At 40.3% G+C, this 72,089-nt stretch overlaps 2 protein-coding genes across 2 annotated transcripts in view; one reads left to right on the top strand and one right to left on the bottom strand.

Annotated features, from left to right (window-relative positions):
- Nucleotides 1-1,164, top strand: part of LOC121517412 (leucine-rich repeat transmembrane neuronal protein 4-like) — an 8,679-nt gene extending 7,515 nt beyond the window's left edge. Inside the window, exon 2 of the mRNA XM_041799145.1 lies at nucleotides 1-1,164. This exon is cut by the window's left edge and continues 371 nt beyond it. Coding sequence (XP_041655079.1) covers nucleotides 1-1,062 — 1,062 coding nt within the window. The 3' untranslated portion in view covers nucleotides 1,063-1,164.
- A 51,384-nt stretch (nucleotides 1,165-52,548) lies between these two features.
- Nucleotides 52,549-58,498, bottom strand: LOC121526016 (protein shisa-like-2A). Its single transcript, XM_041812274.1, has 3 exons — nucleotides 58,288-58,498; nucleotides 57,563-57,696; nucleotides 52,549-52,733 (listed from the first exon to the last, which is right to left on the bottom strand). Exons 1-3 carry the CDS (start codon nucleotides 58,461-58,463, stop codon nucleotides 52,549-52,551), a joined length of 495 nt encoding a protein of 164 aa, XP_041668208.1. The 5' UTR covers nucleotides 58,464-58,498.
- Nucleotides 58,499-72,089: the final 13,591 nt, after the last annotated feature.

Raw genomic sequence — 72,089 nt, 5'->3', positions numbered from 1 at the left:
AGAGCCATACCCAACCTGCGCAACTTGGACTTATCCTACAACCATCTGCGGGCTCTGCAGCCTGGACATTTTTATGGTCTACGCAGGCTACAAAACCTCCACGTCCGATCTAATGGCCTGAGGCAGATCACCCTTCGTACCTTTCTAGGGTGCCGCAGCTTGGAGTTTCTGGATTTGGGTTTCAATCGCCTGCGGAGCCTCACTCGCACAACCTTTTTAGGCCTGTTCAAGCTGAGGGAGCTTCATTTAGAGCATAATCAATTGTCCAGGGTTAATTTCTACATGTTCCCACTCCTTACCAACCTCCAGGCTCTTTATTTACAGAGGAACTGCATACGAACTATCAGTCACAGCGTGCCTTGGACCTGGAACAAACTACAGAAGCTGGATCTGTCAGGGAATGAAATCCAAATGTTGGACCCGGTGATTTTCCACTGTATGCCAAACCTACAAACACTTAACCTCGAATCAAACAAGCTCAGCAGTGTGCCTGTGGAAGCTGTGGCAGCGTGGACCTCACTCACCACCATCAGTCTGGCAGGAAACTCCTGGGACTGCAGCCCGAGCATCTGCCCGCTCATGGGATGGCTGAGAAACTCCAAAGATCCCAAATTCATCAGTATGATCTGCAGCAGCCCCGAGTCGGTGCGGGGCGAGCGAGTCGTGGATATCCTGAGGAATCACTCGACCTGTACGGCTATTCTCACTCTCACATCAAACCAAGTTTTCAACATCACCACTGACGTCTCTCTGTATGATTACACAGATCTGGATTTTACCCACTCACCTGTTGAGGGATTTACTCCTTCATCTGTCCCTCCTATTGAGACAGACAGAAAGACGACAGAGTCGACAACCATGAGCCCTACTTCCTCCATCTCCCCTGAACCCCCTACGTCATTAATCCCAGAGCTACAGTTCAAGCATATGGCTTTCTATAAAATCATAGCAGGCAGCGTAGCGCTGCTCCTGTCAGTGTCATTGATCCTCCTGGTTATCTATGTGTCATGGAGGCACTACCCCAACACCATGAGGCAGCAGCAGCACTCAGTCACTGATTAGTAATATAAATGTAGCCCGCTGGTAAATAAGGGGTTAAAAGATTTAATGTTTACGTGCATATAACGTTTAAATTAATGTAATGTCTAAATAATAGAAATGCCACAGAAAAAAAGGAGAAAAAAGAAAGGAAAAGCAAATAAAAGTCATTAACAGAAAGTAAATAGAGAAATAAAATAAAACAAATGTATTTTAAGTATTTCTGTGAAAAGATGTAAAGTAACGGAAAGTGTCGCGAGAGTGGACTCGTAATTTTGTTGAAAAACGCACCCTAAAGTGCCCTCCTGGTTGGCAAAACACACTAAACTGCCCACTTGGGTGGCAAAAAGGCGTGTTTAAGTACCCTAGAGTAGTTTCCTAGAGTAGCAGTGTAGCTGTCGCAGAAAAACAGGCTATGTATCTTTAGTTCCTTTTCTGTAACAATGTTTTGTTTCTGGATGTGTGCGCCTTGTTTGTCTGTTGCTGCCACCTGCTGGTGAGGCTTGGTATTGAAATGGGTGGTAGGCATGCGCTGTTCACATGGCTGATTGGGAAGGGACACATGGCTGCTGGAGGCTGTCGACAGTCGGATGCAGAGAGAAGACGTGTGTTTTGGGGAATTTGAGAACATAAGGACATGACTGTAACAACTCCTGAATTCTAGTCAGAAGGCGCACACGGTATGTGATTGTTTTTTGTTTATATGAACATGTGTTAAGGGTTATAATTTATTTTGTAAACATGTTTCTTATGTTTGTATTTTTTAGTTTTTCACGGTGATTAAAGGTGAAGACTTGCTGTAGCAAGAAAGAAATAAAACCTTGTCAACATCAGTTGGAGCGTGGCTTTTCTGATCTAGAAGAAGAAGACTTTGGGAGCAGTTATAGTGAAAAACGTGGCTAATCCAGGAGCAAGCAGCAAGATTCCTGCAGGGCCATGCTTCAAGGACTTTGCTGTCCAGGTAGAAGACATACATGCTTCTTCCCACATCCGCTGGACATTCAGCCAGACTGAAGAGGTACCAGGGCGACATTTATGGACAATGCAGTTTTGCAAAAGGTCACAACACCTTTGAGGTACCAGGTCAGATGGTATATTTTACGTTTGGAAACTTTTAATTCCTAAGTTAAAAGGAGAAAAGAAAAAGGAGTAATAACTCTTCTTAAAGTGTTGTACATTGAAGAGTGTAACTTGTGTCCTATTGCATATTCTCCCTGCAGTTTTCTAAATTTCCTTTCACTGTAAATATTTCAAAGGTGTTAGTTCTAATCATTTTTGAAAATGGAGCAGAGCACAACTGAGTTTCGTGCATTAGAGGAAATACTTGCAGCTCTAGAAGATGAGAAAGTAAAGTTGGAAGAGAAATTAGAAACTGAACTTGATGACTTACAAAGACAAGAAATTGAGACACGTATAGGAGAAATATGTGGAGATCTTGAAATACACAAGATAGGGTTACCACAGTCTTCATCATCTCAAGTTGAAACGCAGGTGAGACGATCAGAAAGGGAGAAACACCCTACAGAAAAAATGGTTGAGCTTAAAAGAAACGAAATAACAAAAAGAAAAAGAAAGTCTATGTCAACATATGTAAACTTTAAAGCAGAGGTTCAACTGTCAAGATCTAAACTTAAGAAAGAGTGCTCTAAAACTGAGTTGGGTGAAATGATCCATTCTATAGAAAAGTTTGAGTCAGAACTAAAGCAAGAGTATGAGGGTTTACGTGCACTTACTTTACCATCTCAAGACATGAGAAGGAAGATTGATAGCTGCACTTCAGTTACCACTGAAATAATCCTCCTCCTGAAAAGACGGTATGCAGATGTTGATACCAAGAAATTTGATGCAGTAGCTGTGAAAGAATCTCTCTTTCAGTTACTCCAAAGAGAAGATGCAAGGTCAATTTATGGATCAACTGTGTCTAGAACTGGTCAAAGCAGTCAGTCAAGTCATAGTCAGCAGGGAAGTCATGTATCTGCGAAGAAAGCAGACGCAGCTGCACGTTTGGCATCAAAACGGGCTGAAATAAACAGGGAAATGGAAATATTTGCCCAGAGAAAGGAGATTCTGGCTCAGCAAGAAAAATTAAAACAGCTGGAAGATCAAAGGGATCTTGAAGTCATAGAGGCTGAATACAATGTATATGCTGAAGAGGAATCAAAGTTTAATGCTGAAATAAGGGATGTTGAAGTAAAAGGTACTTTGCCTCCAAGTCAGCTTCCAATGCAGCATAGTAGCCCTCCATGCACTCAAGTTCCACAAGTTCCAAATGTATCGGCCCCTCCTTACTCTGATAGTGAACACAACAATATTCCCCACAGTGCATCAGTCCCACACAACTCTGACAGGAAACCTGAGCCCAGAGAGAGCGAAGTCTCACTAGTCCAAGTGCTGAAAGAATCCCTTGCTATGACAAGACTTCCTGCACCAGAGCCTTTCGTGTTTACAGGAGACCCGCTTAAATTCACGGAGTGGAGCACTTGCTTCAAGGCTTTGATAGAGACAAGTTGTACAGATCCAGCCCATAAGCTGTTCTATTTGAAAAAATACATAAGTGGAGAAGCACTTTCAGTGTTAGAAGGAACCTTTTATCGTAGTGATGAAGAAGCTTACACACAGGCTTGGGATGCCTTAAACAGGCGCTATGGCCACCCCTTTGTAGTCCAAAGAGCTTTCAGGGGAAAACTGAGTTCCTGGCCAAAGATTGGACCAAAAGACTCTCTTAAATTAAGAGAGTTCAGTGATTTCCTCATCTCTTGTAAAAATGCTATGCCCCATGTGAAAGGCCTTAGAGTTTTAGATGATTGTGAGGAAAATCAAAAATTACTGCTGAAACTTCCAGACTGGGCAACAACTCGCTGGAACAGACATGTCACTAAAACACTGGATGAAGGGAAGGCATATCCAGGTTTCGAGGAGTTTGCAGACTTTGTGGCAGAAGAAGCACGCATAGCATGCAATCCAATTTCTTCCCTTTATGCATTAAAGCATACAAGTGAAAAACAAGACAAGGAACTAAAACGTGTCAAGGCCAGTGTCCTGATGGCTTCAACAAATGTACCCAATAATCCAAACCCAACCTTGAAGGCCACATCCCAGGGTGGCAAGGGTTCCAAACCCAACTCTTTAGCGTCTCAGAATAAGAAGCAGATTAAGTGTATTTGCTGTCAGCAAGATCACTTTATCTATAAGTGCGACAAGTTTGCAGCAATGCCTCTTAAAGACAAGAAAAAATTTGTCATTGATAATAACATGTGTTTTGCTTGCCTAAGAGTTGGTCATATTTCCAAAAACTGTCGACAGAAGGTGACTTGTAATATTTGCAGGCGAAGCCACCCCTCTCCACTTCATGAGGAACGTCCTCAAGGAGAAAAGCCAGAAATACCCCCACAAGAGGAAAGCACTTCCACAGTTGCATGTAGTGTAAAGGTGGGCAATAGTGATGGCACTTCAATGATTGTTCCAGTATGGCTCTCTTGTACAGCAGAAAACAGTTCAGAGACCTTGGTGTATGCACTTCTGGACACTCAAAGCAGCAATACATTCATTGATCAAGACATTTGTGAAAAAATTCATGCAAAACCAGAACCTGTTAAGTTAAAGTTGACAACAATGACTGACCGGGGTTCAACTGTACATTGCCAAAGAGTAGATGGGCTTAAAATAAGAGGTTACCATTCACAAGAGTACATTGTGTTGCCACCTACTTATATTCGGGAATACATCCCACTTGAGCAAAATAGTATCCCAACTCGTGAGACAGCGAAAGAGTGGACTCACCTTCTAAGCATTGCAGAAGAGATGCCAGATCTGTTAGACTGTCCTGCAGGACTCCTGATTGGTTATGACTGCGCAAGGGCGCTAAAACCAAGGAAAGTCATACCAGGAGATGATTATGATCCATATGCAGTCAAAACAGACTTAGGCTGGACTATCGTGGGATCCAACAAACCATGGACTGGTCTAATGGAGGTGACAGGAGTCTGTAATCGTGTCTCTGTGAAGGAGCTTCCATCCATCACACCTGCCTCTGTGATCAAAGTCCTGGAAACAGATTTCTTGGACACAAATCCTAGAGAAGGAAACATATCCCAAGAGGACATTCAGTTTCTCCAGTTCTTGAACAGAAACATTCACCACAACAAGGAAGGACATTTGGAAATGCCCCTACCCTTTAGAGAGTATCCACAGCTTCCGAACAACAAGCAGCTTGCTACAGTTCGATTAAAGCATTTAAAAAGGAAAATGGAAAAAAATCCCAAGTACAAAGAGGATTACATCAAATTCATGAATGGTGTCTTTGAAGATGGTGATGCAGAAGAAGCAGATGCCACACCAAAGGATGGTAGCACATGGTACATTCCGCATCACGGAGTATACCATCCAAGGAAGCCAGAGAAGATCAGAGTTGTCTTTGATTGCTCTGCTAGATTTGAAGGCACTTCTCTGAACGATCACCTACTCACAGGACCAGATTTGACAAATGCTCTGGCTGGAGTTTTGTGCAGATTTCGCGAGCACCCAATCGCAATCATGTGCGATGTGGAAAAAATGTTTCATCGCTTCCATGTCAGCCAAGAAGATAGGGATTTCCTTAGGTTCCTGTGGTGGAGAAATTGGAACATGAGCACTGAACCCAAGGAATATCGCATGCGAGTGCATATTTTTGGAGCAGCATCATCTCCAGGATGTGCTAACTACGGCATGAAACACCTTGCAAGTGAATATGAAAAGGAATACCCTTTGGCAGCCAGCTTCATCCGCAAAAACTTTTATGTGGATGATGGGCTCATCAGCATTGAGTCAGTTGAAAAGGCAAAACAACTTGTCAAGGAAGCACAAGAAGTCTGTTCTAAAGGAAAGCTGCGCTTACACAAATTTGTGTGCAATAACAAAGAGGTCCTGGATGTGATACCAGAAACAGAACGTGCAAGTGATAAGAAAGATGTAAATCTGAACTACACTGAGGTGCCAATGCAGAGTGTACTAGGAGTAAAGTGGAATGTGGAAGCTGATGTGTTCTCATTCAGCGTTATCCTCAAAGAAAAACCAGCCACAAGAAGAGGAATTCTAGCAACAGTTGCAACTGTGTATGACCCATTAGGATTTCTCTCTCCATACATCTTGACTGGTAAACAAGTGCTTCAAGAGATGTGCAAGCGGGGTGTTGGATGGGATGAGCCTGTTTCCCCTGAACTCCAGGCCAAATGGGAAACATGGCTCCAGGACTTGGAAAATCTTCAAAACATTAAAATACCAAGATGTCTCATTCCTGAGTACCTCGGCACAATCCAAAAAATTGAGTTGCATCATTTTTCAGATGCTAGCAGCAATGGCTATGGACAGTGTTCCTATGTCAGAATTGTTTCTGATGTGCAAGTGCATTGTGCTCTTGTCATGGGTAAGGCTCGAGTGGCACCTACAAGCATAGTCACCATCCCGCGCCTTGAGCTGACTGCAGCAGCAGTTTCCGCTGGTGTGAGTAACTTTCTCAGAGCAGAGCTTGAGCTGAAGATCAATGAAGAGTTCTTCTGGACAGATTCTCAAGTGGTGCTTGGGTACATTAAGAATGAAGCCCGGCGCTTCCATGTGTTTGTTGCAAACCGCGTCCAGAAAATAAGAAACACCACAGATCCAAAGCAATGGTTCTACATTGAAACCAATCAAAATCCGGCAGACCATGCTTCTAGAGGTCTCAAGGTGGCAGAGCTGATTGACTCAAACTGGCTCACTGGGCCTGAGTTTTTATGGGAACCTGAAATTGTCATGGTTCAACATTCACCAGAGCTTCTCATAGGTGACCCTGAAGTAAAGGTTTTGAAGACAGATGCTGTTGAAAGAGACAACTTTCTTGAAAGGTTTTCAAGATTTTCTGACTGGGATACAGCCGTCAATGTTATAGCAAGGATTAAAAGACTGACTAAAGGAGACAGGTCAGGTCCGATTAGTGTAGAGGAGAGAAGAGTTGCCTCTCTCACATTCATTCAGGCAGCACAAAGAGAAGCATTTGAAGATGAGCTGAAATGGTTCAGTCAAAAGTCAGCTAAACTACCAAAAACTCACAAAATGTACCAGCTTGATCCTGTCCTTGTAGACAACCTCCTTAGAGTCAGAGGGAGGTTGAGAAAGTCATCTGCATCCTTTGAGCTGAAACATCCAGTAATCCTTCCCAAAGAAGGCATTGTCACACAACTAATTCTTGACTATTGTCACAAGAAAACACAACACCAAGGCCGAGGCCAAACACTAAATGAACTCAGAGCCAATGGATATTGGATAATAGGTGCTAGCAAGGTAGTGGCTAAGCATATCAAGTGTTGTGTCACTTGCAGAAAGGTGCGTGGACCAACCGAAGAACAGCGCATGGCTGACTTGCCAGCAGACCGAGTGGATCCTTCCCCTCCTTTCTCATACATTGGGCTCGACTGTTTTGGCCCCTTCTACACCAAACAAGGTCGAAAAGAATGTAAGCGATATGGCTTGTTGTTCACATGTTTAAGCTCCAGAGCCATTCACATTGAAATGTTGGAAGATCTCACCACAGATGCATTCATAAATGCTTTAAGATGCTTCATAGCAATCAGAGGACCAGTGAGACAGATTCGATCCGACCAAGGGACAAATGTCGGGGCAAGGAATGAGTTGGAGAAAAGTCTGCTGGAGTTAGACAAAGAGAGGATTTCTACCTATCTGGCACAAAACCAATGTGACTTTCAAATGAATGTTCCTGAAGCAAGCCATAGAGGAGGCGTTTGGGAACGTCAGATTCGGACAGTCAGGAGTGTAATGAGCTCAGTCTTGGCACAAACCAAAGGAAGGCTAGATGATACATCACTGAGAACAGTCTTCTATGAGGCAATGTCGATTGTCAACAATCGCCCACTTACCACAGATACCATCAGTGACCCCAAAAGTGTTGAGCCTTTGACTCCAAATCATTAGCTCACAATGAAGGCATCTCTGCCTCTTCCTCCTCCTGGAAATTTTGTCAGAGAAGATTTGTATGCCAGGAAAAGATGGCGGAGAGTGCAATTTCTGACAGAACAATTCTGGAGCAGATGGCGCAAAGAATACCTGACTAACATAAGCCTAAGACAACAGTGGCATGCACCCAAAAGAAATGTGCAAGTTGGGGATGTAGTTATTGTCAAAGAGGACAACACTCCCAGAAATGAGTGGAAACTAGCCAGAGTAGTTGAGGCAAGTAAAGATGATGATGATCTAGTGCGAAAGGTTAAGGTTCAAGTCGGAACAAGAGATCTAGGGAAAAAGGGTGAACGCTTGAAGCAAGTCTCAGTTCTTGAGAGGCCAGTTCAGAAACTAATAGTTCTAGTTGAAAATGAGTCCTAGACTACAAGTGAAGAGTACATAATACAATTAAAGTCAGATGATGCAGTAATGACAAAGAAATGCTTTAAGTTTACAGAGTGAATAATATTAACGCTATTAAAGCTACATGTGATTTGAAGGTTTATGTTTATTTCAAGGAAAATTACAAGATTTTATTTTGTTGTTAACATTTGAGTTAATATAAATCTTTGTAATTTTGGTGGCAGTGTAGCTGTCGCAGAAAAACAGGCTATGTATCTTTAGTTCCTTTTCTGTAACAATGTTTTGTTTTTGGATGTGTGCGCCTTGTTTGTCTGTTGCTGCCACCTGCTGGTGAGGCTTGGTATTGAAATGGGTGGTAGGCATGCGCTGTTCACATGGCTGATTGGGAAGGGACACATGGCTGCTGGAGGCTGTCGACAGTCGGATGCAGAGAGAAGACGTGTGTTTTGGGGAATTTGAGAACATAAGGACATGACTGTAACAACTCCTGAATTCTAGTCAGAAGGCGCACACGGTATGTGATTGTTTTTTGTTTATATGAACATGTGTTAAGGGTTATAATTTATTTTGTAAACATGTTTCTTATGTTTGTATTTTTTAGTTTTTCACGGTGATTAAAGGTGAAGACTTGCTGTAGCAAGAAAGAAATAAAACCTTGTCAACATCAGTTGGAGCGTGGCTTTTCTGATCTAGAAGAAGAAGACTTTGGGAGCAGTTATAAGTAGTACATTTGAATATGTGACCCCTATACTACTACTGTTATATGTGTGGTATACAGTAGAATATCACTAAAAAGAATAATAAATGGAGTGGGATCGATGTTTGATTATAGAATATATGAATATAAAGTTGTTTTGTAATGTGCGGGTTGTTAAAATAAAATATCATTTGGATTAAACTGCTTGTTTAATTTTTGTTCATATTGTAAACCGTGGCATTTTGGTTGCATGGGCATCGAACCCAAATCTGGAGTGTAGGGTCAAATATTTTTTTCTCAAAAAAAAAAAAAAAAAAAGAAAAAAATAAATCATGCAACAGAGGGTTGAGACTTTAAACTCAATAGACCAGGCTAGACCCTCTATGTGATACAACCACAGAGACATGATGTCTATGAGTTAAATGACCCTGTTGAGGTTTTTTTTCGTTCATTCAACCTTTATTTAATCTCCAGTTGCCATTGACAGCACGCTCTCATTTACAATGACGTGGAGAGAACATTCAAACAATGAATGCAAGACAATAAATAAGCAAGGAGAAAGAAACACAAATGCAGATAGACAGAGAGACTTGAGAAGAAGTGGAGCACAGTTTAAAACAGTAACAAACATGTACACAGTAGTTCATTATCAGGATTTCATAGACGGTTTTACCATTAGGCAAAGGTAGGGAATGGAGCCTCGTCCATAAGGGGGGCCTCAAGAATTTGCCTGGGTTTGTTTTTCTATAATTATAGCTCACTTGTGGTTTTGCCAGAAGAAAGAAAATTATTCGTAGTTGAACATTTAGAGCAGAGAGGAACATCGTAAAAAAGACGCACAGCGACAAACAGTCACGTTGAATGAATATTTATAATGAATATTCCAGTCTTGTAAATTCATCATCAGTGGGTCATAAAAATGTTAAAATCTGTAGAAACTGTCAAAAGTTACAAGGACAGCATATTTCTGCCTGACCTGTTTAGATTACTTGCAGGTAAATTCTCTCTCTAAAGCAGCGAATTAACCCTTTAGTGTGTGTTACAGCCTCTTAAACATTATTCATTTTAACCAGGAAAAATAAGGCTGGTATCAAAAGAGACCAAAACATATAAAAGGACACAGACAAATGGTTTGAGTTTGAACAAATAATCCAAGCTTTATTTATACAATAGTTAATTAATTAATTAATTAAACAGTAAGCTAATGCTAATACCACTCAGGTGTGCTGCAGCCCACAGGTAGAGGGAGGAGGGAGACCAGAGAGCCAGGGAGAGAGAGGACATGCAGCACTTGTTAAATGGTAGCTGCATCTAATATTGGATCATTTCTCTTTATCAACATTACAGCAGCCGTTATATCAGCTTTGGTCGTATAGATGTTGCTAAAAAAATGTGTCCGGCCTGCAGGACGTCTCATCGGAGCACATCTGGCCCCCGACCCTAAATGAGCTTGACGTCCCTGTTTTGCTGCAGTTCAGTATGATTCAGATGAAAATAGACTGAAAATAGAGTCTTTTGTATTTTTCTTTTAATAACACAATAAAAACTCATGTAATACAGCTGATTTTAAGCAGAAATACAAATGAACTGCATTAAGTTCTTAATGGGACCTTGGGCCACATACACTTACTATACTGTACCTGAAAACATGAAAGCCTAGAACAGGAGAGAACATGAACTTCAGAAAATGATGAAGAGAAGCCACAAGTTTGTGCAATAATCATTGAAGTACAGAGAGTCTTTATTCTCATCTCTTTTTGGAGGAGATGTCAGATTTATGTTTGTTTTTTTATTCTCTGTCTAAGGTGGATACAGTTTGTCCAGCTTGATGTGACCAACTATTCACTAATATTTAACCTAACAGATACTGGTTATGATGCAGATTATCGTACACTGAATGGAGTTGAATGTGTTATTAGTGGCCACTGCACACTGTGCTGCTTCTGTTAAATCACATTCATATGGCGGTCATCACAGAAGTTGAGGTGAGTGATATTAGGGGGGGCCTCACATTGACCTTTGCCTGGAGCCTCCAAGTCACTAAAACCACCCTGTTGATCGCCCTAAATTTGACATATTCAAGAGGTCAAACACTAATCCATAAAGGCTCACTTGTCAAAATATTGTCCCAATTTTACTGAGTTAGTTCTGCTAAATGCTACCAGGCCAAATAATACACACTGCAGCATTAGTGTGTGAGAGACATCTGCTGACACTGATGGATTCATCTAGACCAGACACAGAGAAAAACCACATTACTGTGTGAATGTGGTCTATTAGTCCTGGGACACAGAGTCATATCAGAACACATTTGTGACCAAAGCTGGTAAAAACTCCTGCAAGTCGTCCGAGAGCATTTTGAGTTTTTTTTACACATTATGAAAGCGTAGATTCCAAGCTTTCTAATGGTGTATCGCACATCTTAATCTGAGCATATTTTACAAAGATATGCTCATTTGAATGTTAACTTCTAATTCCTGTTTGCTCTGAGAAAACCAGGTTAATAGTTTCAGGACTTCTCCTACCTTCAGGCAGGCCAGGTAATTGATGTGAATAACAGAGCCACATTTACATAAAGTCCACCCAAACTGTAACCGCCATTTTCCAGTAATAGCTGTGTTTATATTGTTTTAATATTACAGTTTGATAAAAGGAAGCAAAGAATATAATTTCAGTAAGACGAGAGGAATATTGTTGAATATCTACTGTGATTTATTCCAATATCTTATTTTGAAGTTTTGTTGTTATGCTTTAAGACTTCCGTAGTCATGTGATGTACACAGGAAGTGAAGTGTTTTATTGTGAAATGCTGCCAAAGTCAATAAACGAGTGACGGTGGCGGAGCAACAGGGTTGTCTTACCGTGATCGTGTGTAGCCATTTGCCGACTCAACGCGTAGAACATTGCCATGTCGTCACTCATGAAGTGGTTATGAAAGAAGTAAGTTTTAGAAGCATAAGAGTAAGCAAGAAGTTTAAAGATAGCCACTACACAAACCAAGCTTCTGAATGGGACTGGTGACGCTCATCAAAATATTCCCATAGGAAATCCGCCTTCATCAAACTTTCACTGTCGAGTGATCCGGAAGTCATCCCAAGTCTGTTGATAATTCTTGCTGCTTCTTCATCGTCTCTTCTACTTTTCTTCGCTGCAGGGTGCATCTTGAGGCTTGTTGATAAAGGCAATAACTAGAAACAGCTGTAGTTACGTGCAGACGGGGGTTGGAGTTTGAGCCATGCGGTGTTTGTTATTGTCCATCTCAATGGGCGAAACTGGGGACAATGGCAGACTGAGTGGCCAATTATCATCGAGCAGTTTTGCTTTCCCCTCCCCTCAATCTCCCCGCAGAAACTACGAAAAGACGGCATTTTTAAACACAAAATTAGCGCTTTTAAATATCACATTTGTGTTACTTTTTTCATCGAATGAGTAGTTTAAATGTCGGACTTGCATAAAGAGAAAAAAGGAAAAATGATCATTTTGAAAAAAACGACTTTGTATCCATTTTTCTTAACCATCAGAATACCGACTTGCAGGAACTTTATCTGGCGTTGGTCACATTTAGATGTGGACTGGTTCCACCAAGCTCTAGACTAGTGATGCAGCATGGGGAAAATCGGGGCCCATGTTGATCCTGGTGTGGAATCAAACAATTAGACCCACACCCATGAAGACACTGATGCTTTTTCATTCTCTGTTGTCACTGGTTTGAGTTTGTGATTGTTCACTTTCTCATCCAGGCCAGGGATCAACATTATTTAACTCAGTGATTATTAACCAGCGCCTGCTAGTGGGCCGCCAAAAAAATCCTTTTTTTCAACTGTGGGCCGTGAGGGCCGCGAGGAGTAAGTATTGGCCTCGAGACTCTTAGCTGTAATACACCTCCCCACCACTTAGTGGCAGTAATGCGTTAGTCAGTTAACTAACAAGCTCAAACAAGCAGAAGAAGACAGCAGCGAGTCTAGAGCAGAAGTTATGAATAAGTTTGTTGATGTCATGAATGAGTTGTTTGTAATGAGGTATAATTTCACACATTCACTGATATGAGGCATGAGGCTGTAGAGCAGTAATACTCAACTCGTGGCTCTCGAGCCACATGTGGCTCTTTAGTGACCAGTTGCAGCTTTTTTAAGGCTTACTTGGAAAAAACAAAACCTTAAGTAAAACCCTTTATGAAGCTAAACACCGTCATCAGTAAAGATTCACGATAGGACACATCAATAAATCTCTTACCCACACACAGAAGACTGGCTTTAACTTCCAAATTAATAACATTGCGATTTAGGTTTATAAGGTAGTGTTGATCTCCTGATCTGATAGGGTATTCCTTATATTTCTAATAATTCATAGATGTCCTGTAAGGTCAGGATGTACGGCCAGGAGTGGAGACTCTAGGCATCTCTTCTCCTGGGTTGGTAGTCTAAACTCACATTCTTGAGTTAGATAAAATGCTGTTTGTTCTTATAGTTGAGGATTGTTTCCTCACAGCCTGTGTGTTTGTGAACTTTAGACAGAGACAGTCTGGCTACAGTATGTCAGAGTCTGTGGATCATATTTTGAGTTATCATCAAGATTAAGGTTGACCAAAGGTATAAGAGTGTGAATTACTTTGGGCTTCGTTGGAAATGTGGCTTCAACCTCTCACTGTGTTGATATCACTGTTTCTCCTTGGCCGAGAAAACAGCTCAACCTAAGTCATCGTGTCTCTTGTGTCTTTCTCTCAGCTCAGTTTTTGGAGTATTTATGCAATATTTCTTTATCACACCCGTTATATGGAACTTGGCCTTCAGTTTGGAGATGGTACTAGGGTTCAATCCAAACAATGCCACAACTTGGTTTTGCAGAACACCAGCTTGAAGTTGCCCTACACAGGCCCTATCCAGATCAGTCAAACGTGGCATGCCGATTCTTGGAGCCGACACCTACCGACCACTATAGCAGGGCCCACGCTCACAAGTACTGCAAATCAGGCACCTGATTTGGCTTGGACATAAATTGCATGTCAAATTATACATAATAACCTAATAACAGCTCTGCCTGCTTGGTACAATCTGCCTCTTATAAGCACAATGAGTAGCTGACAGACATGACAATAAATCAGCACTTACAGCCTCATTAAATCTCCCCTTCCAACTAGACTCTCTTGAGCCAATGGCAGCCCAACTAACCACACAATAATCCAACAATTCACTGTTCCATTTTATTCTAATCATTAGAGTATTTCTCAGAACATATGGCCAGGCATGTACATACATAGACATCAAAAGGGACTTGAGCACCTGCCCTTTTTCTTCCATGAGAGTGCCCTTTTTCTGGGGCGTTTTTTTTTTTTTTCTTTAAATAAATCTCTCTTTCTCTACAGTGCTTAACAAATTTATTAGACCACCTGTCATATTTGTCTCAAAGACCATCCGACCATCATGAAGTGCTTTAATGCGGACTCTTTCATTTTCAGTGAGTTCTCCACATTTTACCATTTTGAACAGGAATGAAGAGTTTCAAACTGAATTCACCTTTTTATACCCAAATTTGAGCCAGCTCACTGGGCTTCTCTGAGAAGTCAGAAATTAATCAAGCATAACATTCAACCACTAAAACTCATTTTTCTGTTGAGGAATGCAAGTAAATTTGACATATTAATCAAGAAATAATAACTTGCTTTACTATTTTTTTCAGTTTTTTTGTAAATCAGTACATTTGAAAATTCATGGATAACAATAATAATAATATTTTAGCATTAAAGATATCATTTGAGGTAAAGAGCTCCTACATATTGGTGTATTAACCATTGCAGAAACATAAAAAATGATTTTGGTAATTACCAATGCTGTTAATTTAGGGCAGTTGTGGCATAAACCTTACTTTGGTTAGGGTTAGGGTGATCTAATAAATTTGTTAAGCAGTGTATATACTATGTATTTCTGTTTGTGCACAGCTTAGACTTTGATGGATCCCAAATCAGTGCAAATAAAACATTTGAGACAAAATCAAGCTAAATGCAGAAAAATACTCTGATATATGTGTTTTCCCCCCATTTTTAACAGTCCTACTGCACAATATTTTATGCAAACAACTACAGTCATGGACGAAAGTATTGGCACCCCTGGAATTTTTCCAGAAAATACACCATTTCTCCCAGAAATTGTTGCAATTACAAATGTTTTTACACATGTTTGTTTCCTTTACGTGCATTGGAACAACACAAAAAACAGAAGAAGAAAGCCAAAATTGACATAATTTTACACAAAACTCAACACTCAAAAAAAAAAAAAAAAAAAAAAAGGGCAAGACAAAATTATTGGCACCCTCAACTTAATGTCTGGTTGCACAACCTTGGAAAAAAATAACTGAAACCAGTCGCTTCCTATAACCATCAACAAGCTTCTTACACCTCTCAACTGGAATTTTGGACCACTCTTCTTTAGCAAACTGTTCCAGGTCTATGCCTTTCTATACCTATACCTAGTGCCTTAAGTAACGTTAGCCTGGGGCTGGCTAGGCTTTGTTTTTACATTGAATATGATGTTACCTTTACTGATAAAGTCAAGCAGTGATTTCTTCATCAATGCTTTACCTGAGAAGTGGCCCATGAAGCTTTCTGAGAACAGAGTGTAGTATTTAGTCCGTTCTTACTCTTGTTAATGGAGAAAATACATTTACAACCATTCAGTAAAGTATCTAGTTACATAAAACAGAAAAAAAAAACATGAACTGTTTTGGATGTAAAGACTAAAGCATTAGTTTTACCTGATGATTTTGAATTATTAAGGGTCAAGCACCTTAAAAGTATAATGGCTGCACAGAAAATGTTTATAAAGGGATACATATTTTGATCTGGAGTACAAGACGAGGAGAGATAGGATAGGAAAGGATGGTTATTGTCAGAAATTGTCCAATTTGAGGCTTCAATAAAAGTGCTCAGGCTATTTTAAAGCTCTCAAATATATTTTTTCTCAGTTGTTTTGGTGCATTTCTCTGATCAGAATTAAAAGTCTCATAACTGTTAGTTCAACCTCCACAACATTGAGTTATTTGTGCACATCATAGCAGCAGTTTGTCATTCCTTCTAACAAATTGCAAATGCTTTTGGTCATGCATCAACTGACTGACACTAACATTCATACAGTTCTCTGCTGTTTTGTAATGTTTTCATTTGCTTCTGTCATGTCAGTCAAAATAAACTCTACTTCTGAATGCTGAATAGTCATTCCCTATAAAACTAATAGTCCTCATTTAGTTGCTTGAATCATTTCATACAAAAATGTTCAACTAGTCATCAAAATCTGTCAAGCAAATTTTATCCAGTTCTTTATCACTTTTTTTTCCAGACAATGTTGCCTACATTGAACAGTTCCAGTGAACTATAATGTTGTTTGTGCACAGCTCTATCCAAAGGTTGTATTTTTCTTTTGAAAGCACTATGAGTAAAAATGTGAATCGTATGTACTAGAGTCTTGTACTCAGTTACCTCAATAAATGCAGGGATTTTTACTGTAGTTTTCAAATGTCTGTGCAAACAGTGCTGTCTTGAGCATTTTCAGGTAGTGTCACAAAGATCTGACTTTTTTGCATGAAAAACACTAGTGAAGTGTCATAATGAAAACATGGCAAAGCCATTAGACTATCTTGTTCATAAATGATGGTGTCAGGACTTTTTTTTATGAAACACACTTTCATTGACATGAATACTTGCTTTTGAGGAATGACCTGCAGAAATGCACCAGCTGTTGTGTAAATGTTAACAGTGATGTGAGAAATTTGTCGCTCATTATTAGCTTGATAAGCGGGGTTCGCGTTAGCTAAATGTGTGCTTGTTTGGTTTGTGTGTGGAAGGGGGGTCTGGTTGGCGGTGCAGGTAGAGGCCCCAGAGAGTGAGAGGCAGGTCTTAGCTCCTCCTCCCAGCCCTCCCACAATGAGGCATTTTTTGAATTTCAAGTGCAGAGGCACTTCAACCAAAACCTGGGGGCTTAGTTACACTTAAAATAAGGGTTCTTGCCGTTAGTCTCGTCTCACCCCTATTTATGACATAACTTCTGTTGTGATTTGACACTATAATGAATAAAGATTGATTGATTGCTATAGCTGTCAATTTTAGTCCTTGACTTCTTAGTTACGTGCTTTATTTGTTTACTGCTATCAAGGAATATGACTCTCCTTTGTAGTTTGCATGAGAGAAGATGCCACGAGATTTGTGGACTTCTACATGGTGTCTGCTGATAATGTAGAGGGCTGGTCTGGACAGAAAATGCCAGGGCTGAATTCTTGTCCCTGTCCATCCCTGGAGCTGACACTTTTGCACCCTGAGTCTGCAGGACAGCCTGAATTTGTGTGGAAGTTGACTGAGGATGTTTATCCACTATTCCAACTATCCTGCATTGCATTCTTTTGTCAGTGTTTATTTTCTATCCACATACAGGGAGATTAGCCACAGTGCCATGGGTTATAAACTTGATTATATTACGCAGTGGACAAAGGAATATCTAGATCTCTGGAGATGGTCTTTAACCTTGAGATTGTTCATATTTTCCCACAATTTTGCTTTTTAAGTCCTCAGAGAATCCTGGGCTCTTCTTTCTCTTCTCCATGCTTGGTGTGTCACACACAGACACACAACACAAAGGCTGAGTCAACTTTTAGACATTCTAACTGGCTTCAGGTGTGATTTCTAGATTTCCAGCACCTGTTACTGCCACAGGTGAGTTTAAATGAGCATCACATGCTGGAAATAAAATGATTTACCCACAGTTTTAAAAGGGTGCCAATCATTTTGTCTGGCCCCCCCCTTTTTTTTTTGTCTTTTTGCTTTTTTATTTTTTTATTTTTTTTTTTGCATTTTGAGTAAAATAATGTCAATTTTGTTTTTTTCTTCTGCTTTTATGTGTTCCAGTGTACATTAATGAAAAAAACATTTGTATACCAAAAACATTTGTAACTGCAACAATTTCTGGGAGAAATGGTGTATTTTCTGGAAAAATTCCAGGGGTGCCTTTACTGTCGTCCATGACTGTACAAGGAGAATTTAAATAAACAAACTGCATTTTTATAAAATGAATGTAAAACCGATAGTAAAAATACAAGGTGATTTTTTTTTCCTTTCGAAGAATGACATAAAATGCCCAAGTTATGAAGAAATTATGGTTGCCAGTCCTGTATAGTGGTGCACTGTCTACTAATTGTAAAAGTGATTATTAACCAAATTCAAATGATCATATTTCCTTTGTTAACAGACCGATTGACATCAAACAAAACCTGGAAGAGAGCTCATAGCTCCCACTTTACACACAACATGATGGCAATGGAAACATGGCTTTGTTTTAATGCGATCATGTGACAAAAATAGCGCACAATAATGTCATGTGATCATGGATTTTTAAGGTTCAGGGACATCATTAAGCTGTTTTTGGGGGCTGAAGCCCCCCTAAAATGTTCCTGAGCCCCCCTAACAATAATTACAGTAAAAACAGTGATGAAATTAACCACAGCATTACGTTACTTTCTGCTTGATGTATAGAGCAGAGATACTCAGACCATGGCTCTCTAGTCACCTGTGGCTCTTTAGTGCCAAGTCTAAATGAAAACTTTTGTTTCCTTTAAATCCGTGTGTTATTATCGACGGGTGCACGCGACGAGTGTGTGTAAGACAGCAGAGGAAGTGTGCTGGTGGTCGTCTCTTCAGATCATTCATTCAGGTGTGCTGTGTTGTCTTCAAACTGGAGTTTCTTCTGTCTTCGTTTTAACAAGTTTCTTCAGTCACTCTCTGCCTGCTCTCCCACACTGGTATTTTTTCTGATGATCACTGATGAGCATACGTGTCATGGGCAGTGTTGGTCATGTTACTTTAAAAAAGTAATTAGTTATACTAGTTACTTCTCCAAAAAAGTAACTGAGTTAGAAACTGAATTAATCCACTATAAAAGTAACTAGTTACCAGGGAAAGTAACTATTGTGATACTTTTTCAAGTTTAAATATGTCTAAGAATTTGGATTTTTTCTAAGCAGGTTTCACAAGCCAGTTGCATAGAGCAGGGGTTCTCAACGATGGGGTCCCAAGACACTGAGAGGGGGTCTCCAGATGCCTCAAAAAACTAAGAACATTTTTTAAATGACACTGTTGCCACAGTATACCAAATTTGTCAAATTTTAACCCGTTTTAATCACTTTTCCCCACCAATTGTATCAATTTTAACATATTTTTACAACTTAAAACCCATTTTTTGTCCACTTTAAACCCTTTCCACCACTTATTTCTGTGTTTTTGCCACTTCTAATCAAATCTTGCAACTCTCTGCCTATTGCTGGCTCTGTTGACACATTATTGCCACTATTAACCCCTTTAACCACTTTTCAAGCCACATTCCCCAATTTAATATACCCATTTATGCCAGTTTCTGACTTTTTCTGCCTCAGCTAACCCTTTTATTGCCAGTTTATATCAATTTTCATCCCATTTCACGAAATTTCTACCTATTTTTGCCACTTTAATGCAATTTCAGCTACTTTCTAAATCCACTTTTACCACTAAATAAGCCCATTTTGCCTTTTTTTGTTATTTTGCCACACTTATCTCCTTTTTGGCATTTCTAATCATTTCTGCTACTTTAAAAATTTAATTGCACCACCTTTCCCACCATGTCTTGCCATTATTAACCAATTTTAGCTATTTTTATTGTATTTGAATTCTGTTTTCAACAAAAGGATTTACATTTTTAAGAGGGCTACTTACTACACAAATGAATAAATTTTTTTTCTTTGATAAGAGTGGTTATTATTCAGGATAAATATAAAATACCACAGCTTAACTTTACAATGGACCATGATTTTGCTGGCCCCCAGTATGGCTGGGCCCCAGAAATCTCTCCCATTCCCTCCCCTAATGGGAGGCCTTGTCTCCACATGACTATTGTCTGAATATGGCTGGCTGTGTTCAACCACCTGCAGGTACAGTGGGGGTCCTCGGTCTCTGGCACCTTTATTTTGGGGGTCGCAGGCTGAAAAGGTTGAGAACCCCTGGCATAGAGTAGAACTGCATTAACAGGTACTTATACAGAACTTTTCCATTCAGTTCAGTCTGTGTCACAAGTTTTTGTGAAGCTGGAACAGAAAAATCCAGCTTTGGCTGCTTGGACGGCGTGGCTCTATGTCCTTCCTTGTTAGCGGAGCTCTCGTTAGCCACACTGCTATCCAAGCCTTAATGGCTCTTTTCTCACCTCAGATCTTGAATGTAGTTATAACTATGGTAACCCCCCCCCCCGCAGCGCGGGTGTGAGCACAGACACAGGCAGCAGCAGACCCCAACCCTCAGCACAGGTCTGCTTTTGTTTCTGGTGTTTCTACTCTTGGAGGTGAGTGGTAATGAAGGAAGCTCTCAAGTTCACAAATGACAAGACCAAACACAGTTCACGTGTGTTGCTAACGTGCACATATGAGCCACTAGCTGATGTAATAAGCTCGGTTTAGCTAAGGCTCTTCATCCTGGTCATACAGGCTAACATACTGTACTAAAGGAGAGAGGCTACAGGTGAACAGAGGTACGTATATCTAAAAATCCATCATCAGAGTCACCGCACTGATATGCTAATTATGCGCTGTTTACTTAAAATGTGCTCATTTGCACACATTTGCCAAGGCGTTGGAGGTGAATAGGACATAATAGAGAACTAAAACGGATCACCATCAAACTTCCCCAGTAAATTACAGACAGTTTTTCCCCTGAAATGTTTAAATGTGTAGAGGAGCTTGTTTGGATAATTGAGTGGAAATCTACAGATGCAAACAGACAGAGGAAAGTCTAAATAAACACCATCTACGTGCATTTTTATGAGTTTTCTTTCTTTGAGAGTGAAAGAAGACATGGATGCAAAATAGACCAAAATCTCTAAACTGACCAGAACATGAAAACACAAAGTTTGAACCTGTAGAGTCCTGTCTGAAACAGATACTGCATCATTCTGACTGTAGGCTCCTCAGCTAACAACTATTCACTCTACTAGATATTTGATAGCAGACAGACAGACAGACAGACAGAGCTCCTCCAGATGTGAAAGATGCACTACAACTAAGATCATGTCACCATCAGTTAGTGTGTGCTTGTTTGGAGAGATGATACTAATAATAATGATAGAAATAATAATAATAATAATAATAATAATGATAGAAATAATAATAATAATAATAATAATAATAATAATAGAAATAATAATAATAAAAATAATAATAATAATAATGATAGAAATAATAATGATAATATTGATAGAAATAACAATAATTATAATAATGATAGAAATAATAATGATAGAAATAATAATAATATTGATAGAAATAACAATAATTATAATAATGATAGAAATAATAATGATAGAAATAATAATAATAATATTGATAGAAATAACAATAATTATAATAATGATAGAAATAATAATGATAGAAATAATAATAATAATATTGATAGAAATAACAATAATTATAATAATGATAGAAATAATAATGATAGAAATAATAATAATAATATTGATAGAAATAACAATAATTATAATAATGATAGAAATAATAATGATAGAAATAATAATAATGATAATGATAGAAATATTATAATGATAATAATGATATAAATAATAATAATAAAAATAATAATAGTAATGATAGAAATAATAATTATAATAATAATGGATCATTAATATAAGGATATTCTTTATGTCTTGGCTATAGAAGCTCACATCATTTACATTTTAATCATGTCTGCAGCACAATGCCATTTCCATTTTTTCAATATTTCTTTTTGCAGTGATTTTCAGTATTTCTGCAGTTTTTCCAGTTAAATTAACAAAGTGAGCAGTAGAGGAGTGCAGATGCTCTAAGTCTTATTGTTCCAGTTAATCATTGGTCTAATAGTTTGGAGGGTAGTTTGGTTTGCTTATTTATGTAGAGAACAGTCTTTTTCAGTTCACTGTGAAGATTATGTTTATTTTGAAGTACTTTTATTTCATTTACACCAAAAGATTTAAAAGAATTTATTGTCTTGTGCAAAAATAAACAAATTATTAGTACTTTTTTTTCTTCTCTAGAAAACTCTTACTTCACCATGTCTCTGTCCCTGGTAGCTACAGTCAGTTATTGTAAATATTTAGTAGACAATAGTAGCATAGATAACATGACCATGTCTCAGTGGGTCTCTAATGGGTTAAAATTGATACAATTGGTGGGGAAAAGTGATTAAAACGCATTAAAATTTGACAAGTTTGGTATACTGTGGCAACAGTGTCATTTAAAAAATGTTCTTAGTTTTTTGAGGCATCTGGAGACCCCCTCTCAGTGTCTTGGGACCCCATCGTTGAGAACCCCTGCTCTGTGCAATTAATTTCATCACTGTTTTTACTGTAATTATTGTTAGGGGGGCTCAGGAACATTTTAGGGTGGCTTCAGCCCCCAAAAACAGCTTAATGACGTCCCTGAACCTTAAAAATCCATGATCACATGACATTATTGTGCGCTATTTTTGTCACATGATCGCACGAAAACAAAGCCATGTTTCCATTGCCATCATGTTGTGTGTAAAGTGGGAGCTATGAGCTCTCTTCCAGGTTTTGTTTGATGTCAATCGGTCTGTTAACAAAGGAAATATGATCATTTGAATTTGGTTAATAATCACTTTTACAATTAGTAGACAGTGCACCACTATACAGGACTGGCAACCATAATTTCTCCATAACTTGGGCATTTTATGTCATTTTTCGAAAGGAAAAAAAAATCACCTTGTATTTTTACTATCGGCTTTACATTCATTTTATAAAAATGCAGTTTGTTTATTTAAATTCTCCTTGTACAGTCATGGACGAAAGAAAAGGCACCCCTGGAATTTTTCCAGAAAATACACCATTTCTCCCAGAAATTGTTGCAGTTACAAATGTTTTTGGTATACAAATGTTTTTTTTTCATTAATGTGCACTGGAACACATAAAAGCAGAAGAAAAAAAAAAACAAAATTGACATAATTTTACACAAAATCCAAATTGCAAAATGAAAAAAAAAAAAAAAAAAAAAAAAGGGCCAGACAAGATGATTTGCACCCTTTTAAAACTGTGGGTAAATCATTTTATTTCCAGCATGTGATGCTCATTTAAACTCACCTGTGGCAGTAACAGGTGCTGGAAATCTAGAAATCACACCTGAAGCCAGTTAGAATGTCTAAAAGTTGACTCAACCTTTGTGTTGTGTGTCTGTGTGTGACACACCAAGCATGGAGAAGAGAAAGAAGAGCCCAGGATTCTCTGAGGACTTAAAAAGCAAAATTGTGGGAAAATATGAACAATCTCAAGGTTAAAGACCATCTCCAGAGATCTTGAAATTCCTTTGTCCACTGCGTAATATAATCAAGTTTATAACCCATGGCACTGTGGCTAATCTCCCTGTATGTGGATAGAAAATAAAAACTGACAAAAGAATGCAATGCAGGATAGTTGGAATAGTGGATAAACATCCTCAGTCAACTTCCACACAAATTCAGGTTGTCCTGCAGACTCAAGGGGAAAAGTGTCAGCTCCAGGGGTGGACTGGGACAATAATTCAGCCCTGGCATTTTCTGTCCAGACCAGCCCTCTACATTATCAGCAGACACCACGTAGAAGTCCACAAATCTCACAGCGTCTTCTCTCATGCAAACTGCAAAGGAGAGTCATATTTCTTGATAGCAGTTAACGAAAAAAGCACATAACTAAGAAGTCAAGGACTAAAATTGACAGCTATAGCAATCAACCAATCAATCTTTATTCATTATAGTATTAAATCACAACAGAAGTTATCTCATAAATAGGGGTGAGACGAGACTAAGGGGAAGAACCCTTAGTTCAAGTGTAACTAAGCCCCCAGGTTTTGGTTGAAGTGCCTCTGCACTTGAAATTAAAAAAATGCCTCATTGTGGGCGGGCTAGGAGGAGGAGCTAAGACCTGCCTGTCACTCTCTGGGGCCTCTACCTGCACCGCCAACCAGACCCCCCTTCCACACACAAACCAAACAAGCACACATTTAGCCAACGCAAACCCCGCTTATCAAGCTAATGATGAGCGACAAATTTCTCACATCACTGTTAACATTTACACAACAGCTGGTGCATTTCTGCTGGTCATTCCTCAAAAGCAAGTATTCATGTCAATGAAAGTGTGTTTCATAAAAAAAGTCCTGACACCATCATTTATGAACAAGATAGTCTAATGGCTTTGCCATGTTTTCATTATGACACTTCACTAGTGTTTTTCATGCAAAAAAGTCAGATCTTTGTGACACTACCTGAAAATGCTCAAGACAGCACTGTTTGCAGACATTTGAAAACTACAGTAAAAATCCCTGCATTTATTGAGGTAACTGAGTACAAGACTCTAGTACATACGATTCACATTTTTACTCATAGTGCTTTCAAAAGAAAAATACAACCTTTGGATAGAGCTGTGCACAAACAACATTATAGTTCACTGGAACTGTTCAATGTAGGCAACATTGTCAACATTGAAAAAAAAGTGATAAAGAAATGTATAACATTTGCTTGACAGATTTTGATGACTAGTTGAACAGTTTTGTATGTAATGACTCAAGCAACTAAATGAGGACTATTAGTTTTATAGGGAATGACTATTCAGCATTCAGAAGTATAGTTCATTTTGACTGACATGACAGAAGCAAATGAAAACGTTACAAAACAGCAGAGAACTGTATGAATGTTAGTGTCAGTCAGTTGATGCATGACCAAAAGCATTTGCAATTTGTTAGAAGGAATGACAAACTGCTGCTATGATGTGCACAAATAACTCAATGTTGTGGAGGTTGAACTAACAGTTATGAGACTTTTAATTCTGATCAGAGAAATGCACCAAAACAACTGAGAAAAAATATATTTGAGAGCTTTAAAATAGCCTGAGTGCTTTTATTGAAGCCTCAAATTGGACAATTTCTGACAATAACCATCCTTTCCTATCCTATCTCTCCTCGTCTTGTGCTCCAGATCAAAATATGTATCCCTTTATTACCATTTTCTGTGCAGCCATTATACTTTCAAGGTGCTTGACCCTTAATAATTCAAAATCATCAGGCAAAACTAATGCTTTAGTCTTTACATCCAAAACAGTTCATGTTTTTTTCCTGTTTTATGTAACTGGATACTTTACTGAATGGTTGTAATTGTATTTTCTCCATTAACAAGAGTAAGAACAGACTAAATACTACACTCTGCTCTCAGAAAGCTTCATGGGCCTTTTTGCAGGTAAAGCATTGATGAAGAAATGACTGCTTGACTTTATCAATAAAGGTAACATCATATTCGATGTAACAACAAAGCCTAGCCAGCCCCAGGCTAACGTTACTTACCATGTCTGCCTCCACTCACTCATCATCGCTGATCACGGATTTTATCACCACCATCTCCCACTGCTGAGTCTGACCCCCTCCTTGCTCGTCTCCCAGCGCAGCAGCACCCGCTGCTGCTGGGGCAGGTGAAAAAGGCACTAAATAGGTCCGTCAATTTTGCACATTTAGCAGCCTCAATCTGAAAAGATTTTAGCTTTTTGGTCCACTGTTTCTCAGCGCCACCAGGGCGTTTTTTCGTCCTGTCCATTTTGATTTTTCCTGGCTAGTTAGCAAAGTTAGTGAACAGTTTGCCCGTCCCGCCCATGGGGTCCCGCCCCAGCCTGGCTCGTGTAGTGATTGACAGCACTGTCAGGGCTCTCTGAGCCTGTCAGCCCATGGTTGATTGACAATGACAAACAATGGACCAATAATATGTGTTGATGACCGCTGGCAACACACTGCTAGCTTTCTGTAGCCAATGATGAGTGGCTGGCAGGCCCAATTGGAGGGAATTTAGAAAATGAAGAAACTTGCACCGCCCCACATAGGCCGTCTGATAGGCCATGTCAAAATAATAATTAAAAAAAAAAAAATGCAGCGGACAGGACCAGCCCACATTTGGTCAAAGGCCCACCGGGACAATGCCTGGTATGTCAGATGGCCAGTCCATCCCTGGTCAGCTGGGACCATACGTGGTCATCTGAATGAGATGAAGTGCTGTGGCAGGAGACCAAGGAGAACCCCACTGCTGACAAAGAGACATAAAAAAGCCAGACTGGAGTTTGCAAAAATGTACCTGAGTAAGCCTCAATCCTTCTGGGAGAACATTTTGTGGACAGATGAGACTAAGGTAGAGCTTTTTGGAAAAGCACGTCATTCTACTGTTGACAGAAAACAGAATGAGGCCTACAAAGAAAAGAACACAGTACCTACAGTCAAACATGGTGGAGCTTCAAGGATGTTTTGGGGTTGTTTTGTTGCCTCTGGCACTGGGTGCCTTGACTGTGTGCAAGGAATCATGAAATCTGGAGACTATCAAGAGATTTTGGACCACAATTAAGGGCCTAGTGTCAGAAAGCTGGGTCTGTATCAGAGGTCATGGGTGTTCCAGCAGGACAATGACCCCAAATATCCCTTAAAAAGCACCAAGAAATGGTTGGAGGCAAAGCTGGAGAGTTCTGAAGTGGCCAGCAATGAGTCCAGATCTAAATCCCATTAAACACCTATGGAAAGATCTCAAAACTGCTGTTGGAAGAAAGAACCCTTCAAATCTGAGAGACCTGGAGCAGTTTGCTAAAGAAGAGTGGTCCAAAATTCCAGTTGAGAGGTGTAAGAAGCTTGTTGATGGTTATAGGAAGCAATTGGTTTCAGTTATTTTTTTCCAAGGGTGTGCAACCAGACATTAAGTTGAGGGTGCCAATAATTTTGTTGCCCTTTTTTTTTTTTTTTTTTTGAGTTTTGAGTGTTGAGTTTTGTGTAAAATTATGTCAATTTTGGCTTTCTTCTTCTGTTTTTTTGTGTTGTTCCAGTGCACGTAAAGGAAACAAACATGTGTAAAAACATTTGTAATTGCAACAATTTCTGGGAGAAATGGTGTATTTTCTGGAAAAATTCCAGGGGTGCCTTTTCTTTCGTCCATGACTGTAGTTGTTTGCATAAAATATTGTCCAGTGAGACTGTTAAAAATGGGGGGAAAAAACATATATCAGAGTATTTTTCTGCATTTAGCTTGATTTTGCCTCAAATGTTTTATTTGCACTGATTTGGGATCCATCAAAATCTAAGCTGTGCACAAACAGGAATATATAGTATATTGTTATGGCTGTGGCCGTATTTTGTTGAGTTTTTGTATCGCTGTGTTTTGTAGTTTGTTCTGTTTTTTTTTGTGTAGGAGTGAGTGCTCTGTTGCTGTGTGGATTGTTGTCTCGTTTCGTGTGAGAGTGAGTCTTCTGTTCGTCCCATGTGTTCGTGAGTGTGTGGTCTGTCGTGTGAGTGGATCTTTGTTGTCTACAGGTGGTGATGCGTAATTGGTCGCTAGGGTGGCGGTAAAGAGACGCGGCGCTCATTGGCTCTCCACTTTTTAAAATACGGCGGCCTGCAGCTGACGAGGAGCCTGACTGACAGCAGCATCCCCTTGTTTGCTCCCAGCCTCCAAAACCTTAGTGTTAACTGTGTTTTTGCATTTCAGAATATTTTAGCAGTAGCTTTGATTGTGTTTTGTATTCTTAGTTAGTTCCTTCTGGTAACTGTGTTATTTTTTTGGATACATTTTACTTCTGAGTGCTAGATCGCCTCCTTAGTTCGAATCCAGTCTTTTGTTTGAATTTATAGCCTATTGAGTGGCCTGTTTAATTTAAGATATTGTAAATAAACGTTGTAAAACTTCTTTAGATTCTGACTGTTAGTTTGGGGACTGGGAAGAAACATTTACTTTTTCTACTTATATTATGTTAGGTACCTTCCCCCTAGACGGGTGCGTAACAATATACACTGGTTAACAAATTTATTAGATCACCCTAACCCTAACCAAAGTAAGGTTTATGCCACAGCTGCCCTAAATTAACAGCATTGGTAATTACCAAAATCATTTTTTATGTTTCTGCAATGGTTAATACACCAATATGTAGAACCTCTTTAACTCAAATGATATTTTTAATGCTAAAATATAATTATTATTGTTATCCATGAATTTTCAAATGCACTGATTTACAAAAAAACTGAAAAAATAGTAAAGCAAGTTATTATTTCTTGATTAATATGTCAGATTTACTCGCATTCCTGAACAGAAAAAATGAGTTTTAGTGGTTGAATGTTATGCTTGATTAATTTCTGACTTCTCAGAGAAGCCCAGTGAGCCGGCTCACATTTGGTTATAAAAAGGTGAATTCAGTTTGAAACTCCTCATTCCTGTTCAAATTGGTAAAATGTGGAGAACTCACTGAAAATGAAAGAGTCCACATTAAAGCACTTCATGATGGTTGGATGGTCTTTGAGACAAATATGACAGGTGGTCTAATAAATTTGTTAAGCACTGTATATGAAGAGAAAGAGAGATTTATTTAAAGAAAAAAAAAAAAAAAAACGCCCCAGAAAAAGGGCACTCTCATGGAGGAAAAAGGGCAGGTGCTCAAGTCCCCTTTGATGTCTATGTATGTACATGCCTGGCCATATGTTCTGAGAAATACTCTGATTAGAATAAAATGGAACAGTGAATTGTTGGATTATTGTGTGGTTAGTTGGGCTGCCATTGGCCCAAGAGAGTCTAGTTGGAAGGGGAGATTTAATGAGGCTGTAAGTGCTGATTTATTGTCATGTCTGTCAGCTACTCATTGTGCTTATAAGAGGCAGATTGTACCAAGCAGGCAGAGCTGTTATTAGGTTATTATATATAATTTGACATGCAATTTATGCCCAAGCCAAATCAGGTGCCTGATTTGCAGTACTTGTGAGCGTGGGCCCTGCTCAGCATGCCATGTTTGACTTATCTGGATAGGGCCTGTGTAGGGCAACTTCAAGCTGGTGTTCTGCAAAACCAAGTTGTGGCATTGTTTGGAGTGAACCCTAGTACCATCTCCAAACTGGAGGCCAAGTTCCAGGAAATAAATAGATAAGGAAATATTTCATAAATACTCCAGAATCTGAGCTGAGAGAAAGACACAAGAGACACGATGACTTAGGTTGAGCTCTTTTCTCAGCTGAGGAGAAACAGTGATATCAACACAGTGAGAGGTTGAAGCCAGATTTCCAACAAAGCCCAAAGTAGTTCACACTCCTATACCTTTGGTCAACCTTAATCTTGATGATAACTTAAAATATGATCCACAGACTCTGACATACTGTAGCCAGACTGTCTCTGTCTAAAGTTCACAAACACACAGGCTGTGAGGAAACAATCCTCAACTATAAGAACAAACGGCATTTTATCTAACTCAAGAATGTGAGTTTAGACTACCAACCCAGGAGGAGAGGAGAGACGCCTAGAGTCTCCACTCCTGGCCGTACATCCTGACCTTACAGGACATCTATGAATTATTAGAAATATAAGGAATACCCTATCAGATCAGGAGATCAACACTACCTTATAAACCTAAATCTGAATCTTAGCTTAAATACAGTCAAGTAAAACCATGAAGGCTTCAAAATCTGTCTTCAGACCATATCAAAAGAAATAAAAAAAAATACATTGCAAAGAATATCTCCATGACCAAGACATGATGTCAAGCCACTTTCTTTCTTTGTTTCTTTCTCTTTCTTGTTTTTAATCAGACAGCCAGCCTCAGCTGCGTATACAGATGGGAACAAAAAACCACAGGGGCAAAATTCTCCCACTTCCCTCCATAATTGTCACCCATCATAGACCAAAATAGCCAATTCAGAGCGAAAACCATAGTGGCCTGTATAAGAGCTCAAACTATCTGCACTATCTTTTTTGGTCTGTCAGTCGGGCTTAGCACTGACACTGACAGACTGGTGGCTTTGAACAGCAAACAATTATTCACAGTGACAAATCATAAAATCACATCACAAAGATGAGTACAAATAAAACAATCATCAATAAACAAACCCTAAATAATGTTTGAATAATAAATGAAAACCCTTAGATATGAAATTCAAACTCATATCACTTCAATATGGTTGAGAATACATCAAACACAATTTTAAAACATATTTAAATCAAGTCTAACTACTTAGCTTTAGCAGTTATTACAAATAAATGTTTAAATCATTAAGATTACCTTCAAATGATGCAAAGCTAAAACTTCAATTAATTTTAAACTACCAATCTTAAATCATTAAGATTAGAACTACATCAACATCCGTCTTACATTTTGAGAAAATGAATAAACAAAATAAATGCTATATCTGAAATTAAACATCTTTACCCATGTATGATTATAATGGCAAGAATACAATCAGTGACCTCATCATCATATAGATTCAGTCAAGCTTTAAATCATGAAAGAATTTTAAACAAGAACCTTCTTCAAATGTTATAGCATTATTAACCTTAGCGGGCTAAAATATCATCGTCTCTTGAGCACAAATCTGTTAGAACATTTAACATTAACATTAAACTGTACCTTGAACCCAAACAGTTTAAAGTTCAGAAACTCTTTCCCATGAATCATTAGTTGTCATGAATCAGAATCATCTTACATACCTGGAGGAACCCAAACCTCACAAAACCTGTCATTAGTATTTAAAACTATCTGAGAGGATTTATTCACCTCTGTATTTGTTTCTATTTCACAATCAGTTTACACAGGTCTATCACACATGTTCCCAGAACCAAAACTGTAAGGAGAATTACCAGAAGTGAAGATAAGACTTTCACTAAATCAGCACCCCAAGACCCAAACAGCCCCGAGAAGTTATCAGAATCAACTCCGTTAGCCTCATATAGTGTTTTGATAGCTATGGCTGTATCATGGGCCGTGTTTGTGACATCAGTTGTGGCTTTAGAAATAAAGGAACAACACTCTGTATTAATAACTTTACATGTCCCTTCCTGAGCTGCTAGAGGCAGATTTACGGTTTTGCAGGACTACAGTTCAGCTTACATGGCTTTGCCAGAAGCATTTAGATGATTTTCAAGAACCTTAGATAGAGCCTTAATTTCTTGTTGTGAGACATTAACGCCATAAGATGGAATAAAAATACTTGCAACTTCTTTGAAATTGGAGATTTCTCTTCTCTGTCTAGGATGTGGTGCATGCACTGCAGCTAACTGTTCAGCTCTGACCGACCTGTCTTATCACAGGAACTAGATAAGCCAAATAACAAACTCCCTGTAGGAAGGTATAAGGCATGCAGCTGTAAGCTCTATCACCACAAATTAGATCAACTCTCTCTGGTAGGGGAAGCTGTGTGAGAGTGACATTAACCTCTGAAGTACTCCGTATTCTGTCCTAAGGATTTATCTTCAGTCCTGAATCCTACACCTCTGAAACAAAGAGACACATTCTGCAAACTAAGAGCCTGAACAGGTGGAATGTAACTTGAGCAGTCTCTTAGGGGTGTTTTCTCATCTGAAATGGTTAAAGAGCAGTTATGTTGTGTAACTGTGACACTCAAAAATGACGTAGTACCAAACCGAGGCTGAGCTTCAATTAAAGACTCAACTATCAGAGAAGATGTGTAAGGTTGAGGATTGCAAATCAAATCTGTGGAGGGGGCTGTGCAATTAGTTTGAACCAGAGTTAGAAATAACAAACTGGACGCCTACTTAAATGAAGATGTAACTGAGTTGATACGCAGTATTTTAGTAATATTAACACCTGTAGGTAAGTAATGTGCCTTTACCTCTACCACTGTATCTTCAGCCAGGCTCAAATACTTGGAAAACTCAGTTTTACCCATTGGATATGCAAGAGAAAAACATTCCTCACCACCTTCCTCCATTCATGAAGTTAATTATCCCAACTGATAACCTGATAATCAGCTTTGGAAAATGGAATAGGAGTAAACATAGCAGAGTTCATGGATTCTGGCATGTTTTGGCACAACCAGCATTTGGTAAGATTACTTTCACATGCATAATCTAACATCAACCCAAGAGCTGAATTAACTTTATTTAAAGGATAAGGATCCTCACCAGTTAGTGACACATGTTTAGATTTACTCTTTTCTTCTTTTGGGAAAGGCACATAAGTTCTTAAAATAGTTGGATCTTCCCCCTCTGGATAAACACAATTAATTGGAGCGCCCAGAGATACCTGAAAACTCACCAACTAATCATTACACTTTGGATTTGTCAATAATTGTTCTTTGGTAAAACACCACAAATCAGGAGTTTCTCTCAATGGATTCTCAGGGATCAGAGCAACCCTAATTTCTTTACGTGATATTCGTCTCAGGACCACATGTTTTGCATTATGAGCACCCCATATTTGTCTACCTCCAGTATAAAACCTAGGAAAGGCAATGATACAATCATCCATTTTACACCTGTCCAGAGGGCAATGAAAATACTCAGAGTTTGCACTCCTTCTGTACCTGTGAGGAGAAAAAAAATAATTATTTATTTCATCAACACTGAAATCATTCACTCTCTCAGTCTCTTGGTGAATCTTCTTTCTTGAGCGCGCTATGTGCACGTGTGTGTGTGTGTACCAGCAGTCTCAAGGTTCATGTGTGATTCTGGTGCAGTGACTTCAGCCACTGTGTGAGGGGTTGTTGTGTGTGTGTGTGTGTGTGTGTGGGGGGGGTGGGGTTGTGTGTGTGTGTGTGTGGGTGTGTGTGTGGTTGTGTCTTTGCTGACAGGGGCGCCGAAGGGGGAGAATAAGAAGAAGGATTCTAGGGGCCCATGATTGACAGGGGCCCAGAGAGGCCCCAATACAATTATAATACCGACAAATTAATATGACAGTAATAAACGTACAATCACACATATATTTTATTTACACTGTATTAGTAACACTAAGTTTATTTGTTTGGGAAACATTTCTCAACGACCCCCCCAACACACACCCACACACACATCTATCAGTCTAATGTACTGTGAAACATCTCATCATTTACCTTGGTTTTCCAGAGAGTGGCAGTAGGTTGATAGTGGTCTTGTGTTCTACTGTGTCTTGTGACAGCTATGATGAGAGGATACCACACAAGACAATAAGATCAATTATGGAGACACAAAAGTATTAAACACATCATTTTAAAAATGTTTACTTTTTTCTTTGCACCTACTTCTCTTGCTCTTTAGTCTCACTGTTTGTTTCTCCTGTCTCACTGGGCTTTTATCTTCCTCTCCTGTTTCTGAATGTGTTTGACTTCATCTCTTCTCTCTCTCTGTCTTTGTCCTTATATTTGCTCTCTCTCTCTCTCTTGTCTTCATCTCTCCTCTGTGCTTTTTTCATATTCTCTGTTTTTTTGTCTTCTGTCTTTTGCTTTAATCTGTCTTCTCTTCTCTGTCCTGTCCTTATATCTCCTATCTCTCTCTCTCTCTCTTGTCTTCATCTCTCCTCTGTGCTTTTTTCATATTCTGAGTGCTTTTGACTTTTGCTTCAGTCTCTCCTCTCCTCAAGACTCTTAGAATTTGATATCTTCTTCAATGGATATTAAGTTTATGCTAATATTAAAATACTGTTATTTGGCTGTTTATTAGGAAAAACTACAGCAGATTACAAGAACATCTCTAATTTTCACTCTGACAAATCTACACCACAGAATGTTGAGTGTCAAACTTCTCCTGTCCTCCCCTCTATTCTCCCTTAAACTGTATGGTGGAAATGTCTTCATATGTGTGTCTAAAATTAATTAAAATATCTGTTTAAATTAAAGATGACTGCATGAAGCTCACATTTGGAGAACTTTAAACAACTGTAATGTCTGATGTTTAATATTAGAAGCAAAAAAATCACTGTTTAGTTGAACTCTGTTTGACTCCTAAGTGATCAGTTACAGACTTTTATCCTTCTGCCTCTGTTTCTCACCGCCTCAGTGAACTGATTTAAAGTTTGGCACTTTCTCTCCTCTTATATATCCATTAATAATCGATATACGACACATTATTATATAAACATATCAGATGATTTAACAAAATTTAAATTATGGGCGCATTTGAGGAGGATTTATCATTCAGATCGCCTTTAACAAACAAAGAATATAGAAAGAGATCAAACAGTGTTCAGACACACTACACACCCTGGCTCGCAGCAACAGAGACACACAGCTGGAGTGCGCACACACACCAACAGCGCTGATGCACTGATCCTCCATGGACAGAGAGGAGAGAGAGAAAGTTCGGGTCTGAGTTTATCCTCCATTATTCTGAAACGTTTTCCCTAAACAGAAAGAAGCCTTCAGTCTACACTGCCATCACGTCTGAGCGTGTGTGTGTGCATATATGTGTGTGTCACATTTATGTGTATCATACAGCATCAAAGTCATGGCACTGCATAAAAACGCACGAATGGATAAAGAAACAAGCCAATTTCAGTTATTTTAGAGAGAAATTTGAGCCTTTATGTGCCGAACGGCCTCTCTGTAACAAGCCGAAATCATAACGGCTAACAGACAGGCACTTTCTGAGAGAAGCATAAGTTGTTACACTGATAAATTCAACCCACCATCGTGGCTAGTTAGAGTCACGCAGCTACCTGCCACGGCCGAAATCCACCCGCATTTTGCTAGTTGGTGGGTGTAAATGCCAAGCCCTGTTCTTCTCTCTCTTCTTTTTCTGACACCCACTTTTGTAGCTTCGTTTCATCGTTCAGTTCTCTCTGTCTTCCCGCTGTTGTCGCTCGAATCATTTCCGTGCTGCGCAGTGCCATGAGGCGCATCATGGAATAATCCATGTAGTGCAGACTGGAGAGAGGTGGAGGGCAGACAGACTCCATTGTTCTTTCTTTCTTTCTTTCTTTCTTTTTAATGGCTGTTGGCAACCAACTTTTAGGTGGATTTACCACCACCTACTGGACTGGAGTGTGGAACATGAGATAGTCAGATTGAACAGAAAAAAGTAAATTGGAAAAACAAAACAAACAAACAAACAAACAAAAAAGACTATATCCTATTTCCTAAACAACAAAAAAGACTATATCCTATTTCCTAAACCCGTGTCCTTCAAAAATTTCATTAAAACACCTAATCCTTTTTGTGATGTACTCCCTAACAGATTCCCCAATGATAATTCCTGTTTTTCTTTCTCCAGCATTTGGCTCAACTCTAACCGCTCCTCCCTATACTTACTACACTCCAGCAATACATGATGAACTGTTTCTGGTTGTGTACATTGTGAACAAATACCTGCTGGATGTTCCTCTATTTTATTCAATGTCTGATTGAGTCCTGTATGTGCTATCCTGAGTTGTGTTATGATCATTTCTTCCCCCCTGTTCCTGCCCCGTATTGCACTATTTTTGATTTGAGGTTGTATGCTGTATAAATGTCTTCCTGTGGTCTTGTTGTCCCAATTTTCCTGCCAGATTCTGAACATGTGTTTGTTAATAATAGATTTAACTTCATCCTTGCTAAGCGGTATTTCAATATTTATTGTGTTTGATTTAAATGATTGTTTGGCCAATATGTCTGCCCCTTCATTTCCTTCAATTCCTTCATGAGCAGGAACCCAGAGGAAAGAAATATCTACTCCTTTGTTATGTAGTCTGTATACTTGATGAGATATTTCCAAGAAAAGATCTTGTCCACATGACTTTCCTGATTGAATACTTGCAAGTGCTGAGATTCTATCTGTTGCTATTGTTACATTGTGTTGACTATTGTCCTCCACCCACTGTAAAGCCAATATTATCCCCATCATTTCTGCTGTATACACTGATAGATGATCTGATGTCCTCTTTTTTATGGCTATTTCATATTTTGGGATGAACACTGCTGATCCTGTATGTCCTGTTTCTGGGTCTTTTGAACCGTCTGTAAACATGATTATTTTATCTAAATATTTTAGATTGATATAGTTTTGGACTATTGTCCACACTGGTGCTTTATTGTGATTTTTTCTGATTTTTTTCCAGTAACTGCATACCTACTGCTGTAGCATTGAATTTCCAGGGAGGTATGACTGACATTGGAACCGTTTCACTGTTTAATCCTGATAATCCTAACTCTTGCACTTGTTCTTTGCTTATTTGCCCAAAACTTCTGACTTTAATTTTCCTATGTTCCCAACACTCCTGTAAGATAGCTTTTGTTGGATGCGATACCCTGTGCCCTTCCAAGCTGACCCAATATGCAAACATAATCTTGTTTCTCCTAATTTCCAGAGGCATTTCACCCACTTCTACTTGCAGTGCAGATACTGGGGATGTCTTAAATGCTCCAGTGCATGTACAAATGGCTTGAGTTTGTTCTATGTCCAACTTCTTCAGATTTGTTTCTGATGCAGACATGTATGCTAAGCATCCATAATCCAAAGCTGATCTCATGAGGGCCCTATATATGTTTAACAGAGATCTTCTGCTAGCTCCCCAGTCCTGTCCTAAAAGACATCTTAACAAATTATTGATCTTTTTACATTTATTTCTTACTTTCTCAATGTTTTCCCTATGTGAGCTTTTCATCAATTATTATTCCCAGAAATCTGACTTCCTGAATCTGCTCCAGTACCTGCCCATATAACTTTAATGAAATTTGTTTATGCCGTTTTGCAAAGCATGTTACTTGAGACTTTGCCACTGATAGTTTAAAGCCCCACTTAAGTGTCCATTCCTCCACTTTCCCTATAGCCCTCTGCATTTTAGTTTAGTTTAGTTTAGTTTAGTTTATTCAATCATAACACAACACCAAACATTTTGCACAGTATAGACATTTCAAACAAATTTGCAAAGAAACAACAACAGATAATCAGTCACACTTATACGCTTCAAAGATAGCTTCACAAACCATTTTCTTGAAAACCAAAAGAGAATTACATGTTTTTACATGTATACTGGCATCATTCCAGAATTTAACTCCAACAATGGAAGCACATCTCCTTTTCATACTTTTTTTAGCTTTTTGCACAATAAATTTACAAACACCTCTGAGATTATACGGACTCTCCTGAATTGAAAAGAACCTCTGTACTGAGTCAGGGAGCATTTTTGACTTTGCTCTGAACATCATTTGCATTATTTTATAATAAAACAAATCATAAAATTTCATAACATGAGAATTTAGAAAAAGTGGATCCGTATGAGCATAGTAATCAGCGTTACTGATGATGTGTATGGCTCTTTTTTGTAGTTTTATTATAGAATTTATGGTCGTTTTAAAGGTGGATCCCCACAATTCCACACAATAAGATATATAGGGAACAATTAATGAGTAATAGATTAAATGCAAGGCCTTTCTTTTTTAAATGCTCTAAATTTCTTCCCCTTACCCAAAGGGCTCCGTCATCTGCATATAAGGATTTCCCTACTGTGTTTTCCACCTCTTCAAATATATCATTTATCATTATGTTAAATAATATTGGGCTGCACACACTCCCTGGTGGAGTTCCATTCTCAATAGCATATATATTAGAGTGCTCAACACCCACCCTCACCTGTATTTGTCTCCCTAACATGAATGCTGACACCCAATTAAACATTTTGCCTCCTACTCCCGTCTTTTCTAGTTTAATGAGCAGCCCTTCCTTCCATAGCATATCATATGCTTTTTCTAAATCGAAAAATACTGCAATTACCATTTCTTTGTTTTTTGCGCTTTCCTGATTTCAGATTCCAAACAAAGTACCAAATCCATTGTGTTCCTTCCTTTTCGAAACCCACTTTGATTTACAGATATCAAGTTTTTGCTTTCTACATAATGTATTAGCCTCTGTGTTACCATCCTTTCCATTGCCTTCCCTAGCTGTGATGTTAAAGCTATAGGTCTATAACTTGCTGGGTCTGATGGGTCTTTGCCAGGTTTAAGTTATGGCACTATGACTGGCTGCTTCCAAGCAGATGGAATTTTGCCTGTCATATTACATTAAATAACTCTAGCACTGTAGCATCGGGTCGAAATGAGTTGGCCGGGACTGATGATTTAGTGACTTTTAATTCTGTTTTCTTTAGTGACATAAGCCAGCTAAACCAATGTAAGAGCTGGATAAACATAAACAACAAGAGACAAAACAAAACCATTAGCTTTAGCCTTTTCCACAAACCAAAATTACCTTAACATGTCTCTGTTCAAGCACAAAAAGTTACTAAACTACATATATATTTCATTATGTAACAGAAGCAAAATGCACATCTATAGTTCCCTTTTTTTTTTTATAATTACACAAAATTACCTGGTAGTTATCCACAAGCCTGAGAGAAACTCTGAAATCCATGATGCACTATGTTGTTTGTAGCCCCTCCTTCCTTTGTTTTCTTCTTCGTTGGTTGTTTGTATATATTCTTTTCGCCCCCTCCCCTCTCCTCTTTGAAATGACTCCCAGTGGGAGAGGTGGGTGTCCACTGTTTTAAGTTTGTATCTGTTTCAATCTTTATGTTAAACGTTATATCTTGTACATATTTTAGTTATTATAATGTCTTTAGTTATTTTTCCACTTGTTTACACGTTTATTTGCTTTAAGTTTCTTCTCTCCTTTGTTTTATTGATGTTTGTTTGTTTGCTGCGCACGGTAAGCTAGCTCACGTGCGCAGCGTACACAGTTAGCTTGTGTTCACTTATGTCAAACTTTGTCACGTACTGTATTTCTGTTATGTGTAGGATATGGAGCGGGCTGTGGCTCACGGGAGTTTCTGTCTCTTTATATTGTTTGCCAGGTACGCATTGGTCGTTTTGTAAATATATATTTTATCCATGACCCCTCTGAAATGACTCCCAGTGGGAGAGGATATGGAGCGGGCTGTGGCTCATGAGAGTTTCTGTCTTTTTATATCGTTTGCCAGCCAATAAAAGTGGTCAAAGTCAGAGATCCAGTGTCACAGTCTCTTCCCATCCACCATAAACACAACGCAGAGATATTGCCACCGGTTACAATTATACGTGTATATGTGCAATAAACATACCTTGTTCCCACTTTCGACCGTAGCTAAGCCTTTATTGTCTCTCCCCGTCACTCTTTGCACCTTTTCTCTCCCCGTCCTCGTCTACTTTCAGCGCCGTTTTATTTGTTTACAGTCAATTCCTGTTTGTTACGTTCATACACGTCCTTTCATAATAAACTTCCGGTTTCACAGGAAGTGCTAACACATTCAAAATAAAAGTACACAATTTAACGTTAACTTTACTTTGGAGGCACTTACAAGCCCCTTCATAAGTGAACTATCTTTCAGTGTGCGAGCATTTTATAGCAGATGCCATCTTTCCTTGGTGATGTTTGCCTTACATTTGATATTTCCCTTTTTAGTTCTAACATGGAGAGTGGTAGGTCCAAATTCTGCCCTGTGATGTTCCGCCTTTCTGTCATTCCTGGGTGTTGCATGAGGGCGTTATCTCTACATTGTCTTGCTTTTGCTGACATGTTGTCAGAACGGTGGACCTTCACAAATGTATTAGCCAGGAGTTCTGCCTTTTCCACATTGCTAATTGCAGTATTGTTTGCGCTACTCAAGACTGGCATCTCAAATTTGCTCTTAACACCACTCATTTTCCTAATCATTCTCCATACCTCTGATAATGGCGTCTCTCTCCTTATTTTATTACAATATCTCTTCCAATATGCACGCTTTGCTGTTTTTATTGTTTTACAGACTACTGCTTGGGGTCTTTTACACTGGACTAAGGTTTCCAAATTATGTTGCATTGTCAGTTTTTTGAAAGCTCCATTCCTCCCTTTGATAGTCATTTCACAATTTCTATCCCACCATGGTACACTCTTTTTCTTACTCTTCTCTGTACTTTTTGGAATTGTTTCCTCTGCTGCTTGAATAATAGCTGTAACTACTTTTTGATTTATCTCATCAATATCTGCTGCTCTTTCTTTAAATATCTCCTCACATTTGATCTCACTCTTATCTGCAAATGCCTCTCAGTCAGCGTTCTCTATTTTCCACCTTGGTATTCTCTGTTCCTCATTCCTGTGCACCTCTATTCCAACCTTAGTTTCTATTGGGTAGTGATTGTAAAGCACAGGTTGCGTCTGATAGCTGGTAGGTTAGTGCCACCACTGAGTTCTTCCTCTGTCAGAAGGAATACACGGTAGTCCAGAGAGTAACGTAACCAGTTCTTTAATTCTGTAATCACCAGGATGGTACAGTAGACTTCAGAGTGGTTGAAATAGGTTCTTTCCTTCAAATTTGTTCATTCTGATTGCCTTTCCTTGTTGTGCGCTATCCCTACATATCACTAACAGGGATCCATTCCGCAGCACCTTTGCACTTTTGATCTCACCCATCATCCTGTTTATTATCTTTGTCGATTGGACAGGGTTCCACTCACCAAAGGATGCACCGTCTTGGGTTAGTTTAATGATCACTTTATATTCTTCTCTCTTTCTTTCCATTGCCACTGCCCTTTGCTCACTTTCAGTGTCTTCTGAAATTGATGTATCTCTTGCTTTCGCTTGTTTTTTGCGTTTACGTCTGCTACTGTTTGATTCTACAGTACTCCATGGCTCATCTCTCCCGCCACCAAACTCAATTCCCATCTCACTTCCTGATCTGTCACTTCCTTCTGCCATCTCCTGCCCATTCACAGTCCAGTCGTGCCAACTGCCATACTGTCTCCCCGACAGACTCCATCAAGTCATGAGTTACTGATAAATTAGGCACTCCGATGCTATTTTTGTGAAGGGATTTTTGTAAAAACACATAGAATGACCAAAATACAAGGGAAGGGGGCATTTTATGGGGCCCCAAGGCCATTTTATGGCCTTGGGGCTTCAGGCAAATGCCTGGTTTGCCTAATAGTAAAGTTCTCCTGTGGGAATGATTGATATCCTTAATTTTAAATTGAACATGAAGATGGCTGTGGGATAAAAGGAAAAACATGGAACAATTAGGGGAAAACATCTGGTTAAAAAATTCTTGGTGTTACAAGGTTATTAAGGACACAGATGAATAGATTCAGATTGAATTCATAAATCATGTCCAGATGCTCAGTTCAGCAACAGCCATGTTTCACAGGATTTCAAAAGGGGGCTGGAATCATGTCGATGGAAGCAAGGTTTACTGTAAATATGCACAAACAATCAGCATATCAGACAAATACTTCATTTGGCTAGTCAGAATCAGCTTTATTGGCCACGTATGCTTACACAACAAGGAATTTGACTCTGGTTAGTTTTGCTCTCAATGCACAGGAATTAAACATCGAAGGTAAAAATACAGAAACTGACAAAAGTTTTGAAAAAATTAAGATTTAAATATGCACAAGCTCGTGTATGCATAGTGAAATAGTCACACCTGATTCCTTCTTGCCTCCACTTGTTTGACCAACATCCAATCATATCCATGCAAAAGGGCATTATAGACAGTGTTGTTGAGAGATCAGTATGCCATTCCAAGTTTATACTTGATACGAGTCAAACCCCAATTCCAAAAAAGTTGGGTTAAAATATGACTGGAATACAATGGATGCAAATTCCTTTCAGCCTATATCAAACTAGATACAGCAGAAAGAAAACAGTTAATGTTCAAAATGATCAACTTTGTTTGCTGGTTTGTAAATATACACACATATTTGATTTGATGCCTGCAACATGTTTCAAAAAAACACGGACAGGAGGCAGGAAAAGACTGGCAAAGTTGTGAAATGCTCAAAAAACACCTGAAGCATTCCGTAGGTAAGTATCTCCAATGTTCTTGTTATCAGTAAAATTATTGAAAAGTCATCTACAAACAATTACACAGTGAACTCACCTTCTATAATCTGTATGATGTTAACTAATCAGATTTCAGAATGAATCACAGCACTGAAACTGCATCCGTCAAAGTAATCAATAACCCGAAAATCAACAGCGATTCAGACAAACATTCAATTACTAGACTCAAATTCCACATTTGATACAGCAGATGATAACATCCTTTGACCCGCCCCGCCGTCAACCTGCGAACTCGTGCTCAGTTGGGGAGACAGTGGTGACGTCAACGTACAGCGAGCGGTCAGGATCACTCTTCTAGTGTGGCCAGGTTGACGGCCAAGGTGGGGCAAGATTTTTGTTGTATAGTCTGACATGGTTCTGTCGTGAACAACCAAAAAAATGGTGTAGCCTGAGCCAGCCTTAGGTCACTATGGTGCTGTGCTCTGGAACAAACTGCCTGCTGATCTGAATTCTGTTGAAACACTTTCAAAAGTGGCTTGAAAAAAGTACTTTTCTCTCAAGCCTTTTTCTGTTAATTTGTCTTTGTGTGCAGAATTGTGCATTGATTTGAGTGTGCTCCCAACATTTATATACCGTTAGCCTCAAAGCCTCATTGCCTGTCAACTTTGGCCAAATCGTGATATCTGCCTTACTATACTCTTCTAACACCCATCTTATTTTTCTGAAAACCTTAAAATATGACAGGCAATTATTCTATGAGGCTAATGATGTGCAAAATGCTATGCAGACTGCTGCAACGTTCGCCAAGCTCATTCATTATTATGCCTGTAATTTTTGTCTTGACTCATTTGTGTTTGTCTTCTATTTTGTGTAAAGCACATTGAGTTTACATTTGTATGAAATGTGACCAAAGCTGGTATAAAGTCCTGCAAGTCGTCCGAGGTCATTTTTGAGTTTTTTACACATTATGAAAGCGTAGATTCCAAGCTTTCAAATGGTGTATCATACACCTTAATCTGATCATATTTTACAAAGATATGCTCATTTGAATGTTAATTTCTAGTTCCTGTTTGTTCTGAGAAACACAGGCTCAAAGTTTCAGGACTTCTCCTACCTTCAGGCAGGCCGGGAGATGGGCGTGAACAATAGGGCCACATTTACATAAAGTCCACCCAAACCAAGCTTCTGAATCGGACTGGTGACGCTCATCAAAATATTCCCACAGGAAATACGCCTTCGTCAAACTTGCCCTGTCGAGTGATCTTGAAGTTGTCCGAAGTCTGTTGATAGTTTTTGTGGCTTCTTCATCGTCTCTTCTACTTTATCTGGCTTCGGTCACAAATGTGCTATATAAATAAAACTGAATTTTTAACAGGTGAGAACAATGTTCCTCAACGAGTGATTTAGAGCTCTTATCATCTGCAGCCTGTAATATCATGAAAAGATTCAGAGAAGCTGAAGAAATCTCTGCATGTAAGGAAAAAGGCTGAAAAACAAACACTGAATGCCTGTGACATTTGACCCCTCAAGCAGCTGTGCATTGAAGTCCACAATAATTCTGTGAAGGATATTACAACATGGGCTTGGAACCACTTTGGAAAATTATTGGCAGTTAATATGCAGGCCACTGAATCTATAAGTTAGGACTCTACTATGCAAAGCCTAAGCCATTTATCATAAACATCCAAAAGCACCAGGGATTTCTCTGGGCCTGAGCTCATCTGACATGAGCCTAGCCTAAAGTGGAAAAGTGTGCTGTGGGCTGACAAGTCCACATAGCAAATTTGTTTGACAAAAAAATGCCAGTGGAGTCGTCTTAGGTTTGATAGCAACACCTGTGATAGCATGGGTGTATTAGTGCCCATGGCATGGGTCACTGGCACATCTGTGAAAGCACCTTTAATACTGAGAGAAACATGCAGGTTTGGGACAGCATGTGCTTCCATCCAGACATCATCATTTTCAGGGACGTCCCTGCTTATTTCAGCTTGCTTCAGTGTCTGCAAAGTGTCGTCAGAAGACTATGTGATGTAACAGAGAGGTAAAAATGCTTCCGTCCCAGCATTTTTGAAACATGTTCCAGGCATCAAATTAAGAATGTGTGCATATTTTACAAACAAAAAAGTCATTTTGAAAATGTAATATCTTGTTTTTTGCTATTTTCAATCAAATATAAACTCACTGGCCACTTTATTAGGTACACCTGTTCCATTGCTTGTTAACACAAATAGGTAATCAGCCAATCACATAGCAGCAACTCAATGCATTTAGGCAGACTGGTTTTAGTTGATAGAAAGGCAACAGTAACTCAAATAACCACTCGTTACAACCACGGTATGCAGAACCACATCTCTGAATACACACGACATCAAAACTTGAAGCAGACGGTCTACAACAGCAGAAGACTACAGCGGATGCCGCTCCTGTCAGCTAAGAACAGGAAACTGAGGGTACAATTAGCATTTAAAGAAGATTAGAAAAACATTGTCTGGTCTGATGAGTCAGCTACATTCAGATGGTAGGGTCAGAATATGGTATATACAACATGAAAGCATGGATCCATCCTGCCTTGTATCAACAGTTCGCTCTGCTGGTGGTGTAATGGTGTGGGGGATGTTTTCTTGGCACACTTCATACCAGTTGAGCATGGTTTAAACACCACAGCCTACCTGAGTATATTGCTGACCACGTCCATCCCTTTATGACCACAGTGTATCAATCTTCTGATGGCTACTTGTACCAGGATAATGCACCATGTCATAAAGCTCAAATCATCTCTAACTGGTTTTTTTAACCATGACAATGAGTTCACTGTACTCCAGTGTCCTCCACAGTCACCAGTTTTGGATTATGTGCACCAAATCGATCACAAATATAAATACCATTACACCCCTACAAGACATACCCCAGCCAACATGTCCAGCTGGGCCCCATGTGGGGTAAACCCGGGCTTCCTGGGTACTAAGTGGGCATGGGCTAGAAGTGGGCAATGGTACTGGGTTCCATGTAGGTTCCATCTGGGCTATGTGGGCATGGGCTTGAACTGGGCAAATGTGGTGGGTGCCATAAGGGTTATGTATGGGCTAAGTGGGCATGGGTTAGAACTGGTCACTCATGCCTGGGTCCTGTATGGGTTATGTATGGGCTAAGTGGGCATGGGTTAGAGCTGGTCAACCACGTCTGGGTCCTGTATGGGTTATGTGTGGGCTACGTGGGCATGGGTTAGAGCTGGTAACACAAAGATGGGTTACATATGGGTTATACATTGGCAAAGTGGGCATGGGTTAGAACTGGTCAACCATGTCTGGGTCCTGTATGGGTTCTGTGTGGGCTAAGTGGGCATGGGTTAAAGCTGGAAACCAATGTCTGGGCTGCATATGGGCTAAGTGGGCATGGGCTTGAAATGGTCACCCATGTCTGGGTCTCATGTGGGCTATATATGGGCTAAGTGGGCATTGGTTAGAACTGGTCACCCATGTCTGGGTACCATAAGGGTTATGTATGGGCTAAGTGGGCATGGGTTAGAACTGGTCAACCATGTCTGGGTCTCATATGGGCTATATATGGGCTAAGTGGGCATGGGTTAGAACTGGTCACCCATGTCTGGGTACCATAAGGGTTATGTATGGGCTAAGTGGGCATGGGTTAGAATTGGTCAACCATTTCTGGGTCTCATATGGGCTATATATGGGCTAAGTGGGCATGGGTTAGAACTGGTCACCCATGTCTGGGCTGCATAAGGGTTATGTATGGGCGAAGTGGGCATGGGTTAGAACTGGTCACCCATGTCTGGGCTGCATAAGGGTTATGTATGGGCTAAGTGGGCATGGGTTAGAATTGGTCAACCATGTCTGGGTCTCATATGGGCTATAAATGGGCTAAGTGGGCATGGGTTAGAACTGGTGACCAATGTCTGGCCCGCATATGGGTGCATGCGCCGGATGTGTGAGGACGCTGGCGTGTTTGTTGCCGCTTCACAATCCTAAGAAAACTGTCTGCTTTCGCTTAACATCGATTATTTCTTGTAGTTCTGCTGTTCCTCTGCTGTTGCTAAACCATCCAATCGAGCGCTGATTGATGTCAGTTAGCTCTAACTTTGTTACAACGAACCTTGTGTTGTCGTCAGCCGAAGTACTCACCGCCTCACAGCTGTTAGCGTCCTCCGGCTAACCTCTAGCCCCCTGTCTTAGCAAGTGTCCCACCGGAGCTCTGAATGTGCTTTTCCCCTTCGAATCTTGAGCATTCTCTCCTGACCACCTGTGGATCTTCCATTAGGTTCTCCCAGCTAGACGCCTGTGAACCGTAATTCCTCTCGGATTAGCTGTTAGCTCGTAGCCACCGATCAGCTGTTAGCGTCCTCCGGCTAACCTCTAGCCTCCTGGCTTAGCTAGTGTCCCACCGGAGCTCTGAATGTGCTTTTCCCCTTCGAATCTTGAGCATTCTCTCCTGACCACCTGTGGATCTTCCATTAGGTTCTCCCAGCTAGACGCCTGTGAACCGTAATTCCTCTCGGATTAGCTGTTAGCTCGTAGCCACCGATCAGCTGTTAGCGTCCTCCGGCTAACCTCTAGCCTCCTGGCTTAGCTAGTGACCCACCGGAGCTCTGACTGTGCTTTTCCCCTTCGAATCTTGAGCATTCTCTCTTGACCACCTGTGGATCTTCCATCAGGATTTCCTGGCTAGACGCCGGTTTAGCTGTTAGCTTGTAGCCGCTGATCAGCTGTTAGCCTCTGTGGGCTAGCGGATAGCTAGCTAGCAGCAGCCTGCTCCCACTGCTTCCTCGCGCAGCTAACATGGTTCTCCTCAAATACTCGCCCCAGCAGCTTCTCAACCTCATCTCTTTCTCCACTCCAGCCTGTCTTACAGACATTAAATCCCTCGGCCTTCTGCGTCATCCTCGTTATATCCACAGAGCACAGAAACTAAAGTTTGTTTACTCCAGCCACGCCGTCCCCACAGTCCAGTCGGACCGGCGCCCTGCCCACTCTCGACGACGTCATCACAACAAACCACACGTACAGCTCAGTAACCTGAGACCTCTCAGATGCACTAACGTCCCTCCCACTCCCCTCTGCTTATCAACTTCTAACATTTCCACCACATTTATGCTGCAAAATGCCCGGTCCATAAACAATAAAGCCCACCTCATCCATGACATCATCACAGACAGGAAAGTAGACTTCTTATGTCTGACTGAAACCTGGCAAAGCCCAAATGACTACTTCACACTAAATCAAGCAACCCCACCTGGCTATGTGTATATCCAAAAACCTGGCACCACTGGTCGCGGTGGGGGGCTGGCCGTGATATATAGAGAAGATTTCCAGGTTAAGGAGCTACCAGCACCCAGCACCTCAGCTCTCGAGTGTCTAATCATCTCTCTCACTGGATCAGCTCCGCTTCAGATCGTCCTCATCTACCGGCCTCCCAAAGCAACTACCACCTTCCTGTCTGACCTGTCTGAGCTCCTCACCTCTGTCTGCTTCAGGTCTTCTTCCATACTTCTCCTTGGAGACTTCAATATCCACGTTGACTCCACCAGCTGCACACTCACCTCCGAATTTCTATCACTACTGGACTGCTTCAACATCACACAGCATGTCCAAGGACCCACCCACTCCAAAGGTCACACACTGGATCTTGTGTGCTCCACTGGTCTCACCCCATTCATTCCACAATGCCTGGACCTAGCCATCTCAGATCACCATGCTGTTTTCTTCTCTATCCCCACCCCCCCTCCCCAGACAGCTTACAAAACGCAACATCACTTTCTGTAACCTCAAGTCAATAAGCATCCCAGCCCTCAAGAACATGTTAGCTACCAACCTGACCACTACACACCCTATAACCACAGTTGATGCCCTGGCGAATCACTACAATACAGCACTATCCCTCAGCCTGGATTCTCTCGCCCCTCTGAAGACTCGCTCAGTCTCCTTTACCCACCCAGCCCCCCGGTACACTGCTGAACTCCGCTTCATGAAGGCTTCTGGCCAACAGCTGGAGAGACTTTCTAAAAAGTCTGGCCTCACCGTCCATCTGGAGGCCTATAAAGAGCATGTGCGCTCCTACAAAGAAGCTCTCTCCAGAGCAAAGTCCAGCTACTACTCATCCCTCATCAGTGACCAGCAAAACCATCCCCAGATGCTCTTCTCCACATTAAATCGCCTTCTCCGCCCCATTGACAACCTTCATTCCCCAGCCAACATCAACCGCTGCACTAGGCACCTGCAGTTTTTCCAGGATAAAGTTGCCTCCATCCAGCAGCAACTTTCATCTGGACCTCCACCTCAGGATTTCACTTCACATCAGGACACCGCTCCTCCGCCTCACTGCCCTCTTTCCTGCTTCACCCCCGTGGACACTCTCCAAGTGGCTGAATGGGTCAAGAAAGCCAAGGCGTCCACCTGCTCCCTTGACCCCATGCCCACACCACTGGTGAAAGCATCGCTGTCCGTTCTGTGCCCCATCATGGTAGACATCATCAACACCTCATTATCATCTGGAATTGTCCCCTCATCCTTCAAAACTGCCTCAGTAACCCCCATCATCAAGAAGCCTGGGTCAGACCCGGAGGACCTCTCCAACTATCGACCGATCTCCAACCTTCCCTTCATCAGCAAAATTCTCGAAAAAGCAGTCGCTGCCCAACTCCAGCAACACGTGTCCAACCATGAGCTCCATGAACCTCTTCAATCAGGATTTCGCACTCACCACAGCACTGAGACCGCCCTTATCAAAATAACCAATGACCTCCTCACAGCTGCAGATTCTGGACATCAGCCTCCTCATTCTCCTTGACCCAACCGCTGCCTTCGACACAATATCCCACACCGTCCTCCTTGACCGCCTGTCTCACCATCTTGGCATCACTGATACAGCTCTCTCCTGGTTTCACTCATATCTCTCACAAAGAAAACAGTTTGTTACCATCGGCACCTCTCACTCATCCCCTGCCCCAGTTAACCAGGGCGTGCCTCAAGGCTCTGTTCTTGGACCTCTCCTTTTCACCATCTACATGCTTCCCCTTGGACAGATTATTCACAAACACGGTCTCAGCTTTCACTCTTATGCAGATGACACCCAACTCTATCTCAGCACCAAACCATCCACTCAGCTCCCTCCCCACTCCCTGGTAAACTGCCTCCACGACATCAAAGCCTGGATGACCTCTAACCAACTCAAACTCAACAGCAATAAAACAGAGCTCATGGTGGTGGCCCCCAAAGCACTGCTGCAGAAGGTTCGAGATCTCATGCTCGATGTGGACAGGACCTCCATCTGTCCATCCTCCGAGGTCCGAAACCTGGGCGTCATCCTGGACTCCACCCTCTCCTTCCAGTCCAACATAAAGTCTGTCACCAAATCTGCCTTCTATCATCTCAAGAACATCTCCAGACTCCGACCATCACTCCCTGATTCTGTGGCTGAAACACTCATTCATGCTTTCATAACCTCCCGCCTGGACTACTGTGATGGAGTCCTGTCTGGAGTTCCCAGCAAAACCCTGGACAGGCTTCAGTACGTCCAAAACTCTGCAGCTAGAGTTCTCACCCACACTAGACCCTGGCAACACATCACTCCGACCCTCATCCACCTCCACTGGCTCCCTATCAAGTCCCGTATCAACTACAAAGTCCTCCTCCTCACATACAAATCTCTCCATGCTCTGGCTCCCCAGTACCTTTCTGATCTCCTCCATCCATACACACCATCCCGCAACCTTCAATCTTCAGACACCGGCCTACTTTCCATGCCCAAAACCAAACTCCGAACCTATGGAGACAGAGCCTTCAGTGCTGCAGCTCCCACCCTCTGGAACACTCTTCCTGCAGACATTCGTAGTGCTCCATCTCTGGACATTTTCAAAAAAACGTCTCAAGCACCACCTGTTCACCACAGCCTACAGTCTTCACTAAACCACCCCTTACACTCATCCTACCCCTCACATAGTTTGTCCGTGTCTATGTGTTCCTGTAAAGAGTCCTTGGGTTTCTTGAAAGGCGCTATATAAATTCAAGATATTATTATTATTATTATTATTTAGTGGGCATGGGTTGGAACTGGTAACATAAAGGTGGGTTACATATGGGTTATACATTGGCAAAGTGGGCATGGGTTAGAACTAGTCACCCATTTCTCAGTCCTGTATGTGTTATGTGTGGGCTAAGTGGGCATGGGTAAGCACTGGCCAACCATGTCTGGGCCTCTATTTGGGCAACGTGGGAATAGGTTAAAAGTGGTCACCCATTTCTGGGTCTTGTATGAGTTATGTGTGGGGTAAGTATGGTCAATATTCCCTTGGTACTAAACTTTGAGACAAGCTACTCTATTCTGGTATTGCTGCTGCCCGTCTTGTCCAGGACACTCTTGTAAATGAGATTTTTGATCTCAATGTGGTTTTCCTGGTTAAATAAAATTAAATAAATAAAAATAAATAAATAACATCACCATCTGCAGGTGGGGAACAACCTACCTCATGAGACGAACCCTCTTTATTAGTTCAAGGGTTCTTCACTATCTTTTTTGTAAGTTCTGAGTTTATAAACTAATTTGTATTGTGTTTTACGAGAGTTAAAAGGTAAATGTTTGCAATCTTTAGAATACTCGTACTTGCCCAATAATCTGGCTATACTGTTGCACTTTAACCAGTAGTTTTGTTAAGATCCAGCAGAACAATGCTCTTGCACTTTATTTTGATTTATATATTATTTCTTTAATTCTTTTTTTTTTTTTACATTGACAGTATAACATACACAAAGTGTATACAATTTATTTTACAATTTAAACCCTGAGGCCAGCACAGTTTAATGTGCAATAAACTTTGTTAAAAGATAAACTGTCTGATATTGTTTTTTTCACCCTGGTTAAATTAAAATTTGCTAAACTTTAGGCACTTTTTACATCTTAAGTTATTGTGTTTACAGTAGGATTCATACTGCTAAAGTCTCCCGTTTAAATCCTTTCAGGATCAACTTGAAACTCATGTTGGCAAAGTGCCCGGATGTTACCCACTTGGGCTGCTAGAAGTGGGATCTACATCGGTCTCAAAGTGCCCAGTTTGACTCCACTTAAGGCCCTTCAGATCCCACTTCAAGACCACATGGGCAAACACAGGTGATGCCTACATGGGTGTGACATACAATTGGACATTTGGACCCCACCTTAGACCCAGTCATCACCCATTTAAGACCATTAAGTGGGTTTCTGACTGGGTCTTAGATGGGGTCCACATGGGAAATTTTATGTGGGGACCATGTGTGTACCACCTGTGTTTGCCTATATGGGCTTGAACTGGGATCTGAATGGGACTTAAGTGGGTTCCAGCTGGGCAAACTATATGTGACCCACCAAAACCATTTGGAGCCCTAAATGGGCTAACACAAGTGTGGCCTACATGGGTTGCATATAATTCTACAGCTGGAACCCACATAAGGACCATTCAGATCCCAGTTCAAGCCCATATAGGCAAACACAGGTGGCGCAAAGATGGTTCCGACATAAAATTGCCCATTTGGAACCCACCTAAGACCCAGTCAGAAACCCACGTAAGCCCATATGGGCTAACACAAGTGGGCCCCTGGTGGAACCCAGGAGCAAAACCAGATGGAACCCATGCCCATATGCCCATGTTAAAACCCATATGGGGGCAGATGGAAATGTTGGCTGGGACATGTCCAAAGAAAATTGCATTCTTTGTCAGGCCTGTTTCCGCATGACAACGAGCAAAAACCTTTAAAATAGCAGCACAGTCTGCCTCTTGGTCTCCGGTTATGTAGACTAAGTTGTATTCTGACTTCATAAAATCAATGGACATCATTATTCTGAGTATTTGGGTTGAAAGGATCAATATTCTTGAGTTAAACTCAAATATGAATCTTTGAGTGAAATCTATGTATTTTAAATAAGGTAATTAGAAGAAATCATGACTTGACCGAAAATTATTAAATTGTTTTACTATCTTTAATAATTTCTGTGTGTTTCGTTGATATATTTGAGTATACGCCATGAAAAGTTTTCAGTTTTACGAATAAAAAATGTTCGACAGTTCTACTCAATATTATTAGTGACTTGACTTTTCTACTCAAAATAACTGAGTAAGTGGGAGGAAGTGAGCAAGTGATGTCATTCTCCAACGGTTCAGATTCAAACGGGGCAGGTTTTACGGGAGCAGCTACTCTCAGTCTGACCAGACTTAGGACTTCAACAAGACTGCAAAGTACTTTTAAACAATATAATATTTTTACATCCAATATTGTTACAGAAGCAACAGCTAAGCACACTGTAAGACCAACCAGCTGGAGGTTGTTAAAAAAATGGATTGTTTTAAATTAAAAATCCAAAATAGCTATTTTAGCTCTATTTTTCTGAGTTGTTGAACACATTTTTAGTTTTAGGTACACAGTACTCAGTCATTGTGTTTATTTTTTTGTCCCAGAATGCCTTTGGGCATTAGACACATTTATACCATGAGTGAGGACACTAACTCAGGAAGATAAGTTCTGCCTGTAGGAGGCAGGTACCACTTAAAATAAATGGAAAACTGAAGATAATGAAAAAAGAACTTCATGGTTTAAAGAACACTTATAACTAATTGTGGTTTGATGTCACATAAGCTGGACCACACTGGGGGCAGTAATATTCAAGATTAAAGTAACCATTAATCAAAAAATCAATTTTGGTGTAATCAGTTTCAACAAGAAATTTTGAGCAGTGTGTAATCATTTTTTTGTGGTTCCTCTTTATTTTTCCTGCATTTATTTTGAGTATATTTACTCAATTTAATTTGTTAATTCTACTAACTCAATTTACATAGGCATACTTGAAACTATAAGTTAGATTTACTCATTTTTGATCATTTATTTTACTTAATTCCAAGACTTTGAATTCAATATTTTTGAGTGTAATATTTTTTCATTGAATTTATTAAGTAAAGAGCAGTAATATTTTTTAGAGTGTATACTGGTGTTCCCATTTTTTTTACAAGTAGCCTCCAATCAGACTACGAGGGGCTCTCCACTTTCACGCCAGTAACATTAGGGGTGAAACATCTCTGAAACAGGAGATCAGAGTCTGGAGGCTGATTATCACAGTCCAGCTTCCGACTCATGAAGTATTTTCTGAATCCCTGCGGGCCAGTGGAGCAGCTCACTCCCAGATGTGAAGATCCTTCGCTGGCATCCCCTGCTGAAATCACACATGCAATTGCATAAAAGAGAGTAAATTACATGAGTACTGTGAGCAGACTGTAAGACCAAGAAATGCTCTCTTTGGAGACATCTCACTCATCCCTCAGCTTCCCCTTCTGCCACACTTTCCCCACCACTCCTAACCTGTTTCACCAGCCAGTACATTTACATGCAGTGAAGACTTTCACATCAAACCTGTTTGGGTCTACTGGAGCGAACTCGAGCCCTTTACTGAGCCGGTGTGGATTGTTTCTGCAAGCATGAAAGCTGTCTGTTGAACTGTGATCTGGACCAATAACTTTGCAGAGTAGGTTTCCCAGATAAATGTGAAATAAATCACATGCAATGATCATATGAAATGGTCTATCTGGTGTGCCAGGTTAGTGACCAGATGGCAGCAGCCTTAATTCAAAAGACAAGACATGACTCTGTTCAGCAGGGATAGCTTTGGCCTTGTGGCTCTGACTCTCTATAGTGAAAGCTCTTCAAAATACATTTTTAAGTCTGTGCTTATTTTCAGGGGGAGGGGCAGCAGATAAAAGAGAAAGCTAAAACAGCTGAAAGATGTGTCAAAAGATAAAGGTTCTTAGTTTCCAATAAATGCATAACTCCAACTCCAGAAAAGTCGGGGCAGTGAGTAAAATGTTACTTAAAACAGAAAAGAAACATGTGCATGCTGATCTCCTAAACCCATCTTTCATTTACAGTTGAACAAAAACAACATATCAGATGTAGAAACTGAGACATTTTACCTTTTTGTGAAAAACATTAGCTCATTTTGAATTCAATGGCAGCAACACATCTCAAAAAAGTAGGGACAGAGCAAAAAAGGCTTGAAAAGTAAAAAATACTAATTAAAAACACCTGTGGGAGAATTTTGCTATTCAGACACTTCTATCAGAAAACCATGCTGTTGTGATGGTATGGTAAGAATTGTCTTGCTGAAATATGCAAGGCCTTCTCTGAAAGAGACGTCATGATGGGAGCATTTGTTGCTTGACAACATCTCTATACTTTTCAGCATTGATAGTTCCTTTCCAGATGTTAGACCTGCCCACACCATAGGAACTAACATACCATCAGAGATGCAGGCTTCTGAACTCTGCACTGATAGCAAGCTGTCATGTTGAAAAAGCTCCTCTTTTGTCCACATGGCATGGCACCCGTTAACCTTGCAGAGCAGATGGATTTGCCTGTTTCCTTGTTTCTTACTGGTCAATCCATCTTGCAAAGCTGCCATCTGTTTGAGCCCAGTTAGGAAGTGGCAGGACCAATCACCATTGCGACGCAGTACTTTCGGACGCGGCAGAGTCGTGACATAAGCAAGCAGCAACAGCTGTGTTGCTCCCATCAAATTTGAAACGTCAAAGGTGGAACACGCACATCAGTAGATAGGGTGCTGGATCCAAAAGGAAGTAGAAAGCAAAGAGAAAAGGTCTGCAAACAAAGTTCCAGAGCACTCCAGCTTCAACAGAGTGAGATGGATTTCTAGCTCTGATGAAGACTTTCACATCCAGTCAACAGATTTGGAGGGATGTTTTAGAAGCTACAAAGACACTCGGCTTAACAATGCTTCTCTACGCTTGAACAGCTTATCACAATCTGAACACTTCACTATAACAACGAACAAACTCTATTTTACTTAAACGAGAACTTTTCTGGATTCATACACTGGGTAGACACCAAGCGGCAACCTCCGGTCCTAAAAAATGAAGCCAATGCGGAAGTGCAAAAAATTGCTATACCGCGAGTGTCCACTTGAAGCTGGCTGCAGGAACACCAGAAATTCTGTCTGCACACATGTTAAACAGCTGGTTTTGACGCTAGAAATAAACTGGTTTACAGCCTGGTTCACAACACCAAATGTGTCTCATTAGCTAGCGTCTTATTGTGCTCTCACTGTACAGGGGGTGAATTTTTTTGTACCACGATCGTTTGGATTATATTTAGGATTAACCTCACTTCACAGTGATTGGCGCGTCTCATTTGATTGACAGATAGCTCGGCAGGCAGAGGCTCCGTTTCTGTAAACCAGAATGCTAGCTAGCAGGCTGACAGGAAGTTGCGCTTAGTGGGCGGGCTGTTAGGTTGATCTAAAGTTCGGTTGAGACTGCGATGTCAATATGGATGCCTCCACAAATGGGCTTCAAAAGCCGTTTGAGTCCGCCTATTGTAAGCAGACGACTGACGTCACACGGGGTTTGTCCAATTCTTTCTACAGTCTACGGTAGACACTGACACTGTACTTCCCAAAAACTAATTTAAACAAAATATTTTGGCCCACTTATCATAAAATTGTTTTGTTCTTTTTGCTTTCCTTCAAAAATGTAAATTATTTTTTTGCCTTGGGGAGTTAGATCAGTGCCAGTCCCTTAGACTGCAGCTGCCACTAGGGGGCGATTGCAATATTTTCATTTTATATTTTTTGGGGTTTGATGTTAAAATGCTGTGTTGTGATTGGTGGGGAAACAGTCAGGGAGCCGGTCTATTACGGTGGTTCTCTGGCAAGAAAAATTTTCTCAAAGTGCCTAAAGTGGAAAGTTGACATGGAAAACAGCTTCTTTACTCAAGAATGGATTCATGAGTATGTATTTGTAGGGACCAAATGAGAATTGGCTTATTCATTTGGGACCTGCCTTATCAATAGTTCATATGTAAGGTTATTTAAATGTTGACATATTTACAGTTTATGTACATTCAATATATTTCATATTGGATATATTTCATGGATAATAATTTAGTTAAAAAGGGACTTTCATGGTTATTTCTTATTTACATATATTTAGAATTCATTAGTTCAAAAGGTTAATGAGACACAGACAGACAATGTGTGATAAAAACGTTTTATTTAGAACTGCTCCAGACTGGTCACGTGACCTACTTAGTTTGATACGCAGCGTAAGCTGGTGTGGGCGGAGAGATGAAGCCAGCTCAGCATAGAAGCGAGACAGTTTTTGACCGTGCGACCTGACTCTTATGTACAGTATTTATCATGCATTGTATTCACTGATAATGACCCACTGTGGGATTTTGGTAAAATGGATCAAACATTAATCCAACATTTAAAGCCTATTGGCATTTTTTGAAATAACATACCCTAAATACCACAACATATTTTTCCTCTGCATATTTTCTGATTTTAAAAATGTTCTGGGGGCCAGATGGGAAGTTGTTGGGGCCTGATGTGGCCCTCGGGCCGCCAGTTGATGATCACTGCCCTAGGGGTGTGAATGAGGATCTTGACATTAGACTTTTCCTGTAAATATAAGGAATCTATGTTACTATGATACGTATGATCCTTGATATTCGATTTTGAATAATATTGTGAAATTAATGATTTGTGTAGTATTTCATGTGTCCCCATACGTACTCTAGTCTTAGTTAGCTTTAGAGGTGACAGCTTCTCGGCTTGAATTCTTTTTGGACTACTAACTGTTGGGAGATGTATTTATATGGCTTTTCTGTGTGTGACATGGCATACAAACATATTTGTTTCTCTGGTATGTGTACATCACATGTCAGAATCACATTTAGATCTGCTTGTATGTATTGTATATTTTTTGTATACAACTTTTTATACTCTCTTGGGAACATGCACTGATTTCAGTTTTTCTAACTTGTATATTTAGCCTAGATGTATTGACTTTATACACATACTATTTTTGGATATGCCTTACTCCTCATTGGATCCCTCTGTATGCAGTTTTGACACCTTAAATTCAAAATGGCCAACATTGAAGAAACTGTGGGAAAAAGTGGCCGATACTTGTTCAAAATCCTAATAGTGGCTTGTAAAAAAGCTATAACTATAAACTGTTAGAAAGCTGAATCTCCAAAGAAAGAACGCTGGTTAGAGATTATACAGGATATACAGTTGAAACCAGAAGTTTACATACACTATATAAAAAGGCACATAAACTTTTTTTTCTCACCGTCTAACATTAAATCAGATTAAACTTTTCCTGTTTTGGTCAATTAGGATTACCAAAATTATTTCTATTTGCTAAATGCCAGAATAATGAGAGAGATCATTTTTTAGACATTTTTTTATTATTTTCTTGAGAGTCAGAAGTTTACATACACCAAGATTACTATGCCTTTAAACAATTTGGGAATTGTAATGGAAAAGTTGACACACCAACTAAAATTCTAAGGAAATGAACATGAACAGATGTGGAGGAGATGGACTACGTACATTGAAAGTGATACTAAAGAATGATTTGACTATGTAAGACTGAGATTGCCTGTAATGTCCCTGAAAACATAAACTATGTTTATGTTGATATGGCTCTGGAAATGCAATTGTGCTGTTTATGTTGTTGGAAAATGAGGAAAAAATAAAGTTATAAAAAAATAAATAAACTCAAAATGGCCATGGGACACCTAATTAGATACTGGTGGACTTCAGCTGTGTTAGGTCCTGTTTGTTTTTTTACATATTTTAGATGCATTTACAAGTCTGAAGAAGAGCATCCTGGTCCAAACGTCACTTGATTGCTCATAAATGCCTGATATGGGAGCTCCGTGGTGTGCAGACCTTTTCTTCTTGACTCCATTCATTTCAAAATGAGCTAATATTTTTCACAAATGGCTCAAAAGTCTCAGTGTAAAAATCTGATGAGTTGTGTATATTCTGTTGTTGATAAAATAAGTGTTTATTAGATTTGAAAATCATTGCATTCAGTTTTCATTTATGTTTACACAGCCCCTAACTTTGTTAGAATTGGGGTTGTAGATATTTTCTCTCATTTCCCCCCTAAAAGATAATCAGGATGAAACTAACTCCTTAAATCAAAGTGGACTTAAAAGGCTTGCTTGTGCACTTACCTGGTGCTCTGAGTGGTAGGCCGTTGTCAAGGTGACTGGGTTTGGTGGCAATGAGGAGGTAGCAGAGGACACACAGGGTGATGCAAGCAAGGAGGACCACAGCTAAAATGGACCGATCAACCAGAGCGCTGGTGCTGAGAGGAGAGGAGGAGAAAAGAGCAGAGGTAGAGAGAGAGAGCCGTTTACATCAACATCTTTATTTGTGATTTAAGTTCATATATGCAAGGTGCCTAGGGGTCTCTGGTAAGTGTTTAAGAGTTTTGCTGAGGATGGAGGTGAAGAAGGAGTGACAGAGCTGAGTTCATTTTAAGTTTTGAGATTTGTCCCAGGAGGATTCAAGTGATTAAGGTGTGAAGACACAGTGGAACTAAGGGGATTTTGATATGGAGTCAAAAAATGTAATTTTTATTTATTAAACCTTGATTTAACCAGGAGAACAACCTCACTGAGATTAAAAATCTCTTTTTCAAGAGTGTCCTGGCCGAGACAGCAGCAGCACAGTCAAAGTTACACACAAACGAGTAAACACACAAGTAACATGTCAAACAACAGGACACTGAAAGAGAAAGCAGCAAGTAATTGTTCAGAGCAGCTAGGATCAACACATCATTAGAACATTTGCAGACAGATCTGACTGCCTCCAAGTCAACAACCTCCTCTGAAAAGCTTCCAGTGAGACCAAATATGAAAACTTGATCATCTCCAGAGCTGAAAGCATTCCTTACCTCAGCCACCACATGTATCCATAGGGGAATAAACTGTTGGGATCATCACAGCAGTACTTCACGTCATTAAACCCGCAGCAGTAGATCTCTGCAGCAGCGTTTCCCAGTTTGGGACACGAGAATCCTTCCACTAACAGCCCGTCTGCACTGTAGTAACTGCTGCATTTAGCACTCATGCTTCAGTACGGAAAAGAGGAAAGAGCACCAAAAACACTCTCTTTAAATCCTCTGATAATGGTGATGGGGGAAAAGAAGTAGAAGCTCGGTGCGTCCTCGGCGCGCTTTTACGCTCTGCTGTGAGAGCAGCGGCGATGTGTGCGTGGTTCTCCTGCAGCTGTGCGTCTCTGAATCCATCAACTATAGAGAAGACAGAAGTAGAAGGCTTTAATATGAACAAGACTGCTCCCTCTCTCTCTCTCTCTAATTCTGTTTTTCATTTTTCCTCTCCCTGGTTGTCTCCCTCTCCCTCGCGGACCAACAAGTGGCCACACCCTGCTTACTTTTAATCTGCGTAAGTTTTTGACCAGTTTAAGCTTATTTGACGAATTTACCCTGTTCCTTCTTTTAAATGTGGACGGTCCTGTCCTTAACGTCTATGCGTAACAAGCTTTCTATGTCAGTATTTTCTCACTTAGCCTTCTGTTTGCAGGAAATATTTACCATCTACAGCGCACACTTGTTTTGGAGGAGGGCTTGCTTCAGGCAAGAGCGGGAATATTTTGTCCTACAGTGTAATCTAGTGGCGGACTGGCCATCGGGAGCACCGGGACATTTCCCGGTGTCCTGGGCGCAGAACTGGCCCGCTCAGCGATTGCCGAGAGTCGGGACCAAAGGCTCGGATCAGGTTGCGCATGATTTTTTAATAAACAATCCGTCAGGTATCTTCCTCAGTGAAGTTCACACAGATTAAGCAGCAACGTAGGGCGCAAACACACCCCGTCCTCTCTTTTTCTGAGGCTCTCTACAGTGCAGGCAGACACACCAAGTTGCGCCCCCGCTCCCCTCCTCCCGCACCCGTAGTTCTACTGACTAACGTCCCTCAATAAGCAGACGGTGCGACGTTAGTCAGTTTCACTGCAACTTTATTTCGCAGAAGTACACAGGCTAAAAACTGTCAGCAGTAAAGACTCACTGCATGAAGTCATATCAATAAATCTAAGTCTACACAAAGAAGACAGACTCTATGTGAAGGAGGTGATGGTTGCTGAATACCACTCTTGTGACCTCAGTGATGAATGACTCTGAATATTTGGTTAATATATCTGCAGACGCCACAGGTTGTCCAGTTAGAACAGGAAGATGAAGAAACTACTCTTGTCACACTGTCTCTCTTTGAGATGCCACTCATTTATTGCTTATTCACTCAGATGAAGCCAGAGGATGGTGTACATTGATATTTGTTCTATGACGTTAGGATGTATGTGGTTTCTACAAATAAAGAATACAGAAAAGAAACAACAAAGCAGATTAAATCTTAAGTTTGAATGAATGAAAATTACTGCATTCTATTTCTCACATTTGAAATTATTAAACAACAAATAAACAACAGGATGACTCTAACACACAGAAGAGTCTGTAAACTTTAAGGGAGTGTCATCAATTTACTAATTTCAAGCTGTATGTATGCTGTTTCACAAAGTGCACACACAGGGAGAGTCAAGTTATTTGACAACGGTCCCTATCCTGGTGTGAGTGGAGGCTCAATTTCCCGACATAAATAAAACTAATGGAGCTTAAATATACAACAAACGTGATGACAAACTAAAGATAAGGCATCACTATATGTGAAAGAATATATAAAGGTTCATAAACAAGCTAAGAACTAGCATAAGTCAGTCACAGATCAGCAGAATCCAGACGGCTGTCTGTGTGCACGCTATACACGAAGTAAAGAAACAAGTCAGAGCGAACTACGGCATTACAGTAGTAAAATACAACTTAACAGAACAAGAGATATTCACTCACGTTCTCATGGACGCACAGAATAACGAACAACAACAGTCCTGAGAATGAGGGGAAACGTGCAGCTGCCTGCTCTGCTATGATACTCCACACGGAAGATGCTTGATGACTTGGCACTGAGAGAGGGGCTGAGGTCAGTGATTGGTCCAGAAAGGGGGGTGACCGGTTTGGGCTGTTCACATGCACAAGAACGATGACTGACTGAGGTACAGTCTGCACTGGAGATGCTGAAAGTGGGTGACCTTTAGTACACTTTAACTTCCAAATTCAAATGAAAACGTGTGTATTATTACCGTTGGATGCGCGCTGGACGGAGGACCGTGCGTAAAAGAACGCAGAGGAAGTCCGCTGGTGGCGCGTGTCTTCATTAAGTTCATTCATAGAGGTGTGCTGTCTTGTGTTAAAGGTGAAGCTTCTAATGCCCTCGTTTTAACACATTTCTTTAGTCACTTCCTGCCGATGCTCTCCTTTTCTCATATTTGATGATGACTGTTGAGATGCGCATCATCATCAACGAGCCAAACACACACGGATCACATCTTAAAATGATGTAAAACTGAGTAAAACTTGTCCAAACGTGGGTGTTTTATCTGATCTTAAAAGTGATAAAAACTGTCAAAAGGGCAGAAACAGAAAAATGAAAGCAACCAGCTGGCAGGACAGAAGGATCTGTGAGGGGGAGCTGCAGGTGTGAGGCAGGGCCGGTTTTAGCCATTTGGAGGCCCAGGGCAAAGACCAATATGGGGACCCTCCCCCTTTAGCTAAAAGCCATAATAATGAGAGGAAAAAAAATAGAAAGCATAACTTTAAGTTAACAGAGTCACAGAACTACAGTAAATGTCCAAATATGAAATATAAATACCCAAACAGACTCCCATGATTCATCAGCTCTTTGAAAGCTTCTCAGCTCTAAGTCGGCACATTCTGATATTTTATAAAGACTTTAGTCCAGGTGGAGCTTACATAAATAAAAACATCTGCTTATTATCAGTGAAATATCTTTTCTTCTGACACTATTCAGACATTTTTATGTATTTCATCCCATTGAACAACACAATAATCCACCAATTCACTGTTTTATTTCAACTATGAATAGACTGATCATAAAGTGCCCAGTTTTGGATTGGGGCTCTTGCAGTAGTATTTTTAAGACAGTGTGGCTCCTGGGTAGAATAAGGTTGAGTACCACTGTCCTAGAATCTCGCTCGTCTCTCATCATGTGGCAAACTCTCATGTCTCTCTGATGTGTTCACTGACACTGCGAAAATCTTTGAACTCCACCAACAGTCACACTCTGAACTGGCTACATTTTTTAACATTACACTGGACAGTGAACCTGCCATGAACAGTCCATTACACAACATTGAAAAATGGAGCGAGATCGTTGGTAAGGGAGCAGGTAATAAATTAAACACTAGTGGTGACAACAGACACACAACCTTAGCCTATCTGCTGATCAGCTTAATGAGGAGGTTAGTCCACTTTGTGGAAGCTGATGAAGCTAAAACTGACTTAATAAAACAAATGTTTTAAGTTTTAACAAAGGCAGGGTTGCCAACTTTGGGTTCCTGGCTGAAGTGAGATTCTGTTCATTATACATGCGCGCACTCAATGATGGCAACGTATTCGGACTCATTTCACCATTAGGGTTTAAAAGTATGTGTCTTACACAGGCCCTAACACACACACACACACACATACACACAGTTATTGAAGGATATGAGTGTGATAAACAACAATTTACTGTGCTTCATTATTTGCTAGCAAACCTTGAATAAAACAGATATGGACCACAGAGGCCATGCTCACATTGCTATAAATTTAACTGGGGAAAATAACTTGTTAGGTCGGCCACTTATGAAATCTTGGATGGTACTGTGAGCTTAGTTCACCTACGATGGTCTCATTTCTGAAGACTGTACCTGAGTCTCATCATCTTTATTCTCCCTCTCTTCTGATGATGTCCCATTCCTGCTGCCTCTGTCTGCTAGCGCCAGTCCCTCGTCTCTTTCCCTCTCTCTCACCTTCTTAAAGTATTTCAGTACGCCCATCTGCAGTAACACAGTTGGTAAGTCTTTCTTCAAAACATACATTGAGGCTCTTTATCAGTTGCACAGAAAAACTTACTACTACTGTAGCAAAAGAGGACGTTTGGTCACATTAATGTAAGCTAGCTAATGCTAACTGTTAGCTCATTCAGCTATTATCCTTTGTACCTTACAGAGCATTTATTCCAGCAGAACTCAACCTTCATCTACCCAGGAGCCTCACTGTCTTAAAAATACTATTGCAAGAGCCACAATCCAAAACTGGGCACTTTATGATCAGTCTATTCATAGTTGAAATAAAACAGTGAATTGGTGGATTATTGTGTTGTTCAATGGGATGAAATACATAAAAATGTCTGAATAGTGTCAGAAGAAAAGATATTTCACTGATAATAAGCAGATGTTTTTATTTATGTAAGCTCCACCTGGACTAAAGTCTTTATAAAATATCAGAATGTGCCGACTTAGAGCTATGAGAAGCTTTCAAAGAGCTGATGAATCATGGGAGTCTGTTTGGGTATTTATATTTCATATTTGGACATTTACTGTAGTTCTGTGACTCTGTTAACTTAAAGTTATGCTTTCTATTTTTTTTCCTCTCATTATTATGGCTTTTAGCTAAAGGGGGAGGGTCCCCATATTGGTCTTTGCCCTGGGCCTCCAAATGGCTAAAACCGGCCCTGCCTCACACCTGCAGCTCCCCCTCACAGATCCTTCTGTCCTGCCAGCTGGTTGCTTTCATTTTTCTGTTTCTGCCCTTTTAACAGTATTCATCATTAGTACTTTAAGATCAAATAAAACACAAGTTGGACAAGTTTTACTCAGTTTTACATCATTTTAAGATGTGATCCGTGTGTGTTTGGCTCGTTGATGATGATGCGCATCTCAAAAGTCATCATCAAATATGAGAAAAGGAGAGCATCGGCAGGAAGTGACTGAAGAAATGTGTTAAAACGAGGGCATTAGAAGCTTCACCTTTAACACAAGACAGGACAGCACACCTCTATTAACTTACGGAAGAGACGCGCCACCAGCGGACTTCCTCTGCGCTCTTTTACGCACGGTCCTCCGTCCTGGGCGCACCCGACGGTAATAAAACACAAGTTTTCATTTGAATTTGGAAGTTAAAGTCTGTCTTCTTTCTGTGGACTTAGATTTATTGATATGACTTATTGCAGTGAGTCTTTACTGCTGACAGTTTTCATATTTATAGAGGATTTCAGGAGGATTTTCTTAAAGGAAGCCTCAAAGAGCTGCAACTGGTCACTAAAGAGCCACATGCGGCTCGAGAGCCGCGGGTTGAATATCACTGATTTATTCAAAACAAAAATTATATAGTTTGTTAAGCCCTGGGTTCCGTTGTATAAGTAAACCATGACATCAGACGCAGACTAATTGTTTACTTTGGTACAATTGCTGCTGCGATCTGCCGCAGTTCTGAAGTGGCTGGACGTCAACTCCTGACCCACTGTGCTGTGATTGGCTAGTTATTCACAGGCTTAGGACCGTTACCTTGAGCAGCCGTCCAGTCAACACGGGGATAAACATTGCCCACCAATCAGAGAGTAATCTGAGAGCGCCAAAGCGTTTGATTCTAGCGTGAGAATAGTTTGAGTGGCGTGTGAGCGCGAGACAGGAGGAGAAAGCGTGAGAGTTGAAAACCCTGCAAAGGATATTACAAATTTTAGTATATAGTTAACTCACATAGACACAACATAATGATTATATGAATATTGAAATCCTTGTATTATATTGTTTCATTTAACTTTTATTTAACCAGGTAAAATCAATTGAGATTAAGAGCCTGCACATTAAAAGTGTAGTAGTAGATGAAACAGAATAATTTCCGTTTATGTGACTTGAGTACAGGTTATTGCAACACAACAGAAACATTTATCTTGTAGGGAAAAGAAACAGAAACAGCTGTGTGTGGGCACATGTGGAGCCTTTGTTTTATTTTTTTACACTCCTACATCAGTAGGCACCCAACCTAACTCACTCTTGGTGTTTTGCGCTACTCGGGTGGTGGTGGCCTGGGATGGTATCAGATTCCTGACCTGAATTATTGTCCCAGTCCATCCCTGGTGTAATCACTGTGTCCTCCTTTGAATCTCTTATTTAAATTCTGTTTCATTGGTTGGATTTTGTTCAGTCATTTGTTTCATTGTTCATCTGTGAAGCCGTCTCTTTCAAAGCAGAAATACATGCTAAAACTTTCAAAATTAAATCAGATTAAATCTCCATTTAGAGTGGGCCCACCCCAGGGAGGCAACACCAGCTAATGACTTCAGACCATTTGAAGAGGAGCAGTTTATAAAGTCACCTCAGATTCAACAGTATTATCACAGTTCAATTTGCATGGGCTGAGAGAGAGTGAGAGTGTGAGAGTGAGTGAGCACCCAAGACAGTGGCATTTCCAGCAGTGGTAATTTATCCACTAAAACTATGACTAAAAATGTTGGTCAACAGCCTTTTTTCCATGACAAAAACTAGACTAAAACTAACAAAAGCAGATGTCTGATGACTAAAACTGACAAAAGTAAATTTAGTTTTGGTCAAGATGACTAAAACTAGATTAAAATGTAATGTAGTTTTTGTCGGGCATTCTAAATCCATGATATTTCTCCACTGGGTAAATCTGTCTAAGCCAGTGTATGTGTATCTATTCTGCCTCTCAGCTGTAGAAAGCAGGGGCCCCAGGTTTAGCAGAGTGCAACTGAAAAAGCTCCAAGAGGAAAACAAAGAAGAAAAAGAGGATAGTGGAAAGAAAAGGAAAGAGGGAGAGCGACACAGACAGCAGGGAGAGGAAAGAGAGCAATCAGCTAATAAAGAGAACCATAAGAAGAAAATAGAGACCTCCAGGAAAACATTTGAAGAGGAAGCCAGACAAAAAGCTGAAGAGCTGAAGAGAGAGAATCATAAAAATGCACAGCCCTCAAACAGGAACATGAGAAGTTGAAGAAAGACAGAAATAACACAAATGACCTCCTGAAAGCAATGTCAGCCGTTATCAAAGAACAACTCAACAAAGACTAACACTGAGTGGAGGTTAATGAAAAAAATAATTCAAATAACATCAGGCTGCAACATTACAAACAGAAAAAGTACAGGGTTTGAATACTGTCTGAATGCACCGTACCTAGGTATAGGATATGAATAATAAGAATACAAATTAATAATAATATTATTATTATCATTAAAACCATCTATGAGTCATATCTGGGAATCAGTTGTTCAAACAGCCGAGCTCAAACATCCACATCCTATAGAATCAGCTTCCACGTCTTTCATTTTAGAATAAAAACATTGAAGGACACCAGTTCCTTGAGCTCTAAGTCATTCTGCAACAGATTCCAGGCTGAGGGCCCAGTGTACCCGAAAGCCCTTTTCCCAATTTCTGTCCGAGTCTTTGTGACAGAGAGCATAAAGAGGTCCTGAGAACACAAAGAATACTGTCCGGCATTTCTCTGCATGATGAAAACACATAGAGGGGAAGCAGACCAAGAATTGCCTTATAAATAAAGGTAAACTGGTGTATGAGCCTGCGGGTCACCAAAGCGGGCCATCCAACTCGAGAGTACAACTCCCAATGATGAGTCAGAGCTTTACAGTTTGTAATGAACCTCAGTATCAACCATATGGAGACACTGTGCTGAGGCGTGCATGTACGACAGATCGCCATTATCTAAAACGGGTAAAAAAGTTGCAGCGACAAGCAAACACAACTTGTTTCTAAGATAAAAACCCAGTTTCAGCATCAGCTTTTTCACAAGACACAGTACATGTGATTTAAAATTATGAGAGTCATCAATCAGTATACCCAGGTATTTGTAACAGTGAACAGCCTCAACCTTCTTTCCATCAACAGTAGAAAGCACAGGAACATTTTGTGACCTGGGGCCTCATTTATAAACGCTGCATATGCACAAAAGAAAGCATACCCCACTTGTAGGCAACATTTTGGATTTATAAAAAACAAACTTGACGGGAGAATGTGTGCACCTCCACGGCAGCTCTGACCCTGCCGTACGCACAAAATCTGGAGAAACAGGAAACTGTGACCCCAACAGTAGAAGGATAAAATTAAAGACAGCTATGTGAAATTGGTACATTTGTGTGAAATAATCGAATATTACACATTTTGCAACACATATCTAATATGAAGGATATATTTGCAAAAACGAAGAAAGAGGAAAAATTTATATTGATGCCCCAGGGAGTGCGCGAAAGCACGCACACATGCGCACGCCCACACACGTAGCCTATATTATTGAATCAATGATGTTCTGTCATTGTGAAAGAAACCTTGCATGTTATTATGAAATCCATTCACATCAACAATAAGGCGGACAGTAACCGTGTTCCCAAAATGTGCCATACAAATAAAGTTTTCTATTAATAATTGTAATTAAAATGACATGATCGTTCAATGAGAGTTCGCAGTCAGACTCAAACGATGTGAAAAAGTCATTTAAAGGGGACATATTATGCAAAAATCACTTTTTCAGGCTTTTCTAACACAAATATGTGTCCCTGGTCTGTCCACAATCCCCTAAAGTACCAGAAAAATCCATTCCCTCTCTCCCTCTCTTTCTCCACCTTTCAGAAAATGTGTGCTGAAACAAGCCGTTCTCAGTTTTTACATCTAGTGACCTCACCAGGGGCCCTGAACACCCGCCCCAAGGTTTGGTTGGCACTCCCCCACTTGGAGGAAAGTTCTGCCCTCTTCTACTGATCCTCCCAGCTACCAGCTGAGACGCTGGATAGCTCATTCCTCAGAGTCTGGGTCGGAAAAGTCCGTCTCTGAAGTGTCGTCGCTGTATGCATCCAGATGGCAAACAATGCCTTTTCTTCCCGACACATGGGGGAGACCTGGCAGCATTCTTTAGCCTCTTGGCCGGCCAAGGCAGATGAGTGAAAGCCTGGACTCACTGTCGGTTTCAGTGAGTTACTGATTTCTCACGCAAAAGTTTAAAGATTCTTCCAGCGTTTGGCGAAACTGGACACTTGGTCACTCAGTTTTTGGGGGGCATTTTGTGCCGATACTGAATATTTTAGAACTTTTAGCTTAGATTACGCATTTTTAGATGTACTCACCCAGGAGCGATGAGTTGCTCATAAGTCCCAGACAGACAGCGCGAAAGATAGAGTCACGAGAAACGCCATTGTCTGGAGAGAGCAGGTGTGTGTGTGAGAGAGAGAGACGAGGGCCGCCAGCCGATCGGCTCAGTCAGAGGAGAAGTGAGGAGGAGGAGATGAGGAGCAGAGGGCAGGGGGTAGTGCTGCACCAGCAGGTGAGAGCCAGAGACCTGGTAGCTTCCGTGACCCGGGAGAACTTCAGTGCAGGCTGCTGGAAAAGGGGTGGAGACCTGGCAAAGCCAGGTGGAGAGGCAAGGCAGGTGAAGCCTGTGCAGGAGGATCCACCACAGAGCAGGATCAGTATCAGAGGTTCAGAGAAGTTTACGAATCCCAATACGAGCATCCACAGAGATATTCCCAAAGTCTTGGCAAGACCATAATGTGCACAAAGTTCACAATAAAAGCTTCACTTAATTTTAAATGTAAAAGTTAAAAGAACATTTTAGTTCTTAGTAAAAAAACAGACAACAACTTAACATTGACATGGAGTGCCACCCTGCCATCTTGGAATCTTTGTGTCTTTTAAAAGAAACATTGCTGTTCTGTGTGTTTGAGGGAGCTGAAACAAAAAAGTCCTTTAATGCTCCGACAGGAGAGAAGATTACACAGTGGGAGATGAGCCCCTGTCTGCTGAAGTAGGTGCAGCAGAGTGGGCTGCCTGCATGAGACTTCAGTGATGGTGGTTTATTGTTTTCATTTTAATCAAAATAATATGTAAATAAGTCAAAATCCTGGGAGAGAAATTTACAATGATAAGTACATTTTGAGATCAGAAGCTCCAGGCAAACTTCTTACATATCTTTATTATTCAACATCTTCTAAAATTAAACAACCTCAACTAAGAAAAATAAATAAAATCAAATTCAATTAAAAAAACAACAATTTATAAGAATAACTTTCTCTCTCTGTCTTCTGCCCCCACAAAACCTGGACTACTCCACTGGGACCTTATTTGTTGTTGTTTTATTGATATATTACACTGCAGTTAAGAGAGAAACACAATTTCAATTTTCTGTATGTCCTGTACATATAGCAGAACTGACAATAAAGACTGAACTTTTGAAGTTTGCCTACCGTGTACAGTTTTATTTTAGAAAACCTCCAGCCAACTATCAAGTCCTTAACAGATCCCCTCATTTTTTTTCTCTAGTGGCCTTTTTCAGCCGGCATTCATACAAAGATCTTTTGTCAAGAATAAATGCATGTAGGCTTTAATGCTGAGTGGGTTCTTGAGGAAAATAATTGGGCTAATTTTCCACTAGGCATTTTTGTGTAGCATTTGCATAAGCCTGTGAATATCAGAGAATGTGCTCTTGCTGTGAAGACACTGTGTGTGCAGCAGCCAATCAACCTTTGTGTGAAAGTTTAAGTGTGCCTCAGTGTGTAAAACACTGCTCAGCTGCAGCCATCTCTCTGGAACTGTTTGGAATAAAAACAGAGAACAAGAAAGAACTAAAAACCTATAAAAGTGAACTTCATTATAAAAAGACAGCTTAGTGAACCTTTAAAGGATCATAATAAAGATTTCTTCTCAAACTGAAATAATCAACTTATACTGAAGTTTTTTATAAACAGACCTCTATAGTTTTCATACCTTGACAGTTTCGGCTGTGCTCTGCTGCCTTCCTCAGAAGTGTCATGTGAAGTTGCAGTGATGTCTGATTTATACAGACTTCTTTGGCGCTGTCTTCCTATTTGGAGCAGTAGGATGACAGCGCCATCTGCAGTCCGGCTTCTTCAGAACTGTATCCCAGGTGTGAGAAAGTTGGGACGCCCCCCTCATCCCGATTTACTCCTACTCCTTGCTACTGTGTTAGCGGTTAGCACCGGTTAGCACTCAAGCGCGCTGTTGTTGTGATCACGTGGACTCTGCATGCTGGATCCTGCGGCGCTGCTGGATAGAAGTGCTGGAGCGGAGTCTGGAATGGACTGCTTGTATCGGAGTGCTTAAATTGGAGATTTTAGATGTAATCCGATATTATCCGATAGTCCTTTTTTCGCTGATATCGGACCAATATCTGATATCAATATCGGATCGGGACACCTCTAGTATTATCGTCGGGTGCACGCGACGAGTGTGTGTAAGACAGCAGAGGAAGTGTGCTGGTGGTCGTCTCTTCAGATCATTCATTCAGGTGTGCTGTGTTGTCTTCAAACTGGAGTTTCTTCTGTCTTCGTTTTAACAAGTTTCTTCAGTCACTCTCTGCCTGCTCTCCCACACTGGTATTTTTTCTGATGATCACTGATGAGCATACGTGTCATGGGCAGTGTTGGTCATGTTACTTTAAAAAAGTAATTAGTTATACTAGTTACTTCCCCCAAAAAGTAACTGAGTTAGTAACTGAATTACTCCACTATAAAAGTAACTAGTTACCAGGGAAAGTAACTATTGCGATACTTTAAGTTTAAATATGTCTAAGAATTTGGATTTTTTCTAAGCAGGTTTCACAGGCCAGTTGCATAGAGCAGGGGTTCTCAATGATGGGGTCCCAAGACACTGAGAGGGGGTCTCCAGATGCCTCAAAAACTAAGAACATTTTTTAAATGACACTGTTGCCACTGTATACCAATTTTGTCAAATTTTAACCCATTTTAATCACTTTTCCCCATCAATTTGATCAATTTTAACACATTTTTGCAACTTAAAACCCATTTTTTGTCCACTTTAAACCCTTTCCACCACTTATTTCTGCCTGTTTTTGCCACTTCTAATCAAATCTTGCAACTCTCTGCCTATTGCTGGCTCTGTTGACACATTATTGCCACTATTAACCCCTTTAACCACTTTTCAAGCCACATTCTCCAATTTAATATACCCATTTATGCCAGTTTCTGACTTTTTCTGCCTCAGCTAACCCTTTTTTTGCCAGTTTATATCAATTTTCATCCCATTTCACAAAATTTCTACCTATTTTTGCCACTTTAATGCAATTTCAGCTACTTTTGAATCCACTTTTACCACTAAATAAGCCCATTTTGCCTTTTTTTTTGTTATTTTGCCACGTTTATCTCATTTTTGGCATTTCTAATCATTTCTGCTACTTTAAAAATCCAATTGCACCACCTTTCCCACCATGTCTTGCCATTATTAACCAATTTTAGCTATTTTTATTGTATTTGAGTTCTGTTTTCAACAAAAGGATTTATATTTTTAAGAGGGCTACTTACTACACAAATGACACAATTTTTTTTCTTTGATAAGAGTGGTTATTATTCAGGATAAATATAAAATACCACAGCTTAACTTTACAATGGACCATGATTTTGCTGGCCCCCAGTATGGCTGGGCCCCAGAAATCTCTCCCATTCCCTCCCCTAATGGGAGGCCTTGTCTCCACATGACTATTGTCTGAATATGGCTGGCTGTGTTCAACCACCTGCAGGTACAGTGGGGGTCCCCGGTCTCTGGCACCTTTATTTTGGGCGTCGCAGGCTGAAAAGGTTGAGAACCCCTGGCAACTTTTCCATTCAGTTCAGTCTGTGTCACAAGTTTTTGTGAAGCTGGAACAGAAAAATCCAGCTTTAGCTGCTTGGACGGCGTGGCTCCATGTCCTTCCTTGTTAGCGGAGCTCACGTTAGCCACACTGCTATCCAAGCCTTAATGGCTCTTTTCTCACCTCATATCTTGAATGTAGTTATAACTATGGTTTTTGCAGTGATTTTCAGCATTTCTGCAGTTTTTCCAGTTAAATTAACAAAGTGAGCAGTAGAGGAGTGCAGATGCTCTAAGCCTTATTGTTCCAGCTAATCATTGGTCTAATAGTTTGGAGGGTAGTTTGGTTTGCTTATTTATGTAGAGAACAGTCTTTTACAGTTCACTGTGAAGATTATGTTTATTTTGAAGTACTTTTATTTTATTTATACCAAAAGATTTCAAAGAATTTATTATCTTGTGCAAAAATAAACAAATTATTAGTACTTTTTTTTTCTTCTCAAGAAAACTCTTCCTTCACCATGTCTCTGTCCCTGGTAGCTACAGTCAGTTATTGTAAATATTTAGTAGACAATAGTAGCATAGATAACATGACCATGGTGTCACAGCTTATTGTGTTCTTGCTCACTCTTGTGATAAACCCAGTGAAAACTAAAGAAGACACTGTCTTTGTGTGATCCATTTATTCTGTAGAAATCTGTTGAGTATTCATCAACTATGAGAGGGTTTTACACTTGAGCCCCTGTCCCCAAAACGTCAGTGCACGTCCCTGCTCTGTGAACATTAAAGTAGCTCCCTCATCCAGTATGTTACATGTGCGCCCGGTCTCTCCCTGACAGTCAGAGTGTAACCTCGTTAGAAGTGGATCACTGTGATTTCTCTCTCTAAATCTCTAAACTTCTGCTGTGACTTCAGACTTCATCATTTCTGTCATGATTTAGACACTTTTCACTGGTCGAGTAGAAACATCGTCTGAGGACGTGGAGCACCTGAGACAACACAGGTAGGACAGAGATGACATTTTTACATAGATTTACCGGACAGATACAAAAACACACGTGGTTAGATCTCTCACTCGTCCGGATGTTTACTCCTAAACTAACAGCTCCTTTTCCAGCGGAAACACAAATTTAACATTACAGTCAGTGTGCTTCAACTTTTTCAACATGAACTTTCCGGCGGTCCTGGTTTTGGACATGTCTACACTGAGGGAGAACATT

The sequence above is a fragment of the Cheilinus undulatus genome, linkage group 2, assembly GCF_018320785.1.
Source record: "Cheilinus undulatus linkage group 2, ASM1832078v1, whole genome shotgun sequence".
NCBI classification, from domain to species: Eukaryota; Metazoa; Chordata; class Actinopteri; order Labriformes; family Labridae; genus Cheilinus; species Cheilinus undulatus.
Note: the sequence above shows the minus strand (reverse complement) of the source record. Positions and strands in the feature narration are given on the sequence as shown.

What these genes read in the sequence shown, in the direction of transcription:
- LOC121526016 (XM_041812274.1), bottom strand. Translation starts at nt 58,463, where the DNA reads ATGAGTGCTAAATGCAGCAGTTACTACAGTGCAGACGGGCTGTTAGTG. An exon ending in GGATACATGTGGTGGCTGAG is followed by an intron (nt 57,697 to 58,287) that starts GTAAGGAATGCT and finishes CTCTCCTCTCAG; the next exon opens with CACCAGCGCTCTGGTTGATC. An exon ending in CCTACCACTCAGAGCACCAG is followed by an intron (nt 52,734 to 57,562) that starts GTAAGTGCACAA and finishes GTGTGATTTCAG; the next exon opens with CAGGGGATGCCAGCGAAGGA.